The sequence below is a fragment of the Neodiprion pinetum genome, chromosome 7 (assembly GCF_021155775.2).
Source record: "Neodiprion pinetum isolate iyNeoPine1 chromosome 7, iyNeoPine1.2, whole genome shotgun sequence".
In the NCBI taxonomy this organism is placed as follows: domain Eukaryota; kingdom Metazoa; phylum Arthropoda; class Insecta; order Hymenoptera; family Diprionidae; genus Neodiprion; species Neodiprion pinetum.
The window spans coordinates 25,396,088-25,466,615 of record NC_060238.1 but is presented as its reverse complement, the minus strand read 5'-3'; the positions used below and the strand labels follow the sequence as shown (position 1 = coordinate 25,466,615).

At 42.3% G+C, this 70,528-nt stretch overlaps 6 protein-coding genes across 8 annotated transcripts in view; 2 read left to right on the top strand and 4 right to left on the bottom strand.

Moving 5' to 3' along the window:
• Positions 1-37,456: 37,456 nt before the first annotated feature.
• On the bottom strand, positions 37,457-39,928 carry ATPsynB (ATP synthase subunit b, mitochondrial). Its single transcript, XM_046634163.1, has 5 exons — positions 39,873-39,928; positions 39,154-39,245; positions 38,565-38,723; positions 38,091-38,443; positions 37,457-37,871 (listed from the first exon to the last, which is right to left on the bottom strand). The coding sequence occupies exons 1-5, from the start codon at positions 39,911-39,913 to the stop codon at positions 37,695-37,697; spliced, it is 822 nt and encodes a 273-aa protein (XP_046490119.1). The 5' UTR covers positions 39,914-39,928; the 3' UTR covers positions 37,457-37,694.
• Svip (small VCP interacting protein) lies at positions 39,510-40,716 on the top strand. Its single transcript, XM_046634164.2, has 3 exons — positions 39,510-39,840; positions 39,971-40,138; positions 40,217-40,716. Exons 1-3 carry the CDS (start codon positions 39,778-39,780, stop codon positions 40,229-40,231), a joined length of 246 nt encoding a protein of 81 aa, XP_046490120.1. The 5' UTR covers positions 39,510-39,777; the 3' UTR covers positions 40,232-40,716.
• On the bottom strand, positions 40,237-43,467 carry LOC124222809 (Gustatory receptor 63a). The gene is made up of 8 exons (XM_046634161.2): positions 42,390-43,467; positions 42,059-42,309; positions 41,839-41,982; positions 41,640-41,753; positions 41,245-41,523; positions 41,090-41,161; positions 40,932-41,021; positions 40,237-40,867 (listed from the first exon to the last, which is right to left on the bottom strand). The coding sequence occupies exons 1-8, from the start codon at positions 42,649-42,651 to the stop codon at positions 40,772-40,774; spliced, it is 1,308 nt and encodes a 435-aa protein (XP_046490117.1). The 5' UTR covers positions 42,652-43,467; the 3' UTR covers positions 40,237-40,771.
• A 299-nt stretch (positions 43,468-43,766) lies between these two features.
• Positions 43,767-57,734, bottom strand: LOC124222808 (extended synaptotagmin-1). Of its 2 annotated transcripts, XM_069137579.1 has the most exons (21): positions 57,267-57,734; positions 56,087-56,374; positions 53,918-54,120; positions 52,575-52,861; positions 49,336-49,421; positions 49,038-49,233; positions 48,595-48,965; positions 48,258-48,483; positions 48,027-48,175; positions 47,734-47,769; positions 47,421-47,518; positions 47,143-47,316; positions 46,858-47,055; positions 46,473-46,742; positions 46,222-46,395; positions 45,869-46,070; positions 45,550-45,785; positions 45,265-45,484; positions 45,052-45,172; positions 44,741-44,958; positions 43,767-44,620 (listed from the first exon to the last, which is right to left on the bottom strand). In XM_069137579.1, exons 2-21 carry the CDS (start codon positions 56,145-56,147, stop codon positions 44,466-44,468), a joined length of 3,681 nt encoding a protein of 1,226 aa, XP_068993680.1. In that variant the 5' UTR covers positions 56,148-56,374; positions 57,267-57,734; the 3' UTR covers positions 43,767-44,465. The 2 variants fall into 2 exon arrangements, with proteins under 2 accessions (XP_068993680.1, XP_046490116.1); XM_046634160.2 differs by lacking the exon at positions 57,267-57,734 and having other exon boundaries at positions 52,611-52,861; positions 56,087-57,003.
• Positions 57,735-65,117: 7,383 nt separating this feature from the next.
• On the top strand, positions 65,118-68,672 carry Klp64D (kinesin-like protein 64D). 2 transcript variants are annotated; one of them, XM_046635797.1, is made up of 9 exons: positions 65,118-65,275; positions 65,354-65,772; positions 65,892-66,082; positions 66,167-66,306; positions 66,399-66,596; positions 66,686-67,077; positions 67,172-67,589; positions 67,661-67,786; positions 67,860-68,672. In XM_046635797.1, exons 1-9 carry the CDS (start codon positions 65,261-65,263, stop codon positions 67,995-67,997), a joined length of 2,037 nt encoding a protein of 678 aa, XP_046491753.1. In that variant the 5' UTR covers positions 65,118-65,260; the 3' UTR covers positions 67,998-68,672. The 2 variants fall into 2 exon arrangements, with proteins under 2 accessions (XP_046491753.1, XP_046491752.1); XM_046635796.1 differs by having other exon boundaries at positions 65,877-66,082.
• LOC124223613 (lysosomal Pro-X carboxypeptidase) overlaps positions 68,437-70,528 on the bottom strand; it is a 2,532-nt gene continuing 440 nt past the window's right edge. Inside the window, exons 2-7 of the mRNA XM_046635798.2 lie at positions 70,520-70,528; positions 70,040-70,320; positions 69,806-69,963; positions 69,536-69,708; positions 69,081-69,433; positions 68,437-68,996 (exon numbers count right to left, since the gene is read on the bottom strand). The exon at positions 70,520-70,528 is cut by the window's right edge and continues 132 nt beyond it. Coding sequence (XP_046491754.1) covers positions 68,753-68,996; positions 69,081-69,433; positions 69,536-69,708; positions 69,806-69,963; positions 70,040-70,320; positions 70,520-70,528 — 1,218 coding nt within the window. The 3' untranslated portion in view covers positions 68,437-68,752. The remainder of the gene's footprint in view (positions 68,997-69,080; positions 69,434-69,535; positions 69,709-69,805; positions 69,964-70,039; positions 70,321-70,519) is intronic.

Genomic DNA, 70,528 nt, shown 5'->3' with positions numbered 1-70,528 from the left:
ATCTAGAAAGATGTGAGAAACAAAAAAAAAAAAAGAATGAAAAAGAAACTGCCACGTCTTGTGCAGAAATGAGATCAACCCTTTGGCACCACACTGCACGTAATTGCGTTATTGGTAAAATGTATTGAGTCCCGCCTAACCGAGACACGAAGGAGGGGGAGGTGCTTCAGAACGTACGCGCCCGGATTGATACATAACGTAGGACTTCAATGCCCATAATCTCGTCGGCTAATATCGGCCGACCGTTCTCGAGCACGGACCGTATCGGTTAAAAAGAGTTCGCGTCACGGAGCGAAAGGTAAGGGATGGCCGCGAAGGAACAGCGGCATGCCGAGGTAGGGTGGAAACGGCGTGGCAGCAGCCCTGCCGTTGACAGTCCTGTCTTCGAAAGCAAATTTCACTTTTTGTCAACGGGCGGTCGTTTGAAAGGAACGAATATTGGATTCGGTTATTACTTCTTCAACCTTCAACCTCATGCCCCGTCTTCCCTCCCTCCGTCCCTCCCTACTCCCTTCTCCACTCCCCTCCGCCCTTCTCACCAATGACAGGTGTAATCTGTCCTCTGCGGAGAGAGCCTGTAAGGTGCAACGACGACGTGACTTTCACCAATCTTCCCTTCTCGTCGGCGGCCTTTGAAGACGGGCCCTTCGACGTCTTGAGTGCCCTGTACCAACCTAATTCTTATGTAATTGTATCGTTTATTTCCTTCCCTTTATTCCTCGCCTCGATACCCCGCGGCTGCTTCTGTCGGATCCAGACCAAGCTGAGACACGAAGAAGAAGAGAAGATGATGATGATGAAGAAGAAGTCGAATCCTAGCCCCGAGGGATAGAATCAAAATTTGGCAAAATCTCTGTACACCCGAAATCCCTCGAGCTGATCGCCTGATGGAGTTTGCTCCTTTAACGTAACGTTCGGTCCCGATCGCGCAGTTTCGACCGCTTGGCGCATCGAAGTTCTCGTCGTCGACGAGGTGCAGGGTTGAGGGATGGTGTTAGTTTCCTGCCCGGATATTAGCTGTCACGTGGCTCAGTGGACAGAACCGACGCGTGTTAGAGCTTCTTCTCCTATGTGTGCCGCGGCGGCCTCGCCCGTCTTCTTACCGCGGTTATCCGAGTCACTCTCCTTCCCCGTCGCGGCTTTTCGAAATCTCCTAACCCTCGTTTTTTCGCCAGACGAAAAATTCACCCCCTAACCCCGCGCGACGCTCGCCGTCGTACGTGACGTCATGCCACCCGAGTCGCCGGCTGAATACGAAAACGTTGAAGGGACGGTTACGCCACCCACTCTTCCACCTCTCTCTCTCTCTCTCTCTCTCTCTCTCTCTCTCTCTCTCTCTCTCTCTCTCTCTCTCTCTCTCTCTCTCTCTCTCTCTCTCTCTCTCTCTCTCTCTCTCTCTCTCTCTCTCTCTCACTCAGGGTCTACACGGGGTCCGATTCACCGTACGTATGGGAAGTATTCAACCCGATCGCGACACCTCCGCCGGAAAAAGAGAGCGAAAGAGGGAGGGTAAAAAGTAGATGAAAATGAACATAAACATATTCGTTCGGTTTTCTGGGCTGCGGTGATGCCGCGTACTCGACTGTCTATACGGGGAAAATCTCGGCGGAGGGAAAGGCTTCACTGATCCAGGGGGATTCTCTCAGCTCCCGGTGTGAATAATTAGCGGCCTATCCGTACCCGGCCTAAGTCTATGTATCATCAACCTCACTTGATACAATGGTATAACTACACAAGGGCGTGTTAACGCCTGGAGAGAAAGAGAGAGGACCGAGAGAAGAACCCACAGTCGTGATATGAATTTATCCGCGAGTCAACTACTCGACGGAAGGGATATATGGAAAGGCAGACGTGCCTCTGCGCTTCTTACTGGCAAATGATTATATTACACGCTCCGTGATACATCGAGCAGCGATATTACACTTATTTTTTAACCTTCTAGCAGCCCTCGAGGCGTCCCAGATGTTTACCGGGAAATTTGGTCACATGATTTTTCACTTAGGGGTAACGGTAATACGAATCGGATTTGACAAACGACTGGAATACGGGTTGGCACTTGTCTAACCCTTATGATATATCTAATCGTCTACAACATCTGAAACCTTGCACCTTCCAAAGCTAGCCTCATCCCACTGCTAATAAGGGTGGAGGAGGGGACGGTCTAAAATCATACCCATTTTTAGGATTTTCTTTTAAAGCAGTTGCTGATGGAAACAAGAAAGTCGATGTTGCGTCGCAAAAGTCTCGACAAGTTCAAAATATAATTTACAACCACACATCTAGTTCCCAAGATGTCCAAGTACCTGATTACATTTTTTTCCTACCACGCTCGTATCCTGTAAATTTCTGACCCTTGTTCCAACTTCTCTCTACTTTCTCCCAAAACTTTGTCCCTTCCATGCTTTCCTTAAATTTCAAATAAGTTAGTTGTCGACACAGCCTTCAACAGAACAGACGTGCTCACTCGGCGAGTCATTCTCAACCATTTTTCAATCCACTCGTGTAACAATTACAGCCTAGTTGATCCTTGCCGTTGAAGGAAAATATTTAACAACTCCGGACGTCTAGTCGCAAGCACATCTTTTCGACAGTTGAAACCGAGGTTCAGAGCGCAGCAGAGTTCTGCTTCCAATCCGTTTGAATTTCCGACTCTGAGAGGCGACACGTCCTACGCGAATCCCGCCTCTTATACGATTACAGTGGTAAAAGCTTGCGTGGGAAAACGGTGTGAAAAAACCGAGTTGTCGCTTATACATATACCTCTCGAGACGTACTCGAAATACGTCCCCAGCTGCACGGGGAGAAAAAAAAAACTACCTCTTACGTATCCCATTTTCTTGTTTTTATTTCATTTTTCACACCATCTTATCAGACAGGGTATCGCACACCGCTTGGAGAGATGTCTTTAAGGGAATATCGCAGCCGCGTTGTCACACGGAAAAAGGGACGTTTCCGGACGGACGCCGCGAACACCTCGACGAAGTATCGACGACGTAAGCCCGGAATCAGAGATATCCGTCCGTTGGTGAAGTCTGTACTCGGCATCGTCGTCCAATGGCTTGCGATACCGCGTGGAAAACAAAGTGTCGCCTTTCATCTGCCCTCGCAGAGACAATATTGAAAAAAGAAGATTCCTCCCCCTTTTTCCCCTGCACTCTAACAGGGTTTTATCCTCCCCCCTCCCGTCTTTCGTCGTTTGGTGTAAACATCAGATCGAGTAGGTATAAGAAGGCTGATGGCGGCGGTTATTTCAACGTCGACGAGAAGGGGGGTCGAGAGCTCGGCAACCGCCACCAACGGGGGCCTGCCAGATATTAGCATAAGATTTTCGTCGGGGCTTAAAGCGCAGCCGAGAACAGCGACGGAGTTTAGCGGTCGTGTCGCCGTGCGAATTGGTAGGCCTAGGAGGGCCTAGCGGCGGCCTTAGCGAGGCCTTAGAAACGGTCTAATGCGTTAACGCCACCTAACCCTGCATTTGGCGGTACAATTTCGGGGCCACGACGTCTCGGAGAAAATCAGCAGTCGTTGTCTGAGGTAAACACCGTATCCAGTCGCGGCTTGACGGAGAAGCAAAGCTAAGACCCGGCCTTGTCGAACCTGCACGACTTTCTAAATATGCGGTGTTCAACTTTTTTTCCTCTTTTTTTTTTTTTTGTTTCTTGCTTTTCAGAGGAATAATCACTCGGCTGGCTTCGTTTCGTTCATACTTTGCGCCGGCTCGATACAGCCCAGGTATTTTTCCCAGCTTTCGTGGTGTGGTGTACCACGCAACTTCCATCGCCCCCGATCTTGATTTCATCAACGGTGTTTCCTTTTATTGTTGCCAGTTTAGCCGGGGCCTTAAATGTTTTGTCCCACCCGACATGCGGCTCCTGACCCCCCGTGTTGACAATATATTCTCACCCTACCTCCGGCCAATCAAGCAGCGATGAAAGATCACGTCCACCCCCGACCAGGCAGGCCCTCTCCTCCGACGAGAGGGTGGCTTCTGCTCCTGCTTCTGCTTCTGCTTCTGCTTCTGCTTTGGCTTCGGCATCTCTGCCGGCCGTTATCTATATCTGCAGTTCCTGCAGCTCTCCACACCGCGGAAATGTACTCTACCACCACACACCCTCTACCACCACCACCACCACCACCACCACCACCCTCGCCTCGCCGCTCCTTCTTCTTATTCGGTAGTTTCTTGGGAAGGGAAGCGTGGCCAAAATCTATCTCGACATAAAATCATACGAGAGCTTGCGACCTTACGTGCCGAGGGCTTTTTCTTTCTTCTTCTTCTTCTTCTTCTTCTTCTGCTTCTTCGTTTTCGCCTTTTTTCCTCGTTTCTCTATTTACCACCGGGGTGGCATCGTCACGTTGTAAGGTACAAGATCGCCAAACGAGAGAGACGATTTTCAACTTGTGTCGCTGGGCGGGAAGACAGGGGCGAGGGAGGGAGGGGAAGTGGGACGGGGAAAATATATCGAATCCTGAAATGAGGGAGTACGTGACTTTGGCCCGAACTCAAAATTACCCGTTGAGACATCCACGCGGATGACCGCATGTGTGTTGGATTTGTACGAGCTGCTACGCTCGGCAACTCGTATACCTACCTCGATAAAAAACCTTCTTGAAGGATCCCTACGATTTCTCCCTTCAGCCTCTTGAGTCTTTCAGAAAAATTATAACCTTCGAGGATCACCTTCGAAACGACCATTCCCGACGAATCTATAAGATGGCCGAATACGCTGCACGGCTGGGGTCGTACGGTGAAGTTGTCGAGAAACCGGCTCGATGCGATGCGCGTATCTCAAACATTTGTTGTCGCTAATTAGTAGTTAGTATTCGGCTAGCGATATCTCAAAGCCCTCGCAATTCCCTGGATGCAGACCAGCGGCGGAGTTAGACGATGCCGGAGTTCGTATAGGTATGAGAGGGTGGCCGGTGTGCGAACAGATCCGAAGAATGAGATAAAACGAGGAGGAAGAACGGGAGAGAGAGAGAGGAAGAAAGAGAGGAAAAATATAGGAATGAAAATAAAAACAAAAATAAGTATCGCAAGAACGAGATATAGGAGATAAATAAGACGACGAGGACGACGACTTCCTGAGAAATGGCTAGAGTCGTGGCTTTGCTCGTAAATACTCGCATCCCGTTGATTGGGGTGTGAATCTTCGCAAAGGGGACGAGGGGGGCGGGTCCTGGAACGAAACTGTAGGGACGTCGGTGACTCCAACGAGACCCCGACGCGCCCCGTTCAACCAACGAGACGATGTGCAGGGCTGATACGTCGATTACAGAACCCGGCTCGCTTAATTGATCCTCGAGCAATTCAGACCCAAAATCTCGGACCACCGACCGGACGCTATTCGACCCCGAAATATTCCCGATAGTAGCGAAATCAACCCGGGACCGAATAAATCGAGGACGACAAGCGTAAGTGCACGTCATCGAGCACGAAGCTGACTCCAAGGTCGAAAAGAAGACGACCGACAAGGAAGGTATACCAGGTCGATCTCTCCGATTTTATTTCTTTTCTAATATGTTACAGTAGACTAAAACGTGAGGGGGTGAAACCACCCTTCAAAACAAGGCATGTCAAGGCGCAATTCGGCAGTTTCACCAACAAGAACGTAATACCTTGTAACCAATTCGACTGGAAAAGTTTACTATTACCGAGAAACGAAAAACGTAATGTTTCCTTACTTTGGAGGGTGGTTTCATGCCCTTGAAGTGTTTAATGACAGATAACAAAAACACATGTATCGCTTAGTTTTCAGTCTACTGTAACATACGTTACCTTTCTTGTTTGATCAATCCTCTTCAAGTTCAAGGTGACGTTCTTCGGACACGACTCTGAGGATTTCTAGTAATTGTTCAAGCGAACTTATCCGAAAGCTCAGAGATGGCGTTGTATTTCTAAGGAACGAGGGGGGCGCACACCTGTTCGCCGTGTTGAACCATGCCTCGAACAGACGAACAAGCGGACCCGTGGGTGGGCGGATGTATACATATGTATGTACTCCAGGAACCCTCCTCGGTGGTCGTAACATCTGTTACCCAACCCTCCGCTGGCTGAGCGCTCTAAAGATCGGGCGCAGATTTCAGGGAAGAAAGTAATTATATGGAATACATCAAATCCTCGGGGTGTAGCTAGTGTGTGGCAGGCTCAGCCAACGAATTCGACTACTTCTTGATATAAGGCACGGCGAGCAGACCCGACCCCGGTAAAACTTTATGATTTATTATGTTCAGCCCCCTCTTTGTCTGTTTCTCCCCACCGCGAATCACTCCCTCTGCACGGCGGTGGTTCAATCCCGCGGACCGCTTTGTGCCGCGGTTGCCTTTGTCGATTTGTAATTCAAGTCGTACCGTATTATGGAACTATCAGGTATAGGTACCCGGTTTCGGGTGAAATTCTCACCCCGAACGGGGCAAGAACCAACCTCCGAATTATACGAGGTGCAACTTGGCGCGGCTCGAGCTTCCTTTCATTTGGATCAATTGGACAAAAGATGATTAGCCCGGTGGTAAGGGTACATGGACCAGGTACTCCTCGTTCTATGTTTAACTTACAGCCCAAGCGTAATAACGGAGGGAGAGAAGAAGACGAAGACAAAGAAGAGGAAGAAGAAAGAAGCGAGCTGAGAGGGGGAATCGCCTCGCGCAAGAGGAGATACAAAACAGATAAATTAGGACACGGCAATCTGGAAGATTGGGGCCGAATGAGCCAGCCAGCGTGGTCCGGACTCTCTGGCTCTCGCCCCTTCGGGAGCGGCACCGCCCTCCACTCCACTCCTCTCCTCGCCCCGAATTCTTTATTACGATAGTTCGAACAGGATCAGAATTCAGACTACTTTTGCCACTCCGTTTAACTTCTCTTATCGGGCAATCGAGGAAAAAAGTTTACTCGTCTGCTCAACGGCCCGGGACGCGGCGCTTCTGCCTATCGAAGCCGTGGGGGTGAAAACGCGTTCTGCGTTCGTCATTCGAATCCTAATCGCGCGCCAGTGTGTCCGTCGGCCGGATTCATTAACCGTGAATACGCCAGTCGCGAAGTGCTTCACTTTCTCCGTCCCCGAAACCAGAAGGAAGCGCCGATCAATCCGTCGGAAACGTCTCGCGTCCCTCTAACACCGAGCACCGACAGGTACACACTCGTTCCAGCTGCGAAGGAATTCCTCAGGGAGAATTAAAACCCCCTTTCCGTGCGCAAGTACCGAGAGTTTCGCGAGTTCGTTAGCGAATCTTTGAGCGAGGTGGTCGCGGAGATGAAATCTAGCCGAGTAGGTACCAACCTACCCTGCAGCCACGTACCTAGTCGTTACTCTGTCTTTGCATAATTGCATTGCTGGTGACTCGAGATGGAAACTCGGTCCGATTCCGCCGCATTCTCGAGGACTCGTCAATCGACCTGGGGAATAACGGCCGGGTCGGGTATTCGAAAGTCGCGAAAAAACTCCTAGCACGGCATCCTTGACCGGCGGCGCGAATTCCGGCGGAAACGTGTGGCGGGTCGTCAAGTACCTACCTAAACGGCTAGCCGGAGGGTGCGCGGCTGGTTTCGTGCTTCCTCGGCAAAACGCTAAATGCCATATCGTACACACGTAAGCGCGGGTGTTGCGGGACGTGTAACACGTGCCTCTCTGTCTTGCTGTTATAATTGTAACGCCTGCCTGTAGATTCAGAAGCTGTAGTTCTGCTATGCAATATTCATGGACGCCCTGAATGGTTATCGAATCGAGAAGTGAAAGCAGAGAGACAGGGAGAATGGAATAGAATAGAATAGAACGTATCTTTTTTGCGACCAGGGACAACAAAATGACGGTCTTGAAAGATAAAATAACTTAAAACTAGTGAAGAAGAGATCTCTCGGCGTAGTATTGTATTGCGAATAGAATAACAAGGAGGAAAAAAAAAATAACTGCGATAAGGAGAGAAATTTAAGAGTGATACGCTGTTGATCAGGGTAGAACGAAACGATGGTATCTAATTACAATACATGGGCAATAGAGTGCAGTACATAACCATAAGCACATACCAACTGAACGGAGGTTAAACTTTCAAGTATAGTCAACCACATCAATGTAACAATGTATTTACAATTTCATCTGATTGTCGGATAACTCATACCAGCACTAATAGCAATTGGTACATTCAGATTGTAATGTTGTCAGATTCTAGATACTAACCTTAATAATATCCTAAATTTTAACAATGCCGTAAATGTTGACAAACGATTGTCAGAATGTATATACATATATATAGAGAGATAAAGAGAGTTAGAGAATTTTGGTATCGACATGCTGAAATGCAGCATTCGAGGAGACAAGTTTCCTTCCGTCGGACAATAATTACTCTCAAACAATGCCAAGTTCAATATCTGCAAGCTCTGCGGTAGGGAGAAGGAAGTTAGTTAGAAAGTTTGACAAAAATATTTCCGACAAGAATTATTTTCGTCGCTGATTTGCGGTCCTCCTTTGTATTGAAGGAATAAATGAATTCGAGGCGAGGAAGCTGGAAGAGGAATACTGCAAGCACGCCCAGCTTTTTTTCAAGTAAAAACGTATCTGTACAACATGTAACCGTATATATACGTATACCTATATACATACATACATATAAGAGCGAAATGTTTGTCCGAGTAATATAATTGATTGTATTAGGCGAGTTTGGTATTCCGTTCGCGGAATTAGGAATTGCGGCTGCAGAACTCTGCGGCGAAACTCCTGCGGAGAGAGCGGCGAATGTTTGCTCGCGAATTACCGGAAGGCATGGCGGCCTGGAAACGGTCCGTGATGTTGGTTCATCCCAATTGCCACCTCCACGTCTTTACCCCGTCCGACAATTACACGCGAAGGTCCGGGTGTCAGGATTTTTCCTTATAAATCTGTCCAATCGAAACGATAATACCTTTTAGGAAGTTCATATTTCGGAAGTGACGCCGACGTACCGCCGGACACAAGTTCTATGCCGGTCCCCACCGCGCGGCTGAACCGCCCGGCTACATCGAGCCGAAGTAAGTTATAAGCCCGCGAACCCAAGGCTCTGAGTGGCATGTTTCCTCATCGGAGGAGTCACCGGAAATGATGCCGCGTCGCCGACGGGAAAGTTATTGGCCTGCCTCGCGAGCCAGACTGCGAACCACGACGGAGGCGGAATCGGCCTTACTTTTAACGCAACGAAAATATACTTTAAATATGAAACAGTCAGATACAGAGAGGTGATCCCCATCGAGACGAGTCGCGACAGCGACAAGCCAGGAAAGATCGTTCCCTTTTCTACCTACTCCTCGTCCTTATACCCCTGCTGCAAATTCACTTAGAAAGGGGGAAGGGAAGTGCATCTTTTTTTTTTGTCGTTATCGTTCTTCATCCATTTTCATTTTACGGTAAGAGCGGAATCATCGACATTAGGCAACGAGTACCAATTATAATGCGGTAGATGTTTATTTTTCGGAAAATCTTCTCGTCGCAGAACTTGCGGGACAAGAGGAGAAGGACCTGGGAGATGCAGACTGAGCCGAGTCCAATTTGCGGCGAAACTTTCGAGGAGTTTCGAGTTCCCTGGATCGGGAACCACGACTACAAGCCCCGTTTCGCGGGCGGGGAGAAACGTGCTGTAGTGGCGGACTCGCCGCTGCGTCTCGGCCGCCTCTAACGAGGAACCTCGAATGCAGCGAGTCTTAGATTCCCGTGCAGAAATCAAGACACTGCTTGATGCGAGGGTATAGATGTACCTATAAGAGTTCATTCGCCATTGTGTGCGTATAAATAATGCAGTATTGAACTCCAGCGCTGGTCAGATAGTAGGAAAATACACCTGTCTAGTTCGGGAGAGGGGGATAAAAATCGATGAAGCGAATCTGCTTTGAAACTCCTGTTGTAGGTATTGATGCGCAGAGGAAATCCGCAGCTGCTCTCGTCGATTTTATGTTCATTCTGGTGTAAACTAAATCCTCGGAAATTAGGATTCTTGATATAAGGCCGTCTCTGCGTACAGATCCCGATACCGACATCTTACCGACATTTTTGGCCACTTCACAGTTCAGACACAAACCCCTTTTTCGGGCCTAAACACAAACCCCAGGGTTTGCATCTGAGCTGTGAAGCGGCTGAAGATGTCGGTGTCGGGATCTGTACTCAGAGACGGCCTTATACGCCTACTTCGGATGATTCGGATAAAGTCGCAGACATATCTGATTCCGGCTAGTCTTTATCACGCGTCACTGATGTGTGACTTTCACGATGAGCTTGTGAACAAAAGATTGATTATTATTTATACCGTCGATGTCGGCGTTTTAAAACCGCTTGTTCGTTGGACGGGTTTTACTCTCCTTCGTCGATCGTTTTCGATAACGTGCAATTTCACCAGCCGCGGTTCATTCATTTGTTTCATTTCGGCTCGTTTTACCTCACTCGCAGTTTCGAACATTCGTTCGTTCGTTCGCTCGTTACAAATCCAATAGAACAGGGCTCGTCAACGGTATCCAGCGTAACTCGCTTGTCGCGCTGAGCTTTTGAAACGACTGAAAAATAGAAGAAATACAAACGCCTAGGAAAAAGAGAAAAAAAAACGAATATCGTGCATACAGTGAAAAAACTTGTTCAACGACTTGAAATCCTGCGCATTTTTTATACTCATTTTCGTGTCAGTCATTTGCCAAAGCGTTGAAAAACAGCAGTGACGGATGATTCGTAATTTCTTTTTTACCTCTATTTCTGACATACCTTATGAGGTAAAGTCAGGCCATGTCAACGTCTGAATATAATGCGCAGGTGTAGATTACGATTATTCTTTTCTACTTCACTCCTGTGATGTTCGGAATGAAAAAATTTTCCTTTAATGTTTGACTTTCGATCTCAGAAGCTTCGAACTGCACTTACAGCGCTGCGTGAAAGTTATAATATTATCGTCGAAAGTTTTCGTCTCAGAACTCGTAACTCGTAGGCTATTAAAGTACGAAATATGTAAGTAGAAGTGCAAGTCGCTCGGAGAACGCCGAAAGTGGTGAAGCTACTTTGACGTCAGCTTCTTTGGATCTTCATAAACATCTGTGGAAGTATACCTGCCTTCCAAGTAAGCGATATATACACAAGATGCAGCAAATGATTTCGTTCGTGTAGGTGTGTGTATGTGTATACGTATACACGTATTCTTTGTGTCTAGAAGGTCTTGAAAAGCCTTTTCGCGGAAAAGTTATTAACGACGTTTTGTGTAGGCACAAGGCATCGGATAGGTATACACCTGAAAGGGACGCGCAATTATGTCGATAATTATTATCCTCCTATACAGGGGACCTGATATAGGCGAAAAGACGAAAAGGCGAAGAGGTGCGAGGGTGGTGCACCCTTACAGAAAAAGGGAATTACAGGCAAAAAGAGGTAAAGAGGATTTTCGATTGTCGCAAAAGCTTTTGGGCGAAGAATTTTAAACGGAAACAGAGTTTGATGTTATTCATTTTCAATGAGACGACGAAAAATGGATAGAAAGTGAAGTCCGTCTCTTCGGCTTTACGGAAAAATCCTCTCGAAACCCACGCGGCACATACGCGACGTACCTCCTACGAAACTTCTCCTTACAAAACTATTACCATTTCCGGTTTCGAAATTGATTTACCTGCATGTGAAGGTAGACTTCTCCTACCAGGCGTCTTCCTCTCTAGAATTTTCGTATGATTATTATTCATATTTATTTCAACGTATAAGAGCAAAGGTTTTCAATACGTTCAGCAAAATCGATCAAAGATTTATGAAGTAGGTAACGAACCGCGAAATTCCATAGATATATTGAGAGAATTGGTGTGATTAGAAAAAAACTATAACGTTTCTAAAATTTTAACAAAAAATATCAAAGTGCAAAAACTTTTTGAGAATCCACGGGATTGAGAGAAGGGGTGGTTCTTCGTTCTAAGACTTCGTAAATCGTCGAGCTTGAGTAAGAAATGTTCATAGGTCAGACACTCGTGTCCCCTCTGCAAATATGCGATGTATGTATCGCATAAACGTAAAACAAGCCGAACACGCCGTCGCCGTGCACAAAACCCCGACTCGTTTCCATTGCAACTTCAAGCACGTCCCTACGATCGTCGCTTTGATACGAATACATACAACAATTGGATCCTCTCGTAAGTCCATCCGCAAGTTTACAGCGCTTCGAACCGCATTTCGAAGCGGGTTAACACGTCGTGATAATTTTTTGATTTTGCTCGCGAGTGAATTGTCGAAACGATTGTTAAAAATTTGAATTCTTGTGACTATGCTGGTTCGCGGGGGATGATCAAGTTTTTCGAGGATTCGTCTGACGTCTGTCCATATTCGTCGCATACATACTTCGCTGGTTCGCTGTGTCGAACCTTGCAGGTATGCCTGCCGTATATTCGAGCTGGATCGGGTGAAAATAGATTTTCGAAACGCAATTTCCCAGCGAGGAAATGAAGCGCGTGCACACGGACGTGCAGGACGCGATGCATTACGCCGGCGATTAACACCCCGCCGTGAATAATCTAATCCCCGTAGCCGTGCACCTGCGGTTTTAAAACTCGTCAAGGAGATCCGCGGATTGTTGAAAAGCGCGTTAGTGCCGCGATCGGCATCGCGAGGCTGTGAAAAACTCGGCAAGAACCGCCCGCGAGACTCGAAAGTCTTGTAAAAAGCCCCGAGGCTTTACATCGCCGATACATTTTTCAATCCGGTTTCTCGAGAGGCGGGAATCGAATCCCGTCGAATCAACGCACCACGAAATTCGATCCGCACGCGCAGCGGCAGAGTCTCGAAATGAAATTTTCCCAAATTCCGAAATCGAGGCCATTCTTGTTTTACCCCTCTTTTTTTTCCAAAGCCCTCGTACTTCCGAAGCGAAAAGTACGGGGATTACCTCGGTAACGAGAAAACTACTCTCACCGCGCCGCCTAGCGGCGGCCACGCGAGATAATCGACAGGTGTTTTCGCTACGTGCACGCTACGCAGTTATCATTCGTTTCTCGTCGATCACTGGGTAAGCTAACGAGTTCCAAAGCGTAAATAAATTAATTCAGTGTCCATCAGCCGCAGTCCTTCTATTTCGCGAACGGAGCGACGCGGTCTGCATCAGGCAGACCATCAGCGGGTTTGGCGTCGCTGTTTAATTGACGCGAGTAATTGACAAATTGAAACAAAACCCAATTTACCCTTGAACGTAGGTAGGTGGGTGCAGGATAAGAGGAGGAGGGAGGGAGCCGGAGGATGAGGATGAAAAATAAAACCTTGTCTATATCCGGGAAGATTGCGGGTTGATCGACGATGAGATGAGTTTTAGCCAATTATCCTCGCGGTCGTTCCGATCCCGTACCACCACCCCCAATACTTATCTCGATTGATCCGGAACCGTAGGGATTTACCTACATAGATTGGTATAAGTCGGTACCATACATACGTATGGTTATGGATTCGGAAATCGCGTGCCCGCCGAAGAATTGGAACAAAATCAATTCCAACGGCCCTCTGTAAGCAGTTTCATTATACCTACACACGTACGCAAGATCCGTGTGTGGCAAATTAAAGGCTGAATCAACAGCCAAATATCCCATTTCATGACCGACGTTCACCAGCTTCGGTCATCGATTTAACCAACATGGCGTCACGTTCCAGCACCATGTAGACGACTTACGATTAGTCTCATATCTAAGGAAACGTAAACGTCAGCGCTGAACTAGACTCGTGATAAATTATTGAGAGACGAATTTATTTCGAAAGGATTTCGTCGGCTTCAGTTTTCGCGATATTGCCCGTTTTCACGCGTGAAACATATAACGTAGTTTGCACGTGGTGAGAATGCGGGAACGCGTTTCACGGTGCCGGGACTTTTTCGCGTATGTCAATTTTTTCCTCGATTCGAAAATTGGCTTATAACTTTTTAATATTTCTACCTTGCAGGCCTGACTGCAGGCGGTTTAAAGTTTATTTTGAATCTTTTTTTTCTTTCATTCGCCCCTCTTGCGACATCTCCTTTCTGTAGAGGTTTCCGGCCACGTTGAACCCTCGGGACTGACTTTCGGCGACGGGGGAATCAGGGGCTCGCTAATCGAATAGACGAATAGGCGAATTCTTACTCCTGAAAGCCTGTGAAATACCAAACAGGGGATAACGACTTGACCCACGCTACGGTCTTTAACTTACTTTTTGTTTTCAGGGAGTCCCTCTTTCTCTCCAAGATAAGACCATCTTCACAGTTGAACAAAAAATACGTCGCCAGAACGGATCGTTGAAATCATTCATTCGACAAATCTAATCACTGATCACTCAGGGAATCTTGGGATAAACTGTACTTGTAATGACGATTAATGCAGCTAATTTGATCAATCGAAAATATTTACAACCTATACTGCTACATTTTTTTTATTCTTTTTTTTTTTAACTGAAAATTTACCGATTGAATGAAACCCCCGATGCCGACCGCAATATGTGAAAATTAATGCTGCGTGGTATTATGCAAAGGCGCACGACAAGTTTGCACGTGATATTGTGATAGGGCGCACATCACGTTTCACGTACAAAATTTTACATTAAACGTTGCGTCTATACCTGAACGCGTACCCGCAGGGCACATTGCGAAATATTTGCACAACCGTTGTATTCATAATAAACGCGTGCGCAGCTATATGTGTGCAGGTCAATTATAAAATCATGCAACGACAGGAGTAAATGAGAAAAGCGTGGGAAAAAAAGAAAAATAAACAAAAAGAAAATTAATTACTAATTTCGCGATGGTAATCACAGGTGAAAGTAGAGAGTCAATAATTATTATATTATTGATCGAGTGTGGGGAAAAATAATTTGAAATTGCGTTCGAAGAGTGAAAAATTGAATCAAACATGCGCAGGTATATTATACATACGTGTATGTCACGACGTATACTATGACGTATAATATGACGTAGAATGAATAACGATTACATATTTTTTTTTCATTTTCTTTACTTTATTTTCTTCTTGTTTTCCCCGCTCTAATTTTTTATTTCTCTTGTTACACGGCTCTCCATAATTATATTTCATCCCCGGCGCCAAACGGTGAACTCATTATTTTCTCAAAGAATTAGTCAGTCGCGTATAGCTGCAGTATGTACATACCGCGTACCTACAGCTACAACGTATAAAAGAGGGTGGCGAGAAAGAGAAAGAGAAAGAGAAAGAGGGAGAGTCGGGGGATGGCGAGCCACCCCTGCAGGTCTCTCCCTCTTCGTTTAATATTTCCCCTCGCCGCTTCTCCGCCGTTCTCGAAACTCTCGCCGCGGGTAACGAACCAAATTTATTCGAATTTAGAAAAAAAAATTTATCATTTTTTGCTCCTCCCTCCCTACCTCGCAGGTTTTCTTTTCACGTTAAAACCCTCGACTCTCCCACCGCATCTTCAAAACTCCACCGGCTGCACACAGGCATACGTCGTCGTACCGACTACGTTGAAAAAAAACAAAATAACTGTGATCAATTATGTGTAAAGATATATGTATATACGCCTATAGACGTGGCAGAGAGTGTGTTGCGCAGATGTAGTAGGTAAGTAAGTGTAACATACAACAAAGACTCTGATTTTTTTTTTCCTTCTACGCAAGCGGCCGCGAATCCGGTGTACAAAACTCCCGAAGGCCGTGAAACTTCCCCCCCCCCCCTCCCCCCCCCCCCCGCCCCGCCGCTCCACCTGCGCACGTTTTGCCAACGAGAAATATAACGATAATCGTATTATCATTATCCTCGTTATGCCGGGGGCGATTAGATTTGCGTAATATAAGGTACCCACCCACCCTTAATTTCGAAAATTCAAAATTCGAAGGAAAAAAGAAGACCCGACCATAGATTTCACCCCGAGGCGATCAAGTCCGGTAAAGCTCAAAGTGAGCACGCGGCGTGCTTTCGTCAAGCTGCGGAGGTAAGGGCAGTTATATTGTTACCCTATTTTTATCTCGCCGCTGGGGGCAGGGGGGAGAGAAGCTTCGGAGACAATTCCAGAGGCGGTGGTTAGCCAGCGACAGGGTGGCCGGCGCCGCGGCTAAATCGGGTTTCGAAGGGGGGGGGGGAGAAGGGGTGGGACGAAAGTGGTCCAGGACTCTCGAGAAGCCGCCGCGCCGCTCTCGTCGAGGGTAGGAGATATTAAAAGTAAGGCATGATGGGCCAAGTTATCTCATTAGAACAGCTTGTACAACCAGACCTCCAGCACCACCCCTCACCCCTCACCCCTCATCATCCTCCTCATCCTCCTCCCACGTCCCGGGTGCGGGAATCGAGCGCTAGCCTTGACTCGAACGGCGCCCGGCGTCGCCCGCAGGGCCGCCCTTAACCCGACCGTCGCGTCGCCGCTCGACCTAAGTGGTTCACCGTTTTCCTCGAGCGGGGTAACGGCGCTGAATAAAACGAGGGGGGAAGAGGATGGGAGGACGATGGAATGTAACGCAAATCGCCGAGTTCCTCAAAGTACGAATTATCCTACCTATCGCCACCGTTCTAAGGCCCAAAACGTTGGCTTGCAATGTACATCTCTTTATATTGTAAGAATATCGCAGCGCCGCCGCCTGGCTCGGGAATCGAGGAGAAGAAACGATTGATAGATTAATCGACAAAAACATCGGACAAGTGTGAGTAGGATTTGCGCCCTGAGGCTTCCGTACTAAATTAATTGTTTTTTATGCGATATAACTACAAATCAACTGTTTTCGGATTTGTTTCTTTACTTCTGCTGTGATACCTCATATTTAAATGAAATTTGATCAAAATATGTGACGTAAATGGCAGCATCTTTTCATTGCGATGACTTAGAAGATTGAATTTTTTACACCTCCAACGGATCGTAGGCCTTAGTATTTTGTATTAATTTCAACTTGATGCCTCTACCCGTTCCTGACCAAAAAGAGTCTTGACAGTCGGATAGAGTGACGAACAACAAAGTGATCCTGTAAGGATTCCGTTTTTTTCTTTTGAGGTAAGGAGCCCTAAAAAATGATTAATCGAAATCGTTGCATTGTTCGATCCAATATATATATATATATATATATTTGAACGTGAATCGAAAAATTGAACGACAACCTACACACGTCAGACGTGTGCTGCAGACGAGAATCCCGCTGTCTCTACTTTCCGGACTACCGAACGTGGAAATATACGGCACGGTTGGGTGCTAAATCAAACCTAGAAAATTTGAAAATATGCTAAGAGAATCTGCATCGGCACCACGGCTTTCGTAATGTGACTGAAGACGTGTGTGTGTGTGTGTGTGTGTGTGTGTAGAAGAGAGGAGAGGGGTATTCTAATATCAGTTCCGATTCATAATGCATTAGGGTTGCCTGCATCGCTTACCGGTCGTGATCGAGAAGCGAAGCTCGAAGGATCTATTCACCCTCTTTGGTTGAGTCGAAACTAACCGCACGGATATATTTCTGCATTTTGAAGAATTATGGCTGAATTAGTATCGTTATTATGACACTCGTGTATCGACTGTTGACTGTGTTAAAAAAGAATAGCAACCCTCATCATAGATTTTTCATCCGCGTTAACTAAACTCACTTTCATTTTCTACCTGGAGTAATACTTTTTTCTTATAGTTAGAAAAGAAACTAGTCGAGGATCGTTCGTAAGTTACGACCGAAAATTCACCCCGGCGGGGGGTTGGATTAGTCGCTCAAACTCTACTTCGGACGAAACGGCTGCAGGGCCCTTAATTTTTGGCAGATGTGCAGCGGGGACTGGGATTCGTCAGGGCGAAGGGCGAGACAAAAAGGCGTGAAATTTCGAGGGGGTTCGGAGCGGCCGGGAGCGAAAGGGGGCGGTTATATTGCCAAGGCGCAAAACGGATACGCGGCTAATGCGAATAAATGGGTTTCGCTGCCCGCAGCCCCGCGGCGATGGGCGCATCTGTGTATGGATATCAGGATGGTGGTTAGATATGCGCGTAACGCGTATTATGGTCGGTCATACCTGCAGCGGCAGGTTATAAATTAACCATTGTTCAATTGTTGCCTCGACGCCGTCAGGATGTGGCTAACTGACGTGGGCTAATTTATACCCCGACTAAGAAGCCCAAATTTCCACTCTATTCCCATCTCGCCGTTGTCTTCCCTCCGCTTCACTTCCCTTCCAGCTTCCCTAAGTGACGCGGTTGGCCCAAACGATCATTCGGCATCCGGACGCTGCCGCAACCCCCGATACTTGCAAGGGATGATATCGTACGTCCGGCGTTTTAACGCATGGTTTAATCACTCGCGGCACCGTCGAGCGTCTTAGGAATTCGACGATTGGCCAATTCTTATCGAAGAAATTAATCCACCGCGAAAAATCTGTCGAAATGTATTAATACTCCGTAAAGCAGTTAATCCTTTTTTTGCCAATCGATGCGAGATTTATAATTGGTTTTATCGAATTATTTCATACGCTGGTATCAATAATGTCATTTCTTTGACACTTTGTATTAGGATGGTTCAGAAAAAAAAAAAATGTCATTTTATTTCCATGGCAATCCGTCGTAAGTTTGTTTGGGTTAAAAGAAAGTATCTGTCGAAAGATGAGCTTTCTACGTTATGCGAAAGATCGCGCTCAGCTGATTTTTCATTATTTTAGACTTTTTTTTATTTGTAAAGCATCGCTAATGAAAATTTTTCTTTTATTGCCAACATCAATCATAATATCAATTTACGTCACAAAGGAGACCGACACTTGTAATATTAAGTCTTCGGTTGACGTTTGAGAAGTCGATCTGACGACTTTTTCATTAATTATTCAATCTCATAAAATAATTATAATTCACTATGAACTTCTAATTTAGGAGAATAAGATTTCTGCTTCATATATTGTTGTATTATTGATCGTGATCTTTAGGATTAATATAAATGTCAGGAAAGAAATAATAATCAAAGTGCTACAACGTGTTTCTTGACAAATTCAAAAAAAAATGTAAAACAAAATGGAAAATCAAATGAGCGCGATCTTTCACATAACGTGGATTGCTCATCTTTTTACAAAATCCTTCTTTCGACCCAAACAAACTTTTCATAGGCGTACGATTTTGTACGACGGTAGAAAATCGCAAATCATTCTTTCTTTAAACACCGTACCCGACATATTATGCTTATGAAATAATTTTTTTAAATCAGTAAAGTACCTGCAATTCGATGAAATTATTTGCTGCAATACGTTCCGTACAAACGATCAAAAATTCTTTCAGGCGAATAACCTTTTTCCATTAAAAGTATAATGGAATTATTTCCTGTAGAATCGGAGTAACAAATTTTCACGGCTCTGTGAAACGAGAAAGTAATCGCAGCGTAACCGCGAGTCCGTGTTTTTCCCATTCGTGAAATTTCGCGTCCTAAAATCGACGGTGATTGTTTGCCACATTTAAAAACTCTGCAGACAAATGACAATCGGAAGTTTAATATTTCAAGTCTTGTAAATCCCATCTGTTCTTCGGTTCTATCTATTTCCCGCTCTTCCGATTTACAAAATGCAATCAAACATGGCATAATTCCCACCTCCGCTGGGGTTTTGAGCCGCTGGATAGGGCGGTAGCAAAATTTTGCACAATTGAATCACGCGTAATCTCGCAGTACAGTCTACGCGAATAAGCTGAGGACCACGATATTTCTCTGCACCGTTCTCACAATCAGCCCATCCTTCTCTCTCTCTCTCTCTCTCTCTCTCTACCCCCCAGCCCTCCTCTCTCATCGTCGACTTGATTAGCTCCCCGCGCATGACGCACGCCACACCATCTGATCAACTGACGAGCGAGACACGAGAATTTTCGTTGGATTTTCGTTTCCCCCCCGGGGGTCTTGGGAAGACTCGGAAATAAAGTGCCCATTTTTGACGTTACATACCGTTTAACGACCTCGAATTATTCAAACTTGCGCAAGCAATCACCCTGATTTCTGAATTTTTAACGTAAAACAATTTGTCCGTATACTATACAGCTGTTGTCTCAATTCTTAACGGATTGTGATTAGACCCGCATAATAATTTCCGTGAGGATTCAGAAGGGGGAAGAAAAAAAATCTCACAAACTTACAAAACAAATTTCCGACTGTTTCCTGCATCGGGCGACCAAACAGTCAGCAAGCAAATACTGATCGACACCGAATCGGTGAGTGGTTTGTACTGCATTCTGCGGGGCATTGATTGTCGCAAATTGAAAAACAATTAGCACGGTGTTATATCCTCCACACCGAACCCCGCGGGATCACGTTCACAATAAATGCGCATCACGTTCTCTCAGGGTCTGGTTCGAACTTGCCTTCGTTTGCCCCGTGCCAATTCATCCTGCAAAAGGGTATTTATTTATGGCGAAAGACGGTCCCACGCATTTAGTTTGTGATCTAGAACCATTCCTCGCCGTGCTCGAATTCTTCGGTGATAAGACGAAGCAGCGCCAAATTCCCTGCAGCCCCGCGATCGATCTAATAACGAGAGTCAAGCGTGTACAAATAGTGACACAAGGAGATTTCGGGGTACAGATCCCGATACCGATGTTTTACCGACATTCTTAGCCACTTCACAGCTCAGACGCAAACCCTTTTTTTAGGTGAGGGTAATCCCCACTCCGGACGACTTTATCGATCATCGGACAAAAGGGTTTACATCTGAGCTTTGAAGCGGCTAAAAATGTCGGTAAAATGTCGGTATCGGAATCTGTACCCAGAACTCTCCTCACATCACTACTTGTACATATCGATGTAGGAATGCAGGCATTGCCGGCAGCGAGAGAGCGAGATACTCCAGGGAGAGGAAAATCGGGAAAATAAGGGGACGGGAGGGTGAGATAAATTGGTGCGAATTGAGGGAGCGTGTGCACGCCGTGCCTAAAAGAAGAGAAAAGGAAAAGAAGAAGAAGAAGCGGTGCGACGCTCGAATCGCTGGAGCGAGTGTTGGTGGTAGTGCCGGAGGATCTCCTCCTTCGGCTAACCCAATCCGTCAGGATAAGTCGGGCGGACGCAAGGATAATTCGGTTACCTCAACACCCTCTTCGCGCTACCTTGCCGTGCCCCCCTCCATCTTTCCAGCCTCGACGGGGCGCCCGATCCTTTCTCTCCGGCTGATTGTGAGCCTCGTCGCGGATTCCGCATCGTCCGGATACGTCACGTAGTGCGTTCGCCATCTGTATAAGGCACACGCAACGGAGACCGACCCGCAACTGATCATTCTCAATTTCAAAATTTCGATATGAACGTGGAAACATATCGAAATCTGACGAGGTTTCAGGTCCACGGAACACGCGGTCTTTCTTCCGATGTAATTGGTCTTGATGTACACCTAATCAAGTACCTACTTCGTATGCATAATATGGACATTGCGGAAACGTGCAGGCGCGTTGATGAAATTCGTCGTCCTCGAAATCCGTCACCTGGAATATTGTAATCAACATCCCCCGGTTGTTAATTCGACTTGAAAGTCTTGAGGAGTGACAGCTCGTGTAAGGAAATTCATCGTTACGAATATCGTCGGTGCTGTTTCCCTTCTTCTTTCCATCTAGCAACGACTTGAATGACTCTTAATTATACACTCGGGAGAGGAGGAGGATAGAAGAAGCAGGTGGAGGGCACCTAGCCCCAAGTATACGCGACTCTGAACCGGAATACACGCATGAATTTTTACACCGCCAGTGTGAAACGCTTCTAAGAGGGGGCGGATACATGAGAGTGTGTCGATACATCATTAGCGTTTCGATAATTAAAGGAAGGGTTAAAGAACCCCCGGGCTCGGAACGATGTGAACGCTAGATGTGTGGCTGATTGTGAAACTCCGAGGTTCCCTCAAGAGCGAAGAATCACGGGTACCTTCCGACCGCCTCGGCGACTCTTCATCACCGCGCGTTACCTTCCTTGATTATTATGTCGTTACTATTATTATTATTATCATCGTCATTTTTATTATTATCTTCATTCTCGCACGGCGCGTCGTTGGTAACTTCGCTCGGCAAAACTCAAGCCTTGCTTTCCAATAAGTGCAAGATTTCAAAGGCACTCAGAAATGCTTCATTCCATGATTTTATAGAATTATAGCCGTACGTGGAGCATTTCATAACGAGACTGAGAAACTTGACCCCGAAAATTACAGTATTTCATACGATATGAAAAAATATCAGCGCGTTGATCGGTACGTCTATCAATTGTCTGATAACAATTTCAAAAAGTTATACCGTTCGTATATTTTACACCATAATCTCACCACAACTCCCACAGAAAATTGAAATACAGTCCGACATTTTCGTTAAAAACAATCGCTCCGAATCGCGCATATAAAAAAAAAAAAAAAAAAAAAACAACAACCGGATCCATCAGGGCAACACACAAGCTGAGCTTAAACCGGCATTCCACGGGACGAGAAACTCGGCGACGGATCGAGCTTTTTGCAAGCCTATGCACATATGCGTTTTAAGCCGGGAAACATAATAGACTAGCGTACCGCGAATTGTGCCGGCTTGATACATTGGCGTCAACGGGCTCACACAGAGGGGATGCTGAACGGCGGTGAGAGCTGAGGGGGCTCATGTGTGTGGATGGGTGGACGGGGGTGCGGAGCAGCCCGGGAGTTAACAACTCATTTTAATGGCGTTTACTAATTTGAATTTATCCCCCGGCGAACCCCGCCAACCCCCGGCCTTCCCACTCTGTGTTCCTGTCAACGACGAGGTCATAGTTGTTGTGTACAGGTGTGCACTGCTCGGACTGCTCGACCCGATGCAGGATTATTGTTAGTACACCTCGACCCCCGACAAACTGCACCGGCATCAAACTTCGTTCGAGGTCGCGGAATGGCAATTTCGAAAGTACCGAAAAAAAAATCTGTCTGATAAAAGAAAATTCCAACTCCGGAGGCAGCGTGGAGCACAACTGATATCGGGAGAGATTCTAAGAATGTCGATGTTTGTGTAATTTTAATACTTTACTTTTTTGCATTTATGGGAAAATCGTGGGAGCTCACGAACGTGACAATTTGGTGCTGCGACTAACTCGTAATGAAATGAACGGAATACTATTGACTGAAAAAATAAACCAGGAACTAAAACCACCGAGAAACGAAAGGACCCAGATTTTTTAAATGACATTTTTTGTGAAAAAAAAACAACCTATATTTGCTAACAAACACTGGAAAAACCACCTCTCATATTCATATTTGCGGATCGTCGCGCGTCCGGCTTTAATCAAAAGAGAAGTACTTGTACCCGAAGTTGACTCGATAAATCGAGTCTCTTCTCTCTGCGATCTGCGTGAGTAAATATTACCCGTTTTGTTTATTTGTAAGATTTAATTTTACCACTCGCTTTTCGTTGTTCGTTGAATTTCTGCCTTTGCGAACGATAAAATTTAAGGCAGACGCGCCAGGTCCTACGATGAGAACGACTCGGCGCCACGCAGCTGATTCCTATGTTTTACTACTTTTACGAGGATTCCCTTTATTTTACGATACACGAGTGCCCAGTCCGTATAAATATCGGTGCTGACCTCGAGACACGCGTGTCGTCCCCTCCCTCTCCTATTTTGACCAGGAAAAAGAACGTTTAGATCGTATGATTGGACATGGGCCGGTTCTTCCGCACAATCTACACCCTTATATTCGTCCCTTTGTGCAGGTCAAGTACTCGTCCGTACTTTAATAACAATTTCACCGCGTTCAGAGATCTCGTTCTGTAAGTTATTATGTCGCAAGAACGAGTGTAACCACTTCAATGCTTCTCCTACGATAGGCGATCACTTGTGATCGTTCTCTATATTAGTGATCAAATGTGATCATAATTATTCCGAATGAAACCGATCGAAAAATATACACGGAATGGAAACGACTCGATTATCAATGCTTCGGCAAGCAAACTACCGAAATACGTGTAGGTACACCGCATTTCCCTGCAGCAGGATGGCATTCGGAAATCGAACGTTCCTCCATATCTAATTGTAACTACGCTTTGTAATTATTGCAATTGTAATCTGAGCTGCAATCGGTTTCGAATTAAAAATACCTACGGTGCAGGTATGAATCGAATAAGAAACTTTATCGAAACTATCACAATACTCAACATTCCTTTGGGATCAGTGGAAGGTTTTGGGAATAATGACATAGTCAATCAATCGCATCTCTCTAGGGTGGGTTTTGGGTTGGTTCATTTTAGTTCGTTTTCCTCGGGAGAAACTCTTCGTGAAAATTCTCCCGCCCTGAGCATATCGAAATAAAAAGGGAGGGAACCGGAAAAAATAACCCTCGCCTCGAGCTTGCGACAACTGCAGGGGTGTAAAAGCTAGAAACGGAGCTGTGACGTTGCGATGAACCGCTGGAGCCGAACCTCCAACTCCTTCGTCTTCTTCGTTAGCGGTTTTCGGGGTTAACCGGGAGTCGGCTAATTGGTTGAACGCCTCGGGCAGCCACTTTACGATATCTGCTCCTGGTTCCTCCGCCTCCTTATCTGCAGTCTCATCCCCTGGTTGGATACAGAGAACTTGCCACAGATATCGATGACAGAGGAAAATTATTCTCTCATTTTCTTAGTGGCTTTTACTTTTTCCTCAAGAAATTCGCGTCGAGTTACCGTGTATCTAATCCAATATACAATGTCCGTGTGGTTAGCGGGAAACAGTTGTTTAATGAATCATTCTTCCAACTTTTATGTCTTAACGAGACTCACACTGCACGCGCCGGCTAGCCACAATGGAAGGCAACAAAACTGAACGGATGTACAACATTGAAGAAAAGTTCTTTCAGCATTTCTCACTGTAATTTGTACAAAGCAATATTAATTCTCATTTCTGCTCTCCAGATGGGGAAGTTTGGCTGTTTGCGAGGAAAAAAAATTTAACCTCACGGCACCGAGTCTGTGCCTGTTTGTACAATATGAGTGATTATCCCCGTGGCTTGGTGGAAACATTTTCGCTAGAAAAAACAGGCACAAGTTGTTGTTCCCGGTTTAATTTTAAAATCATGATCGTGATGATTGCACAAGGCAATTATCCATGGAATAGCATGGCCATGTATGGTTTTTATCGATCGTATCAGTGTGTACCTACGGTTCGCCCCTTCCAACAATTATGCTGCTGCTGCAGCTACAGATAAATGAATACGCATATAACTTGCGATGTTATTGCGTGCGGTAATAATAATTGCCGAATGAGCTTATGACAATATTCCACGTTATATTTGTGAACGACAAACTCTATTTCCCTTTGATGATATTCCACAAACGGCTCTCATCAGCAATCTGTTCATACCTCCAAATATCATTCATATACGAATATACCAAATGATTACCGAAATATGTCTGCATTGTTTCAGGCCACGATTATACGGGATGGATTTGAGGACCTTTGTGATGTTTGGCAAAGGACGAATCACTTCTTGCGGATAACTGCACACACAATCATCATTGAGGCAAGAAGAACCAAAAATGTTTGGATTCGAAAAAACCAGTCAACTACAGCGAGAGCTTTCGCGGGTCATTTTTACTCTCAGGGTAACGGAATAAGTGCCTTTCACAGGTCTCGCAACGCGTCCATGTGCAAACGTGAAAATTACGTAAATCGAATTCAAACCATAGTGTTGTTCCACCCTATAAGACACCATGTTTTGAATATTGGGCTATGTATTACCTGTAAAATAAAATACCAGACTGCGATACTTCCTTTATATTAAATATCACGTTGCTATATTGACTGTACCCTAAGTTTTCACTACTGTACAAATACATAAAAAGCTGACGGTGATGGGCGGGAAATGATCAACTTGATTGAAGTTGATGGTTCACTGAGTACTTGAACGGAGTCATGATTTTTCGACAATTTCAAATATCAGAGCTAGCTCCTGATAGAGGATAAGCTCAAGCACGTTTCGAAAGGGTGCTGAATCTGGTACTAGTGGCACCATCCATAGGGAAGCCTGAGAGACACCATCCTGGCATTCTGTCCTTAAAGTAGACACATCGATAACTGACCAGCATTCACCACCAAGAGAGCACGAGATGATCCAAAGCATACTTATCGTGGTAAATTGTTATTGTTGGGGTTTACAACGAAGAAATTGCCTACTTTGGCTAACATGAAGTACGGTACCGCAAGCGGTACACCCAAATAATGTTATCTTTATCCATAGATAACATCAAGACCAAGTTGATAGATACAGGGTGCTGCTAACATTGCTTGCAGTCTCGACTACCACGTAAGAGATTCGAACGCTGCTTAACATTGTCAACAGTCAATTTAAATGCGTTTCAGTTCGATAATTTGAGCAGAATATTTCGAAATTTAATTAAAACTACAGACGTAAGGGTTCAATCAGATTAATTGATCAGTTTGATTTTCAGATTTATGTCTGTATCGATCAAGGTTCTGGTGAGGAAACCCGATGTGTACCCCAGGCGATGACCTAAACCAAAATACGTGACACCTTCTTTTTTGTGATGTTTGCAGTGGGAAGCTTTCTGTAAGAAAATCGATTCGGTCAACCCTTAGCAGACTGATTGGACATCAGAGATTGCAAGAAACGCAGTCATAGTATTGAAGAAACGACCGCTGGTATAATACAAATTGGATAAATTGTAATTTAGTGGTTTAGTACTTAAAATCCAGGTTACACTGAGTAGTGAGAATACAATATCATCCACATCGTTTTCAGCAGAAGTGTATTGCGCCTGTGCACGCTCGCAAGCGCGAACTTGAACGATACTTACAAACTAAGATCCTTATGTAAGATTTTTCATACTCGGCTTAAGATAATGTATGTTGCACTTCCGTGCTATCATATGATGGTCAAATATTTTATCTATTGTTCAAACAGATTCGTAGCATTTGTTTTGTGTCTTGGATTTGTGTAGTCTTTCATAACATGGAAAAAATTGTACACTAACACCAAAATACCTGTACTGAAATCGAAAAATATGTAATAAATTCATACTATAACGTTACGATGGAAAGTTGATCATTTTTCTTCCCGACCCCTTCAAACACCCAGTGCACATTGAGAGATTTTCACTTGTGACATTCGACTCGTTTCCTTGCGGTGAATCCATTCTCCGTGCAACAAATTCCTCTCATTAAATGACGTCGCGTGGGTAAGACGAAGGATTCGTTCCTGCTCTTCAAAAAATTGCGAAAATTTCGCAGAAATTGTGAAGGGGTTAGCCTTGCTTTTTCTTCATTTTTCGACCAAAAATTTTGGGTCTCCGATTCGATCTGTATGACCTTCTCCCGACTAATTGGACCCTCAGGAACTCAGAAAACGCAGTGAAAAGAGCGTGGGATCAACAGGAGAGAAATGGCGAAGGAAAAAGCACCTGCTGAGAAATGTCGAAAACACGGGTTTCCGTTTTTTAGCTGTAACTTTTTATACAATAATCGCAGCGTATTGGGACTGCGCCCAATCGATTTCTCTCGCTAAATTACGTCGGAATAGTGCCACAATGAATCTATTCCGGCACTTTTCAAAATCGCCAAAATTTTCGCAAAAAATGCAAAGGGGTTAGCCTTGCTTTTTTTTTGGCCGAAAAATTTTAGGTCCTAGATTTGATTCAAACGACCGTTTTCTGATCAATTGGACACCCAGGAACTCAGAAAACGCAGCAAAAAGAGCGTGGGATCAACAGGAGAGAAATGGCGAAGAAAAAAGCACCTGCTGAAAAATGTCGAAACACTGGTTTCCGTTTTTTGGCTGTAACTTTTTATACAATGATCGCAGCGTATTGGGACTGCGCCCAATCGATTTCTCTCGCTAAATTACGTCGGAATAGTGCCACAATGAATTAATTCCGGCACTTTTGAAAATCGCGAAAATTTTCGCAAAAAATCCAAAGGGGTTAGCCTTACTTTTTATTCATTTTTTGACCAAAAATTTTGGCTCTCCAATTCGATTTGTATGACCTTTTCCTGACTAATTGGACCCTCAGGAACTCAGAAAACGCAGCGAAAAGAGCGTGGGATCAACAGGAGAGAAATGGCGAAGGAAAAAGCACCTGCTGAAAAATGTCGAAAACACAGGTTTCCGTTTTTTGGCTGTAACTTTTTATACAATAATCGCAGCGTATTGGGACTGCGTCCAATCGATTTCTCTCGCTAAATTACGTTGGAATAGTGCCACAATGAATTTATTCCGTCACTTTTGAAAATCGCGAAAATTTTCGCAAAAAATGCAAAGGGGTTAGCCTTGCTTTTTTTTTGGCCGAAAAATTTTAGGTCCTAGATTTGATTCAAACGACCGTTTTCTGATCAATTGGACACCCAGGAACTCAGAAAACGCAGCAAAAAAAGCGTGGGATCAACAGGAGAGAAATGGCGAAGGAAAAAGCACCTGCTGAAAAATGTCGAGATCACAGGTCTCCGTTTTTTGGCTGTAACTTTTTATACAATAATCGCAGCGTATTGGGACTGCGCCCAATCGATTTCTCTCGCTAAATAACGTCGGAATAGTGCCACAATGAATTTATTCCGGCACTTTTGAACATCGCGGAAATTTTCGCAAAAAATCCAAAGGGGTTAGCCTTACTTTTTATTCATTTTTTGACCAAAAATTTTGGCTCTCCAATTCGATTTGTATGACCTTTTCCTGACTAATTGGACCCTCAGGAACTCAGAAAACGCAGCGAAAAGAGCGTGGGATCAACAGGAGAGAAATGGCGAAGGAAAAAGCACCTGCTGAAAAATGTCGAAAACACAGATTTCGGTTTTTTGGCTGTAACTTTTTATACAATAATCGCAGCGTATTGGGACTGCGCCCAATCGATTTCTCTCGCTAAATTACGTCGGAATAGTGCCACAATGAATTTACTCCGGCACTTTTCAAAATCGCAAATATTTTCACAAAAAATGCAAAGGGGTTAGCCTTGCTTTTTTTTGGCCGAAAAATTTTAGGTCCTTGATTTGATTCAAACGACCGTTTTCTGATCAATTGGACACCCAGAAACTCAGAAAACGCAGCAAAAAGAGCGTGGGATCAACAGGAGAGAAATGGCGAAGGAAAAAGCACCTGCTGAAAAATGTCGAAAACACAGGTTTCTGTTTTTTGGCTGTAACTTTTTATACAATAATCGCAGCGTATTGGGACTGCGTCCAATCGATTTCTCTCGCTAAATTACGTCGGAATAGTGCCACAATGAATTTATTCCGTCACTTTTGAAAATCGCGAAAATTTTCGCAAAAAATGCAAAGGGGTTAGCCTTGCTTTTTTTTTGGCCGAAAAATTTTAGGTCCTGGATTTGATTCAAACGACCGTTTTCTGATCAATTGGACACCCAGAAACTCAGAAAACGCAGCAAAAAGAGCGTGGGATCAACAGGAGAGAAATGGCGAAGGAAAAAGCACCTGCTGAAAAATGTCGAAAACACAGGTCTCCGTTTTTTGGCTGTAACTTTTTATACAATAATCGCAGCGTATTGGGACTGCGCCCAATCGATTTCTCTCGCTAAATTACGTCGGAATAGTGCCACAATGAATTTACTCCGGCACTTTTCAAAATCGCAAATATTTTCACAAAAAATGCAAAGGGGTTAGCCTTGCTTTTTTTTGGCCGAAAAATTTTAGGTCCTTGATTTGATTCAAACGACCGTTTTCTGATCAATTGGACACCCAGAAACTCAGAAAACGCAGCAAAAAGAGCGTGGGATCAACAGGAGAGAAATGGCGAAGGAAAAAGCACCTGCTGAAAAATGTCGAAAACACAGGTTTCTGTTTTTTGGCTGTAACTTTTTATACAATAATCGCAGCGTATTGGGACTGCGTCCAATCGATTTCTCTCGCTAAATTACGTCGGAATAGTGCCACAATGAATTTATTCCGTCACTTTTGAAAATCGCGAAAATTTTCGCAAAAAATGCAAAGGGGTTAGCCTTGCTTTTTTTTTGGCCGAAAAATTTTAGGTCCTGGATTTGATTCAAACGACCGTTTTCTGATCAATTGGACACCCAGAAACTCAGAAAACGCAGCAAAAAGAGCGTGGGATCAACAGGAGAGAACTGGCGAAGGAAAAAGCACCTGCTGAAAAATGTCGAAAACACAGGTTTCCGTTTTTTGGCTGTAACTTTTTATACAATAATCGCAGCGTATTGGGACTGCGCCCAATCGATTTCTCTCGCTAAATTACGTCGGAATAGTGCCACAACGAATTAATTCCGGCACTTTTCAAAATCGCGAAAATTTTCGCAAAAAATCCAAAGGGGTTAGCCTTACTTTTTATTCATTTTTTGACCAAAAATTTTGGCTCTCCAATTCGATTTGTATGACCTTTTCCTGACTAATTGGACCCTCAGGAACTCAGAAAACGCAGCGAAAAGAGCGTGGGATCAACAGGAGAGAAATGGCGAAGGAAAAAGCACCTGCTGAAAAATGTCGAAAACACAGATTTCCGTTTTTTGGCTGTAACTTTTTATACAATAATCGTAGCGTATTGGGACTGCGCCCAATCGATTTCTCTCGCTAAATTACGTCGAAATAGTGCCACAATGAATTTACTCCGGCACTTTTCAAAATCGCAAATATTTTCACAAAAAATGCAAAGGGGTTAGCCTTGCTTTTTTTTGGCCGAAAAATTTTAGGTCCTTGATTTGATTCAAACGACCGTTTTCTGATCAATTGGACACCCAGAAACTCAGAAAACGCAGCAAAAAGAGCGTGGGATCAACAGGAGAGAAATGGCGAAGGAAAAAGCACCTGCTGAAAAATGTCGAAAACACAGGTTTCCGTTTTTTGGCTGTAACTTTTTATACAATAATCGCAGCGTATTGGGACTGCGCCCAATCGATTTCTCTCGCTAAATAACGTCGGAATAGTGCCACAATGAATTTATTCCGGCACTTTTCAAAATCGCGAAAATTTTCGCAAAAAATGCAAAGGGGTTAGCCTTGCTTTTTTTTTGGCCGAAAAATTTTAGGTCCTAGATTTGATTCAAACGACCGTTTTCTGATCAATTGGACACCCAGGAACTCAGAAAACGCAGCAAAAAAAGCGTGGGATCAACAGGAGAGAAATGGCGAAGGAAAAAGCACCTGCTGAAAAATGTCGAAAACACAGGTCTCCGTTTTTTGGCTGTAACTTTTTGTACAATAATCGCAGCGTATTGGGACTGCGCCCAATCGATTTCTCTCGCTAAATAACGTCGGAATAGTGCCACAATGAATTTATTCCGGCACTTTTCAAAATCGCGAAAATTTTCGCAAAAAATCCAAAGGGGTTAGCCTTACTTTTTATTCATTTTTCGACCAAAAATTTAGGCTCTCCGATTCGATTTGTATGACCTTTTCCTGACTAATTGGACCCTCAGGAACTCAGAAAACGCAGCGAAAAGAGCGTGGGATCAACAGGGGAGAAATGGCGAAGGAAAAAGCACCTGCTGAAAAATGTCGAAAACACAGGTTTCCGTTTTTTGGCTGTAACTTTTTATACAATAATCGCAGCGTATTGGGACTGCGGCCAATCGATTTCTCTCGCTAAATAACGTCGGAATAGTGCCACAATGATTTTATTCCGGCACTTTTTAACATCGCGAAAATTTTCGCAAAAAATGCAAAGGGGTTAGCCTTACTTTTTATTTATTTTTTGACCAAAAATTTTGGCTCTCTGATTCGATTTGTATGACCTTTTCCTGACTAATTGGACCCTCAGGAACTCAGAAAACGCAGCGAAAAGAGCGTGGGATCAACAGGAGAGAAGTGGCGAATGAAAAAGCACCTGCTGAAAAATGTCGAAAACACAGGTTTCCGTTTTTTGGCTGTAACTTTTTATACAATAATCGCAGCGTATTGGAACTGCGCCCAATCGATTTCTCTTGCTAAATTACGTCGGAATAGTGCCACAAAGAATTTATTCCGTCACTTTTGAAAATCGCGAAAATTTTCGCAAAAAATGCAAAGGGGTTAGCCTTGCTTTTTTTTTGGCCGAAAAATTTTAGGTCCTGGATTTGATTTAAACGACCGTTTTCTGATCAATTGGACACCCAGGAACTCAGAAAACGCAGCGAAAAGAGCGTGGGATCAACAGGGGAGAAATGGCGAAGGAAAAAGCACCTGCTGAAAAATGTCGAAAACACAGGTTTCCGTTTTTTGGCTGTAACTTTTTATACAATAATCGCAGCGTATTGGGACTGCGCCCAATCGATTTCTCTCGCTAAATTACGTCGGAATAGTGCCACAATGAATTTATTCCGTCACTTTTGAAAATCGCGAAAATTTTCGCAAAAAATGCAAAGGGGTTAGCCTTGCTTTTTTTTTGGCCGAAAAATTTTAGGTCCTGGATTTGATTCAAACGACCGTTTTCTGATCAATTGGACACCCAGGAACTCAGAAAACGCAGCAAAAAAAGCGTGGGATCAACAGGAGAGAAATGGCGAAGGAAAAAGCACCTGCTGAAAAATGTCGAAAACACAGGTCTCCGTTTTTTGGCTGTAACTTTTTGTACAATAATCGCAGCGTATTGGGACTGCGCCCAATCGATTTCTCTCGCTAAATAACGTCGGAATAGTGCCACAATGAATTTATTCCGGCACTTTTCAAAATCGCGAAAATTTTCGCAAAAAATCCAAAGGGGTTAGCCTTACTTTTTATTCATTTTTCGACCAAAAATTTAGGCTCTCCGATTCGATTTGTATGACCTTTTCCTGACTAATTGGACCCTCAGGAACTCAGAAAACGCAGCGAAAAGAGCGTGGGATCAACAGGGGAGAAATGGCGAAGGAAAAAGCACCTGCTGAAAAATGTCGAAAACACAGGTTTCCGTTTTTTGGCTGTAACTTTTTATACAATAATCGCAGCGTATTGGGACTGCGGCCAATCGATTTCTCTCGCTAAATAACGTCGGAATAGTGCCACAATGATTTTATTCCGGCACTTTTTAACATCGCGAAAATTTTCGCAAAAAATGCAAAGGGGTTAGCCTTACTTTTTATTTATTTTTTGACCAAAAATTTTGGCTCTCTGATTCGATTTGTATGACCTTTTCCTGACTAATTGGACCCTCAGGAACTCAGAAAACGCAGCGAAAAGAGCGTGGGATCAACAGGAGAGAAGTGGCGAATGAAAAAGCACCTGCTGAAAAATGTCGAAAACACAGGTTTCCGTTTTTTGGCTGTAACTTTTTATACAATAATCGCAGCGTATTGGAACTGCGCCCAATCGATTTCTCTTGCTAAATTACGTCGGAATAGTGCCACAAAGAATTTATTCCGTCACTTTTGAAAATCGCGAAAATTTTCGCAAAAAATGCAAAGGGGTTAGCCTTGCTTTTTTTTTGGCCGAAAAATTTTAGGTCCTGGATTTGATTTAAACGACCGTTTTCTGATCAATTGGACACCCAGGAACTCAGAAAACGCAGCGAAAAGAGCGTGGGATCAACAGGGGAGAAATGGCGAAGGAAAAAGCACCTGCTGAAAAATGTCGAAAACACAGGTTTCCGTTTTTTGGCTGTAACTTTTTATACAATAATCGCAGCGTATTGGGACTGCGCCCAATCGATTTCTCTCGCTAAATTACGTCGGAATAGTGCCACAATGAATTTATTCCGTCACTTTTGAAAATCGCGAAAATTTTCGCAAAAAATGCAAAGGGGTTAGCCTTGCTTTTTTTTTGGCCGAAAAATTTTAGGTCCTGGATTTGATTCAAACGACCGTTTTCTGATCAATTGGACACCCAGGAACTCAGAAAACGCAGCGAAAAGAGCGTGGGATCAACAGGGGAGAAATGGCGAAGGAAAAAGCACCTGCTGAAAAATGTCGAAAACACAGGTTTCCGTTTTTTGGCTGTAACTTTTTATACAATAATCGCAGCGTATTGGGACTGCGCCCAATCGATTTCTCTCGCTAAATAACGTCGGAATAGTGCCACAATGAATTTATTCCGGCACTTTTCAAAATCGCGAAAATTTTCGCAAAAAATGCAAAGGGGTTAGCCTTGCTTTTTTTTTGGCCGAAAAATTTTAGGTCCTAGATTTGATTCAAACGACCGTTTTCTGATCAATTGGACACCCAGGAACTCAGAAAACGCAGCAAAAAAAGCGTCGGATCAACAGGAGAGAAATGGCGAAGGAAAAAGCACCTGCTGAAAAATGTCGAAAACACAGGTCTCCGTTTTTTGGCTGTAACTTTTTATACAATAATCGCAGCGTATTGTGACTGCGCCCAATCGATTTCTCTCGCTAAATAACGTCGGAATAGTGCCACAATGAATTTATTCCGTCACTTTTGAAAATCGCGAAAATTTTCGCGAAAAATGCAAAGGGGTTAGCCTTGCTTTTTTTTTGGCCGAAAAATTTTAGGTCCTGGATTTGATTCAAACGACCGTTTTCTGATCAATTGGACACCCAGGAACTCAGAAAACGCAGCGAAAAGAGCGTGGGATCAACAGGAGAGAAATGGCGAAGGAAGAAGCACCTGCTGAAAAATGTCGAAAATACAGGTTTCCGTTTTTTGGCTGTAACTTTTTATACAATAATCGCAGCGTATTGGGACTGCGCCCAATCGATTTCTCTCGCTAAATTACGTCGGAATAGTGCCACAATGAATTTATTCCGTCACTTTTGAAAATCGCGAAAATTTTCGCAAAAAATGCAAAGGGGTTAGCCTTGCTTTTTTTTTGGCCGAAAAATTTTAGGTCCTGGATTTGATTCAAACGACCGTTTTCTGATCAATTGGACACCCAGGAACTCAGAAAACGCAGCAAAAAGAGCGTGGGATAAACAGGAGAGAAATGGCGAAGGAAAAAGCACCTGCTGAAAAATGTCGAAAACACAGGTTTCCGTTTTTTGGCTGTAACTTTTTATACAATAATCGCAGCGTATTGGGACTGCGTCCAATCGATTTCTCTCGCTAAATTACGTCGGAATAGTGCCACAATGAATTTATTCCGTCACTTTTGAAAATCGCGAAAATTTTCCCAAAAAATGCAAAGGGGTTAGCCTTGCTTTTTTTTGGCCGAAAAATTTTAGGTCCTAGATTTGATTCAAACGACCGTTTTCTGATCAATTGGACACCCAGGAACTCAGAAAACGCAGCAAAAAGAGCGTGGGATCAACAGGAGAGAAATGGCGAAGGAAAAAGCACCTGCTGAAAAATGTCGAAAACACAGGTCTCCGTTTTTTGGCTGTAACTTTTTGTACAATAATCGCAGCGTATTGGGACTGCGCCCAATCGATTTCTCTCGCTAAATAACGTCGGAATAGTGCCACAATGAATTTATTCCGGCACTTTTCAAAATCGCGAAAATTTTCGCAAAAAATCCAAAGGGGTTAGCCTTACTTTTTATCCATTTTTCGACCAAAAATTTAGGCTCTCCGATTCGATTTGTATGACCTTTTCCTGACTAATTGGACCCTCAGGAACTCAGAAAACGCAGCGAAAAGAGCGTGGGATCAACAGGGGAGAAATGGCGAAGGAAAAAGCACCTGCTGAAAAATGTCGAAAACACAGGTTTCCGTTTTTTGGCTGTAACTTTTTATACAATAATCGCAGCGTATTGGGACTGCGGCCAATCGATTTCTCTCGCTAAATAACGTCGGAATAGTGCCACAATGATTTTATTCCGGCACTTTTTAACATCGCGAAAATTTTCGCAAAAAATGCAAAGGGGTTAGCCTTACTTTTTATTTATTTTTTGACCAAAAATTTTGGCTCTCTGATTCGATTTGTATGACCTTTTCCTGACTAATTGGACCCTCAGGAACTCAGAAAACGCAGCGAAAAGAGCGTGGGATCAACAGGAGAGAAGTGGCGAATGAAAAAGCACCTGCTGAAAAATGTCGAAAACACAGGTTTCCGTTTTTTGGCTGTAACTTTTTATACAATAATCGCAGCGTATTGGAACTGCGCCCAATCGATTTCTCTTGCTAAATTACGTCGGAATAGTGCCACAAAGAATTTATTCCGGCTATTTTGAAAATCGCGAAAATTTTTGCAAAAAATGCAAAGGGGTTAGCCTTGCTTTTTTTTTGGCCGAAAAATTTTAGGTCCTAGATTTGATTCAAACGACCGTTTTCTGATCAATTGGACACCCAGGAACTCAGAAAACGCAGCGAAAAGAGCGTGGGATCAACAGGAGAGAAATGGCGAAGGAAAAAGCACCTGCTGAAAAATGTCGAAAACAGAGGTTTCCGTTTTTTGGCTGTAACTTTTTGTACAATAATCGCAGCGTACTGGAACTGCGCCCAATCGATTTCTCTCGCAAAATTACGTCGCAATAGTGCATGAAAGAATTTATTCCAGCACTTTTCAAAATCGCGAAAAATTTCGCCAAAAATGCAAAGGGGTTAGCCTTACGTTTCTGGCAACCAAAAATTTCCTTGTTCAGAATACATCTGTATTCTCTCTTTCGAGATAACTGGATTTTCAAGAACGCAACACTGTACACGATGTATTTAGAGAACAACGGCAGAGAATTTAGTACTAACATATCCGTTTACTGGAAAGGCATTTAACATGCCTTAAGACCAATAGCTGAGAAAATACGCAGAGTAATACATGTATTTGATTTAAGGCATATTTGAATAAACTAACCTTGAATAAACTAAACGGGGAAATTCTACTTATTTTTTATCGAAATACAGGTTTCAAGAATAACAGTACAATATCAGATATATCGTATTCGGTTCTAACTTCTGATCCGTCGACAGCAATGACTTGCATCATGCGTAATTATGTGCCATCAAATAATACGTCGCACAGAGTATGTAGAACTTGATTTCAGTGTTGATTAAATGAAACTATCGTAGTACACAGTTTTTTCGTCATAACAAATCAAATTTCATATTCCGTTATCTGTACTATAGTCGTCGAATTAATTACTGTATTTTATTTCTCATGCCCATTTTTTACCGTGCGCCCAACTTTACTCGGTTAAGCAGTCTAACTCACATAGCTGCATGTCGGGTGGCCTAAAACTCTAAGCACAGGCGCCACACTTTATCTCTGCGGCACCTGCTCCGTCATGTTCACGTCGTTACCGCTAACAGGATTAGCATTTGTTTGCGCCAACTACGTACACTGGCGGACCCTGTTAATCCTACACCAGTCGATCAAGATCGAATTGTACAAATTCCACGAATGCACCTAGCGGCATGGCTTGAACTCTTTCATAAACCTCCACGAAACACTGATTAACCGATATCCAGGTAAACAGAGCAGCATAAAATGTTGTATCAACGGAAAATCGACAGAAGACAGCAGAATGACCTGAAATTTCAATTCTCGTTTGATAAACGATAGGTTATGGTCTTCTGGATCAAGCGATTTCGGTATTGCGATGCGGACGTTAGGTGAAATAGTTACGTCATCTTACGTTTGGTTACGTTGTAACAGAAGTGATAAACACAACATAAAAATTGACATGTATTATCGAATTGCCGGTGTTTTTGATCTACTTAATTATCGTATTTTCTTCCTTAGTTATAACAAAGTAAATTCATAATAAACTAGTACCATCCAACTCCATTTCGGCTGGTTGTAAATTTACCGCAAGAACTGGAAATTAAATCTAATGACCTGTAGTTGATGACAAGTTATAGACAAGCTGTTGAATATTTTTTAATAATAATTTTATTCACATTGACCATAAGTATATTGAATTATAACTGGTCATACAAAGTTGTGACACCACCTATCAAACGCAGTTTCTCAACGCATTGTTACATGAGATGGCTCAAGGAAATTTTTTTTCTGTCGATACATGTCGTTTTGTAGACTAACAGTGAAGTTTTTTACGCACAATGTACATTAGGTTTGCTAGTTTTGCTAATTATTTGGGTAATTCTCGTTTTCAAGTTCTTGCAGCCAAACCTTGAAGATCAACGATACATTGCTGGAGTGTAGCTTTTTCTTGTTCCGGTGTGATGGACTTCAACACGTTTGAGATTATCCATTCACTCATATGTTTCTGGCTTATTCTACGCTCGATTGCTTGAATCTGTACCTGGTAGTCCAAACGCTTCTTGATCTAGAGAAAAAAAATACTCATGTAAAGGAAACCAAAATCTATCAAATACGAAACAAAAAAATGTAAAGACGCCATGGTGTTAACGTAAAATTAATACAGTAAATCGAATTTCAATCTGAGAATCTAATGTATTCACCATGATACACAATATATTACAGTAAGTGAATTACATTTACGTAACACGAATACCAATAGTAAGAAGGGTGGCAAAATAATTACCTCGGAATATACGTGGGCCAAGCGTTCTCTGTAAGCTGCTTCGAGTTGCATGGCTATGTTTTGTTTCTTGGCTTCCATTAGAAGAGTCTGGCCTTCAGCTTGCCATTGAGAGTGCTTTTCATCTTTGATTGATGATTCATAGTATTCAATCTCGCTGTTCTTCGATTCATTTAACTCTGTAATTTGCTCATCAATCAACTTGTCGGCATAAGCAGCAACAACTGGACCAAACTTCTTAACCCCATAGATGCACATCAACAGAATGGATAGACCGGTATAATATTCATGTTCCATCACGTAAATCTCTTTAGAGACCAAATAGGTTGTCAAACCAAGGCCAAATGCATACGGTCCTGAAATAAGTTTCAAGTATTCAGTACTCTGCCATTTCACTTGCTGCCAAAATTAACCAAACCAGTTGGAAAATTATACCAGAGTGCAATGCTTGATTACAAAAACAAAATTTGCACTCACCCGTAACACCGGTCTTGGGATAAAAGTAGGTGAACCATTCATCAGGAATAAATCCTAGGCGAACCTTTCCGCCGAACTCTGCTCTGACCGGACGATTGCTGGCTTCGGAAGATGAAGATAGAGCCTGCGCGCCATGAGCAATGGCGGGCAAAGCTTGAGCTATAATTGTGAAAAATATTCATTGAAATATGTTTATATTTCGTCTAAGCGAATGATACCATTGGTTATTTTTCTTGAGATGCGGTAATATATATCGGGTCATAATAAAATATGTGTAGAGGTTAGCGATAGCGCAGAGGAAGAAAAATCAAAGTGGTCCTCTAGATGAATTATTTTCCGACATCAATCAGATATCCGTGTCGTAGTACGTTTCAGAAATCGTGAGTGATTTACGAAAACTGGGCAAGATACATCTCATTACATAATAACAGAAAAATGACCGCAGAATATGTAAAAGCAAACGTAGGACCGCGAAAATTTCTACACAGGGACAGATAGTTACGAGACAAATTCGGTTATTGAGTTCGTTTGAATATCAAGACCATCTTTTCGGGCATCAATAAGTAAATTTAACCTAAATGTCATTTACCATTACGGAGAGCCAACCTCGACAGCATCTTGTCTGCACTGCGGTTCACCGTGCGACGTGAGAGTTGGTTGAAGAACCCAGTGGAACCGTTCCTAAGAAAAAAAAAATGGCTGACCTGTTAGTCAAGCTGTACATAATTTTATTTGCGCTTAAATTTCTACATCTAGCAAATCGCATCACTGAATTTCGCGAACCATTATTTAAAACTCAATCGCTCAAAATCCTGTGACGATAATTTTAGTCAATTCAATTAAGTCTTTAGTTTGACTAAAAGCGCGCAGACGCACGTAAATCGTGTCATCACGTGACTACTACACAATATTACTCAACTACATAGTGATACTTATGCGCATTCATTTCACGTCGAATTATTCATGTGCATGTGTGACTGGCCAGCTGACAGTTCGTCCAAGATAATCGTAGAGATCAAAACGAAATCCAACGAATATTTCGTATGGAATTCGGAGTACCTTTGATCCTTTAAAATCGGGCAGCGTAGTTAAAATAAACTCATAAATTGAAACAGCGATAGTTTAAACAAGTGGAGAGGGTTGTCAAAAAGGCTTTGCTCCGGATTAAATCCAAATCGTTCAGCTTTCCGCCTAATACACGAACTAATTCGTCATGGGTATTTGCACATCTTGCTGTAAACAATCTTCGTCGTACGAAGATCTGACACCCGATCCGGTAAAATATTATTTCTTGCACGTTATTTATACTTTTCATTAGGCTTTCTGCGATTCACTTCACTTGTCAGCATGCAAAAATTTACTCAAAGATATGGGTTTCTAATGAAAACTGTCATTTGTATCTAAAGGAGGTGCGCCGTCGCCAGCAGGTTGAGGCTGCCGAGAAGCGAATAACTGAACATGAGTCACGAGGCATAGGCAACGTCGACGCCGTTAAGAGACAGCAGCAGAGAGCTGCAGAAGTGGCCAAACGCCAGGCTGAAGCTGGTAGTGTTGATCAACAGACTGGACTCAAAGTAAGTCTTAGTTGAAATGAAGGAATATTCATCATTTTGAAATTACTGATTTATGAGGTATCATTTGCATACTTACAGTGGCAAGTGAACTGAGGTACGGTGCAGCTGTTATAAGGACCAGGTGAAGATGTGCACGCTTTGCAGGCATCACACATACTGAATTTTCAATCACATGTCTGAATAACTACTTTACACATTGTGATATACTTATACATATAATACATATTATATATATACACACACATATACACTAATAGATATATCGATTATACATACATATTTAATATATTTATAATATAACAGTGAAAAACTCTACTTATTCTAAGATTCGATGACTTTACACAGTGCTGACAGTATGATTTTTCCACACTTTTTTCATGTTGTACATACAATTTATACATATGAATTTATTCAATGTTACTCTAAATACGTTTAAACGATGGAAGTGATCGCTAAATTTGTGTATATATTGTCGTAAGCAACGGATTAGGTTTCATTTTAATGCCCAATTAGGTACATACACTCTGTTGTCAATTTCAATTCTTATACTGTTCAATTAATACAATATTCAACTCTTATTCCTACTTTCATTGTATCTAACACCTATTGACACTAGAAATCCTTGCTTTTTTACTAATCCAGCGTCGCATTGTTGAGTGTGGAGGTCTCTGGCAGGCTGATTTGGAACTGTAGCAAGACGACAAGATAGGTCACCATAGTACCTAAGAGCTATTAAAAAGTTTGTAAAAATTTAATTCAACATCATTATAAGTTTTAATATCATTCAACTTACCGATTTGAATAAGTTACGATTTACATCAAAGAAACCGCCCAGACTAATATCGGACGGATTCATCTCTGTTGCTCGTAGAAACATGTTTATCTACAAAATGAAACTTCATTGTATTCTCAGTATTTCCCAAGAACTTTGATCTCGTAAAATAGACGTACCTCGATTTGAGCGTCTTCGTTGAGATTGGAGAGTTCGACTAGCAATAATTTCTTTTGAAAATGAACCCTCACCTAGAGAGAATTAAATTACTAAAACATGCTGATATTGATCAATAATATAAAAATGATAAAAGATAAGTGATAGATAAACTCACATGCTGTGATGCAGAATGTGCTTGGTCGCAAATCACATGCAACAGGGCGATAGTGGATATAGCCGATATTGTAAGTCCAAGGTCTTTGATCGTGAGCCCATCTTTTAACTGGGAGAACAAACCGTATATGGATAGGGTGGAGGAGAAAAAAAGATACATACATAGAACTGTGAAACAGTAACAAGTCGCTATCCCTATTTCTCTCGTTATTCTGTTCAGATGAAGCCACAGCGCTCGATAGTCCGCAACAGTAATAGCTTCAACATTGCTTCTAATCGCCTATAAAAATAAAATAAATTGACTTCGCATTCTTTTAAATATGAGAATCCGTTATACTTGCAAACATTGATTACATACAGAAAAGACCTGATGTTACATGAATGCAATAAACTCACATGTTTAAAATCTTGAGCGAGTATGTTTGCACAGGTTGAGATGGTAGTGCAATGCATGTACCAGTAAGCACCCAGCATATTTATGAATGTCGTTACATAGATATTGGGAACAACCTGAGTATTATACGAGTGATTTAATTGAAGATGTTGTAAATATTTTATTTGGGAACATACCAAATTATACTGCATTTTTGTATACCTGCCACAAAGCAAAATTATCCATAGTCATTTGAGTGGTGAAGACACATGCAGTTGATATTATAGGAACTAAAATTGATATCCATATTGCCCTGATTCTTAAATTAATTGGCAAATACCGTGTCGTTACTCGAGTGTAGAAGACCTGTAATAGATGTAACTCAGTAAAAATGAGGGGAGTTGCAGAGTTACTGAACAATCCAGGTAATAATAGCACGTGCCTCAAAATCCATCCAATGGTTGAAGCAGCCTGCATTCTTTCGCGTTTCGTACCAGAATACTGGCACGAGAAAATTAGGTACAAGAAAGACGATGAAAAGATATGCTATGACAGCTTCTTCAAAACGACCCTGTACTGCCTGCACAATTTTTATTCGATTCCATATCACGTATACAACGTAAGCCGTCATGGCTACGTATACCAGTACAGAATATATCATTGTGTTTGAAGCGAATTTGAATTTAGTGACACCTAAAATTTGAATAGCACTTAAAACAAACCATTTTAAATGCAGTTAAACTAAACAATTACGAATGAGAATAATTGTTCACCTATGTGTGGTCTCATGATGGGAAGAGCTCCCATTATGCGAACCACCATTACAACTGCTTTCATGTTTTCATAAACAATATCTTGTAATTCGGTGGTTTTCTTTTCAAAAGCATCAACGACTATTCGTGACGATGGAGCAACACTCTTCTCCATATGACCGAAATTATTCATAAACGCCATACCTTGGCGGTTTCCAGTCAGGTGGATAAGACCATTCATTCCGAATCCAGGCACGACTCGAGCTGGACGAAATGCTGACATCGTTCAGCTTGAAAATAAAATAATACTATGAATTTGAAAGGTATTAAATACATTTTATTCTAATAGGCTTGACACAAGTCAAAACTGTTGAAATGCGCCCTTCTTCGCTTTCCAGATCACAGTAGGTAATAATCATTAATCACTCACAAATTTAACATACCATACCTTTCTTATTGTGATGGAAAAAGGGAAAATATACTGTTGAAAAAGTTACTCGTGTGATTACTCAGACTAGATAATTGATGAAACAATGTCGATTCTGGGTAAAAAGACCTCGACGAGAACTACGAGATGTTCAATAAAGACTGTAACCAAACCAAGGTACTACGTCAAAAATATGGCAATTTCGACAGTGCCAGTATGGATTGTTGGGTAATTATACCACTCGATAATTTTGAAACCTATAATTACGTTGGGTACACTCCCACTACTACAGTGTGAAAATTCCATGAATATTTTACCAGCGTACAGTCAACGATATCAAAGTAATGGGGGTGTATGATAACTCTTCAAACAATCCACGTTGAATTATTGTATCGTGATATACAATACGGTAATCGTTGCTGCTTATATGACGAAAAAATTTTCCTGATTCGTCAAGGGTCATGGGCACTATAATATAACGACTAAGAAGTTCGCCCCTGCGGTGTGGATTAAAATGCATGCAGCAAGGTTCAATTAAGACCCAGTACGGACAGCATTTTCTCATAATAATGGTGACGGAAAATAATACAGTTCTTGTATAATTTACGAGCATTAGCCACGTGAAAATCAATACCACCCTTGACTCGGCTTCTTGAAAGTCAGGAAAAACTAAACAATGTTTCAAGCAACTCATACCTTGGAAACTAAAACTTGAAACTAATTATTACAAAATGTTTGGTTTGTGAGATTATTTTTCAACGTCAATGTAATCGAGACGAAATAAAACATAGTTCCATGATTGAATTCAAATTTTACTGTGTAATTCATTAATCGCGGATACCAAGATTGATGAGACAATGAAGTCGTTTACATAATTGGTTTAAAGTACATTTGTTATTTACGTAGAAAAAATTCTATTTGAGTTACACTTAAATATGCATGTATAAATATAGTAAATCTGAAAATAAATATAAATAGTCGAATAATTTATTTTGTCCGATACCCAGTCTCTGTACAATATGATAAGTTTGCCAATAATATGGCGATATACTATTTATATTTTTTAAATATCTTCTTGAAAGTTTTATAATATTCGAAGAAATGTACAGTGAAAAATTTTCTCTCATAATATTATACATGTATATTTATATAGGTACGTAATATTACGGAATGATACGATTCTTCATCAGTACTGGACGTTAAATCCGAAAACGATTGTAAGTCACATTATGCTTGGACATACAACAACAGAGAGTATTTCTCACAAATTCATGCTGTCAATAGCTGGAGCAAGATATTCCAAGAGAAGCTGAAAGTGATTCTATAAGAATGAAATCAATATGATTTCATTTTGAAAACGTTCCAAATTTATCAGTTTTACGCAATACTGACCAAAATCTATTTATGAAATGGCGAACTCTTACAGTTAGACTACTAAAAAGATTTAATTTTTAATATTATAAACATAGTATTTCTAATATATACAAAAATAAAAACATCTTAAATCAACTCGTCAGTATTCTCCATGGATGTGCTACACTTTGCAGTTTACCTGATAAATTTCGGATCAAATATAATCTGCAAATATGACCAAAGCGACCTAGTAGATGTTAAATTCAACTGTTTTCAGCTCGATGCATTGGAACTGCAGGCTGAAATTTACACCACTTTCAAATTTTGCCAATTCTGTGCACTGACCAAGACCGGAACAACTTTTTCGTGGATTTATTCTTCACTTCCTTCCCATGCCCAATTTGTATTTCCAATGATGCGCCATTATTCAATGCTAGCCAAGTATGCACGTCGTTGGTAGCCGCAGAAGCACCTGTAAAGATATTTCAGAGCCCAACTTAGTCGACGAGTCGCAAAAATCTGCACTCAACGGCAGTCGGAACTTAATGTAGCATGACAAAAATCGTAACGTAATAATATGGTATGTAATTACCACTTAGAAGTTCGTGAAGTGTAACTCTGCGGCTGGCCAACAGCTCCTTGTTGGAGCTGCGAATTTCGAAAATAAGAGAAGATTGCCGGGATACTTCATCGCTATCAATTTGGAAGTCAACGCCAAACTGTGGATTGGGCATTGCCGGAAGAAGGCGAGACTTTGTCAATGTCTTACCGCCGTTAGTGGAAGACGACATTTTCTCTGGACTTGTGCACCTATAAGTTATTTCATTATAAAATATTATGTAGATACTTCTATCAGAGATTCATTAAAGAATTTGATTTCTCTTGCATAAACAATCAACTTACGCTTGAAACTTCACCCGACAATAAAGCTGGGCAATATGAGCAACATGGAGACCTTGGGCTTGGAGTACTTTTCCTTCAACACCGGAATACTTTTCTCTGGTGCCATTGATTGCTTTCAAGTCTGCAGATAATCAGGGATAATTGTTTTTTAAAATTAGTTTAATCGTGCAGCTCAATACTACGTTCAAAGTATTTTAGCACAAGCTCACTGACCTCTCGTTCCACGCAGGTTCGGACTTGGCTGCCTTATCCTCCCAAGCATGTCCGGTTGCGAAACTGCATGGGAGAGACCGGCACCCTGAAGTAACTCCGTCGCATCAGCTTCCCCACCTCCTCGAGGTTCCAAACTCAGTGCGACACCTTTCGCAGTGTCTCCCTTATCCTCGATATTAACTTCAGATCGAAATCTGCGAAGTTTGAGTCCCCGTTTAACCTGATAAAAATCGGAAATCGGTATAAACCTAGTCGATTTATCGAAAAGAATATGTCGAATCTCACCTTCTGCTTCATTACTCGAAAACTGTTGTACTGAGGCGTCTTCTTCCCAAAACCATTATCAGGGCTTGGTGTCAAACTGTGATGCGATGATCTTCTTTCCCTAAATTTTTCTAGGGTGCTACTATCAACGCCATCCTCTGCGTTATCGCCGCTCACTGTGCTGGTATCCCGCCCAGACCAACCAGTTGCCAGACCGTTTACTTCACCCGATTCTTTGCTAGTCGCACTGGTCTTATCTACATCATTCCAAACATAAATTTCCATGAAACAATTAGAACAAGACACAATCACTTGTTTCAACAAAATAATAATTACATACCAGGTAGATGGACTATGGCTGGCGGTTTAATCAAGGTGACAGTGCGAGGAGGCGGTGGAGGAGGAACCACCGGTCCCAGATGCAATCTCATTTTAGTTTTTTCCATTGATGGCCGTCGAACAACAGTTGCGACAGCATCTGGCTCTGCATCCTGCCGTGTGGAAGAATCACTGACGGTACTTGCCGCATACGTGCTCTGCGTCTGAGAAAGCAGATGATCAGAGTTAAAACAGAGTTTCCCAAAAATTTGATACCAGAAAAATTTTACTTCCAGTTCCTTCAACAACAGATCAGTAAACAGAGGACGATATACAGCTGGAAAAAATCCTACAACTACTGTAAATTACGTCCACCTCAGATTCTTCGGAGAGAACTTTGATCTTGAGCTCAACAGATCCTGATTTGGTTCCCTTGAGTATGAACCAATGGGACTGATCGCTGCTCGACAGTTTTCTTATATCTTCTAGGGCTAATGACACTTTTCCGAGATAATCTTTCATCCCAAAAGTATCGTGATCCCACAGCATCTGAATATGGAGTAACTAGGTCATATGCGATACTTATTTCTAATATTTTTTTTCACTGGGAATGGCAAGATTCTTACAATGTCCAAATTTTCTCCGGCCCTCGGCAATCCCATGATTGAACTTTCATCCCAGCAGGGATTCAGAGTTTTCTTTTTTATGCTGCTTTTATACTTTGTTTCATTGTTCAGTCTCAGTTCGCAGAATGGATCGCTGAAACCGTTTAAATCTTTTGCAACGAGGTCTTTTGCTCGTAACAAGGTCACCTCCATCAATCCACTGCCTGTCGACAAAAGGCTTGATATATCTGAGGAGGCAGGGTCTGCATCTCGATGTATTAGAAGCATTTTCTGAAAATTCATAGTTGATTACTTTTAACACTTGTCAATATTAACAGTCTATGATACAATGGCCATCGTTGAGCATACCATCTTTGAAAAACTATGAAGAAAATGTGTAATTTACCGCTTGTTGCATCCATGGAAGACTGTTTCGCTTCATCTTAGGATCATCATCAGATCCTATGGGTGCGATGCTTCCACGTCTACTAGAGACCACTTGTTGAACACTTCTGACTGGATGGAAAAGCACAGAAACTGTCACAGTTGATGACCCACTTGAACCGCTAAGAGTCAGTTCTCTTCTGACGATCCATCTAGTGCCCTGAAAATTTGATGGTTTATTGTCTGTCCGGATGTCAGTAATTATTCTAATTCGAATTCTTTACAGAAACCGTTTGTACACGGTTACCTGTGATAAAGAAAGCATAGCCAGACCCAGCATGTCCGTATCTGCCATTTTAGATATATTCCATGAACATATAACGAAACTCAGAGAAACTTGAGTGTAGTCTTGTACAAGAAACTGCGTCCTGGCCTCCCACCTTGGCGAGCTTGTGCCCCGGACGTAATGTGTAGTTTTTACCTGTGAAAGTTAATTATCCCTATTGAATGTATATTTTTTTGATTTTCCCAATTCGGCAAGAAGAGAAATGTTGATAAACACGTGAAATTAATTTTATTACTTGCTTTTTTACGATTATTGAAGAGCATACAATACGGATTGCAGTGGGAGGGATCGCTGTTGATAAGATCCTCCGCCGAATGTATGTAAACAACGAGCACACCTGGTAAGAAAAAAAAGAATTGCATAATTGACAGTGCACACAGCCGGAAAGCGTTGTGTATTGCAGTTTTTTCGTTTAGTGAAACACAAACTTCGCAATGTTGAAATAAATTGCATGTTGTTTGTGCGTGCTCTGGTGCACCAATAATGAGAAAAATCGTGTAAGACCATGCCTGACAAACAATTCAATTAACATTCGGTCAATTCGCAATTTACCTGCTCTTTGCTTTCGGTACGAATTTTTTCGAGTCACTGAAAATGTTAAAAACCAAAGCTAAGTAACATAATGAGAGTAAGGCAGAGGCGAATGGCAAATAATCAGCTTTGGATACAGGACCTATGACTTTCTTCATCCTCAATACTTGGTCAAACTTTATCCAAAGCCTCCATTGATTATTCAATACTCATCGCTATTCTATTTCATCTTCATTTGCATCTCCGAGTCTCACAGGATTATAATAGACTCAATTAACCAACATTCACCAGCAAAACATTGTCGTTTTAATTACCCGAGGGATGAAGGCTTTCATCCAGTGATTCTGGCTGTGGTAAATCGGGTTCCAAGGTGGGCAGTGAGCTGTACTCCAGCCTAGCATTGATATTGGGAATATTGGCGCTACTTCGTGATGGTTTTTTCTGTTGCAGCACACTCTCAACCCTGTAAATACAATATGATCACCAATTTGCCAGCAAAATTTTACATTTTCTATTCAAAAGATACATGATTTAATCGCTCTTACACAGTAGAATTTTCCCAGTTGTACACACCCAGCGCCAGCTCAAATTGAGCCAGAGTTATGGTGCTGACCAGCCTTTTGGCTTTCAGTTTTATGCTGATTCGTTCATTCTCCAACGACCCGACGAGAAAAGACACATCTTCCATCCAGCTGGCGCAAAGATGTGGCGTCACTAGTCGCTGGTCGCCTATGGTGACCACCAACCACCTAACTTCGTCCGTTGTAGTTCCTACCAACCAAAAATTAACACAACTCTGTGAGAAATTGTCAGTTTGCAAGAGAATCCACTTTAAAAGTACAAATATAAACCAAGGTCTGATTTTCAATGCATGAAAGTTACCTGAGACCGTGTTGCTTTGGCTAAGGGTGACGGTAAGGACTCCGTGAGGTGTATCATGCGGTACGCAATCCAGACCTGGTCCAGGTCTCTCCTGCGCTCGAAGGTCCAATTCAAGATGTCCAGGATCGACTATCCAGCTTGCAAGAGCATCAGAGACGACCGCATGGATCCATGTCTTTACCAGGGGCACCTCCATCATTTGGACAGCGCGAAGGACCCTGACACTAAACCAGACATCTGGCTTTTCTACGAAACTGACGCTGAGGTGCGTTACGTGTGGAAATGGAGCTGCGGAGTTCAGTGTCAGAGTTGCCAACACCGTACCAGCAAGAGACAGTTTTTCAACCGCAACATCAATGTCCATCCCAACTCTGCGAGAGAATCCATTATTTTGTCAAAAGGCAAGGAATCGAGAAAGTTGGATGAGGAAGGAAGTGGCTCACCCTTTTCCAAAGAGCCTGGTTGTGATGAGCATCCTGAATTGCTCGCAGTCCAATCGAAGATCAGCTTCAACAGAGAGTTTACTGAAGCCAGGTCTTGCGGCAGGTCCATCGTCATCTCCGCTGTAATCCAGGGCTCTAACACGCGTTATACAGGGTGTCTGTTCCCCAAAAGTGAGTTCTCGCAGCTCCAATGGACCTTATTCGATATTTTGAAACTTTAATCACATTCTAGAGGTGTCTTCTATGATTAGACCCCGTAATTCAGGATGGTTTACAATAATCTTAATTTATGGCTTACCAAGTATCCCGGGTTTTGACTCATTCAAAATTGGCTCCAATCGTTCCTTGGCAAGAGTGAATATACTTCCCGCGCTGAATCTCCACCTGCATTGTGAATCTGATAATGAATAATAGTATGTGTGTAGGTATTTTAAGAGTGATATGGAAATGAAAAACATGCTTTGTATTTTCTTTTTTTCTCTCTTCTTTGTTTTGCTGTATATTGAGATTTGAAATTGGTAATTCTTTGAACAAAATTCAACGTTCAAGAAACGATTTACAATTACATTTAGCGAATAAAATTATTGTAAACAACTGAGTTAGATCCAATCTATTTAAACAATTTTGAAAATACAAAAATAAGGATTTCATCCACCAAAATTCAATTTTCATGGTACAGAAAAATATCCTATTCATTCTTCTCTATAATTAAGAGTTGAGTGAATGTATGCATAAATTAAGGTGTATTATCCTGTGTAGTTTTTATACTTTTTTAACTATGGTTGTCAATTGCTGAGTAAAATTCGATATTATTGCGAAAATCAACCAGTTTCACGATTTCATAGGTACCCATTGCATCACTTCTGAAAGTTTTGTCCATCGCTTCAGTAAAAATGAAAAAGAATTAAAAATACGAAGAATCTTTCGACGGGACTCGAATCCCGAGCGTCGTTCAGTAGTGCAGATCGGGATTGGTCAGACTGTAAAGGATTTCGCAATGAACAGGCTGCAGTAGTCAAAGTTACATGTAACCAGACACGCCGCCTGCTGCAGTAGTAACACCGTCACGAGTCAGCCGGCCCGGGGATATTCGCAATTTATGCATCCAGGATTTCAACGAGCTTTAATTTATGCCGGACTAGTTTGCGGGAGGCATGCGGTACAAATGCTAGAAAATTTACGTTGATATGCATGCACACGACGATATCGGGATCGACAATCTACGCGTCGGAAGACGCGCCTGTTTGACGATGGAAAATACACAAGATTGATTTCTTATCACCTTTTTTCGCACCGTGTTGACTGAATGTAAAGAAATCATAGCCCGTAGAGAGCTTGAAAGAAAATTATTCTGGTGTCACGTAGAGAAGGAAGTTTTTATTTACTGTCGCATGGAGATGCATTTATGAATGATGAAAAAGAAGATAGGAAAACTCGGCAGTCTTTCGTGTACCTACGTAATACTTCACAGATTGATCTTTACATGCTTCGCCGCGTACGAGAGTTCATACGAATTGCTGCCTGCAGGGCCTTATGCACGCATTGCAACCGCATTACACGGTTTAACATAGCTGCGGATCACTGCTATTAGGTATAGGTGGATGCAAATTATGCAAGTGGGTAGATAACTCTTGGACACGTCGACGTTACATTCCACTTGAGGTAAACTATCACTGCTATCGCCCCCGCAAAGTGAACCTCGAGAAAATACAACCATGTTTCATGATAAATCACTCGCGGCCCTCTTCTGTAATACATTCGACCACCCGTGATACGCAAACGGGAGCAAAATACGGGTTTCATTTAACACTTAAGGTTTAATATTGTACCTGTATTCGGATGGAAGATAATTGACGTGGGTATATTTATTTTTTGTAGATGTTTTATCGGAAATTAAACGCGCAGACTAATAAATATACAATACATGGCTTTGATTGCTTTTTATTTTCGCCGAAACATCTATGACTCAACTCAAATAGCAAGTGACGGAGAACGTGACGACAACAAAGGGTGGAAAGGAATGTTGGGGAAAAAAACCACGTAACTGAGAGGATTAAGAGGATTGATTTTGCCCGCAGATATACAGCTCGGCAATTTCCAGCCAATCGCATAACAAAGCAACCGTCGTGATAAATAATTGATTATACGATTATACGATTATAGGAGCGAGGTAAGTTATTATAGCGAACGAGAATGGATTGGAAAACGGTGATTCTCGGATTCTTTGAGGGATCGGCAAATCGATTTTCATCGAACGAACAAATAATAGATACACAACGTGCGCTCGCTGCTTTAGGACGGATACTTTAAACGACATTGAATTCTTTGACGCCCGGGATATTGTCGGTTAGTTGCACCGACTGTTACGTGGGTGTGCCTTACGAAAGGCTTGCGTCTTTCATCGGCCATAATTCCTAGATTCTCAAAGAGAAACGGACTTTTATAGCTAAAGAATGACAGGGAAAGAAAATTCGGTGATATGAGTAAAACAAATTAGTTTCACGATGCGACGTTTAGGTAACAACGAATTTGCGTTACTCTCAATCTATAGTCTAAATCCGTGCTTTGTTACTTATTTTAACGCGATTGAAGATAACCGGGGAACTAGAACGAAACAAATTTGAAAAGCGTGTATTATAACATTTGCACAATCACTTTTCCACAATCACGAACAGTCATCAGTTTGCGGTGCTGTTCATTAACCGCGAATATTAACATTCGTACATATTGTACCTCACGTATATACATTAGGATGGTTCATTTTTTAAATTTGTTTTCGTTCAAGGTGCCGCTTGGGAAATTTGTGACAAATACTGTCGTAAAACCTGGAGGCGGTAGGAAAATATTTAGAGATCGCTATCAATTATTGTAATATTTTTTATTTATATTTACGATGTGATCTCTAAATATTTTCCTACCTCCTCCAGGTTTTACAGTAATATTCGTTTTTTTCAGTATTTGTCACAAATTTTTCCAGTGACGTGTTAAAAAAAAAATGTTAAAAAAGAACCCCCCTAAGTGTACATATCGGCATCGGTTATAACGCATCAAGAGAAATATACATGCACGTGTAGGCATAAATATTTTCCTTGCTTCTCGACTGCACGGTCAAGGAAGTAGTCGACTGGTCGACTGGAGACGCGGCCGTCGCGTTTTAGAACGTGAAAGGCGCGTTGCGGGTACCACAACTCGCAAAGGGAATGTGGAATGTGGAATGTTTACAAATGTCTATACTCCAGCAGCAGTCGGCAGCTGCCCTACGACTGGTCTAACTCGTACAACGGTCCGCAGTTCATGGACTGACTGACTGACTGACTCCGCAGGACTCTTGGCACCCAAACGCAGCAGCAGCAGCAGCAGCAGCAGCAGCAGCAACAGCGACGGAGTTCATTCACCCATCATGATCGTTAAACTGGCCCCGTAATAATGTTAATGTCCGTGCCAGCTCCGATATTCGATACCGTGTACAGAAATCGGCGAATCAATTGTAACTACATCGTTCCTTTCATTCTCATCTTCACTTCTCGATCGACATACTTTGCGTTGTAGGAAGTTTGAGCTTGTTTTATGTACCAGCGATTTATCAGCAGGCTCAGCCACTCAGCAGTCTCGTCCTTGTAGAGCGCCCTGCGCCGACGAAGCCTCGACAATTCGTGTTGAAGGGCTGTTTGCAGAAGCCGCGACAGCCTCGCTCGGAATATCGTTCCAACGAGGGCGAGAACCAGGACTAACCATGCCAGGGACAAACCGGCTGCCCCAACGACCCACGCAACCAAGAGGGCGACCCCGAGATAAAGAGCACCTCGCACCGCCTCCGCGTCACGCTGAAAACATACGCGGAGGGAAAGGATTGGTTGAGTCGAGTGATATTCGTTCGATTCAAATAAAGACTGTAGTCGAATGAGGAGAACTGAATCAAGCCTTTGAATGATCGTGCTGTTTATCTATTTATTCAAGACAACACGGCGCGAGTTCTTTGCGATAATGTGAATTTTGTATCAAGAAAATGTGCGATTGAAACGACTGAAAATTTGATTCAACGCATCTCAATCGTTCTGTTTTAAAATTGTGAAATTGTTGTATCAAAACAAATAACGGACACTAGATTGAAGCGAATGGACTCCAGCAAAATCTAATTTGATTCAATTCCTTTTTCCCCCATCTACATGCACATATATTTACATTCGAAATGTATAATCGTATGTCTGAAAAACTCCGGTTCAAAATTCTATTCTGGAAAGCGTTACAAGGAAAAAACCGTAAGTGAAGATCTCCTGGGTTCAAGTTGACCGCAGTGACTAGCTGACAGATTTCAACGTATACCAATTCAACCAGCACGTTCTAGACAAAAGAGATGAAAATAAATAAATGATTAGAGTCGATACCCTTAAGCACCCAAGGCGTGAAAAGTTGGTCGTAAATCAATCCGAGGCTGCGTGACCACGGTGTCTGTATCGACGGTCTCAAGCTTTACGCGTAGACACGGTACGTTGTACCCTGTCTCATATCGTAACACCGAGATTGTAACGAAGTAAATAATACACGGTTTTAAATTAGGGGGCGTCGGTGGCTCGAGTCGACCGAAGGTACAACGCACAACAGGCTTATCTAACTTATGCCGGGTCTTACGAGTTTCACGTATGAATACACAATTTCGCCTCCCCCGAAGCGAGATTCTGTGATTTAGATAACAATTTTAGCCTCGACTCGGCCTTACACGCGATATTCAAATTAAAGAGGTAAAAAAATATGTAAAACAAAGGGAAAGCTCTACAGCCTGTGTAAAATTTCACACGCGTAAACTGTGCGTCCATCGAGTTGACGGGGAATAATCAAGTAAATAAAGAAATGCAAGAGTATTTTTAGACTGTAAGAAAAACCTCTGTCTTCTGGGCCAAGGCGAGGGCGACGGCGAACTCGTCATCCTGCGTCGCCAAGTCGTCCGTGCTCATCGTCGCGACGCCTCCGAGACCCCCTGCAGGGCCACCCACGGGGATCTGGAGGGTGGTTAAGGGATTTCCAGCCAGATATACTGCCGGCGGTCTTTCCCCAGGGCTGCAGCTTCCGCTACCCTCTCGTTTCCCTGCGAAGATGCGTCAGCGTGTTAAAACAGTAAAAGGAATGCGTTCGTTGTGGACGGCGGAGGGTTTCTTTTCGTACCGCAGGTAGGGGCGGGGTTGAAATTTCGAATTTTAAAAGTTCCGAAAGCGTCTGATTCCGAATTTCACGCCGGGGAAAGTTAAAGCAAAGAATTCGGAATGATCTTGGTGAAATTTCACCAATTTGATCTTTCTTTGTTTTGGTTTTTCCGATTTTTTACACCCACTCGTTGAGTATATTTTAATTTTCGGAACTTTTCTCTATCGTAACTTGAATTTTCGGAATCTTGCATTTTGGAACTTTGACCCGTCGGGTATCCGACCATTCGAAACTTTGTCGTTTCTTCAAAGTTTGATTTCTTTACTTCAACTTTCGCCGCCAAATAATTCGGAATTAGACGCTTTCGGAACTTTTCAAGTACGTAACTTCAACCCGGCCACCGCAGGTACGCGCGTGTAATAATACTCTTGGATCGAAAACAACTCGTTTACGAGTACATTCCGTGTAGGAATGGTCAGCCTGCGGCGATCCTTACAATTATGGAAACAGTTTCCGGTTCGCTTGTTCCCAAATCGCTTGTAGGGGGGGGGGAAGGGTCGACGAATAAGTGGAGCGCAACCTTGGCAGAATTAAGCGCTTCCAAAGCACCTAAAGAGATAAGGTGCGGAATTAAATTGCACTTTCACCTCTGACCTCCGAAACACCGCGTCGCGAAATTTCCGTAATCCTGCAGCCTGATCGAAGATCAGATCAAGAGGTTGATCGATTGATCAACTGCCGGAACAAGTGAATACGTTTAATTGTAGCGGGATATTTTTACCCTGGTATATTAAATTTGCGCTTCGACGTTTTACGAAATTAAGCAGGGAGCCCAGGTTGGCGGAGCGGTTGATTCGAGCAACTGATCGTTACTTAGTTTCAGGTGCATCGCGTGATTCGAGGAAACTTTCATAAGCTTAATCCGTACCGCCTGTGTGTTTATCCGTGATATTATACAGGCTTCGATGCGGTGTAGAGAAACACAGACAGATTACAACGAACATTATTGATCAAATATAATCTGTTAGATCATGCGCCCTTCGTCGTTACCTTTGTAATCCTGGATTAAGTTCCTACGATTAATTAATGAAAAACTGTGTAAACGGGTACGTCTCGTATTTGTGAGGAAATTTCAGACGCATGTCGGAGTCAAAATTTAACGGCTACTTTAGAGGAGCTCCTACGTAGGGCTCGAAGACAGTAAAATAGGTTCTATTTCAATGGCATTTTGGGTCCTAATTTGACCATAAAAATGTGAAATACAAAAAACACGATTAAAACGTGTGAAATCAAATTAAAATCCAAATAAATAAAGGGTTTTTGTATTCGTGGGAACGTTGAGTGAATACGGTTGAAATGCGATACTTAATATTCAAATGTTATCGAAACTCGACAAAATTATATCAAAATAGCCCTTGGATTATTCATCGTTAACACTCGAATGTCGCTGTGATAATATATCTATAGATGAGGAGTTACAGGTCCAATGGAGAAGCTGTAAATCGAATAGCGTGAAAAATAGGTTCAATCGTTTATCAAGAGTGTCAAAGTAGGATTAGAGACTTTAATTTTTTCAAGTTGGAAGTTCGACGTAGGGTTTGTCCTAAAATCCTTAGGAGTTAGGATGAGCCGTATCCACCTTCACGAGGAGCGCGGCACTAATAAGCTTCGCAAGTAATGATATCCTATATATTGTTCAAATTTAGCACGGTTTGATTTATGGAGGAAATGAGGTTTATCGATCGCAGTTGTTACACTCGGTATACATGTGCGTTTAATATACGAGTATTAAATTAGCGAGTTTGCATATGCCGTAAGCTTATTATTACGGATATGTTATTAATTAACACGAAATAACCGCAGGTAATATTCTCAGGGAAAAAAGCGTCATGTTTAGGTATGTACAGTACCTTTCTTCAGTGACGCAGCCCTCTTCAAATGACGCGCCATGAAACTGGAAAAAATCTGCATGCTTCAATTCCAACGAGCCATCCGAGCTATAATAGATCCACTATAAGGCCCACGTTTTTCTCCTTATTTCTCTCTTTTCTCTTCCAGCCTTCGCTTCGTGCAATCTCTGTTATTTATTTTGAAATCGCTGTTTATTTGTCAGTCCGCGATTTGATGTCATCGCGCGTCACAAAACCGTTATTATTATAGTCCACCGTCATTTTATCACAACCTATACTCGTAAATTCCTTACAAATTTCACGTCGCGCAAAGCCATAAATTTCAACGAATTATCATCAAGACAATTTAGAGACCGTATAAATAATTTTTATTTTTTTCATCGTTTTCTTGCGAACGCTTCAAAAACTTGTGGTACAATTATAAGCATCACGCAGCGAGTCCAACTTTGTGTTTTACAATAGCTGAACAGCAACTCGTGAGAAGTTAAAAATACTACGAAATATAAGGAACAACTTTTTATGGATATAATTGCTTACGTGGCAATTACTGTACGCGAATTGGCGTTGTTCCGACTACTTTGTCCTAGTCAATGATAAATGTACCTACATACGTTGGCCGATTATCTTTCGAGGGCATCTTCTAGTCGCGGGTGTTACTACAATCCCATGGGAACCGCGAATACATTTATGGAACAACTCCGATGGGCAGGAGGCACGTCGTACTCTAGATTGAAATTGCGATTGCTGAAAGGCGTGCAGCTGTTGTAGACGGAGCGATTCGTTATTCATTACGTACACAAAGTTTCATTTATCGATGTGAAAATTGAGACAGTTAAAAGGATTGATTATAATCAGAGACCGATGTCTGCGAATCGAAATCTTAAGCGAGGATCGGAGATTATTTGAAAAAAAAAAAAAAAAAATACTGATCGTTTCATCCGAATTTCAATCTTGGAGATATTTCTCTCGCCTGAAAGTAAACTGCAGAACGTTTTTACGACCGAAAGCGAGTTAAATCACTATGAGCGCTTATTCTCGTCCGTTCGTAAAAGTCGGAAAGTTTCTTTGAAGCACGACGGTTCGTACAGTCCTCGGACGAATACAATTCGCGTATGATTTTACTCGGCAGGATCTCGAAACCTCGCCTTGATAAGAATTGTTTAGTATTTCGCACACTCACTGAGACTACGATTGTGCGAAGTGGGTATAAACCGCTTGCGATTAATTGTGGTAACGGTGATTCGCGAACAGTTCGGACGAGAAGTAGCGCGAAAATAAGCAACACCGACAATTTTCGCTCTACCGTGGACCCGCCAGTTGGTGTTCTGACCTTTGGTCAAGTAGAGACCCGCGAGTAAAATGACACGGGTGGGAAAATTGGCGTTGGTGTATGACAGCGATAATTGACGATTTGATTGTTATACACTCGAGTCCAGTGCGCCGTTGCAAATTGATGGGGCGGGGTTGAAGTTCCGAATTTGAAAAGTTCCAAAAGTCTCTAATTCCGAATTATTTGCTGGCAAAACTTGAAGTAAAGAAATCAAGCTTTGAGGAAACAACAAAGTTTCAAATGGTCGGAAAGCCGACGGATCAAGTTTGATTTTTTCACTTCAATTTTCGCAAAATAATAATTCAAATTTTGGCGCTTTCGCAACTTTTCAAATTCGTAATTTCAACCCAGCCCCAACTGTAACCGCGGTCGAAATCGGTCTATATAATCTCTCCTGGGTGTAGTTTTACGTGTAATTGGCAAAAATTGCGCGAACTAATTTCACGGTAATTCTAGAGAACGCTGGCTGTGTTATCTGTATAGTATACGTATAGAGTGGGCTCGATATAACGCACTGGCACTGTTGTTTGTGCATAAAATATAAACGCGTTTCCGCCTATTCTCTCCCTCCTTCACTCCGGCCGCCACTAATTCCTCCTTCACAGTGCACAAGGAGTTTATTTTCGATTTACAGAAACGGCTGATCGTAATTGCAACCCAATTTCAGAACGACAATGACCGATAATAAACCGAGTAAGGCCGCCGTTGAGCCTCCCGAATCTATAAACCCAAACCTCCGAACTCTGGCCTTACTTTCATGGCGATTCTTATTTTTGGCATTACTCCCGCAGAGTCGACTTTTCGGACTAGATGAACCACGAAACGTAGGCAAGGTTCAAAGAAAGCGTCGTGGTCGGTCAGTGCGTGTTAAAAATATTTAAAATCAAATGATCTTCGCGCCGATTCCTTGCACATTGTCATCCGTCAGATCTCACTGAAGTAGGAATCTGCAACGGATTGACGCAAAAAAAAAAAAAAAAAAATTCGGCCATATACAAATGTATGGAATAATAAACGCGCGTGAAAAATACCGATATACGAATGATATGATTATAAGAGGGTTGATTCCGACTTGGCGCTTTTCTCGATGATTCACAACCGCGTTTACGCGATCCTCCGGTTCACCACGTGCCGATCTCGCGTGTAGCTTCTCTGCGTAATCCGGACGACTCGGCTGGACTGACGGTGTCCGACTAAAACGACACCCGTCCGAACATCCGCGTCCAGGTCGTCGGTTATACCCTTTTGCTCGAGCAACGCGCCCGCGCCTTCGTCCTCGTCCTCGTCCTCTTGCCCCCTGATCCTTGCCTCGTACCTGCAGCTATAGCCACGCGATGTTTTCCGGCCCCTGATGGACGTGCGTAATATAGAGGATCGCCGGTGGCGATGGCGTGCGAATGTGGGCCGAATCCAACGGTTGCAGGGGAGGTCGAAAAATAGTTTCGGGGAAAACCAATCGACCGAATAAACTCGTCTAGGATTCGGTCGGTATAATAAAACCCTATGGCAAATGCCCTCATTTTGAACGGTATATCATAATCGATAAACTGAAATTATTTTCCTCGTTAATTGTCAAAGTTTTAGTACATAACTTGTATGATATGTTACAAGTTGTTGATGGAGAGAAAGGAATTCTTAAACCAATGAAATAGATTTTGTTGGAGTCCGTTCGCTTCAATCTTGTATCCCTTGTTTGTTACAAATACGATGACTTCGATTCAACAATCTCGATTTAGTCAAGCGAATGCCTTGATTCGGAGAAAGCTTTTCTTGTCGCGAGCGAGTGAAGCTTTCGATGTGTTTCCGAAATTGAGTCGACTGAATATCATTTCATTCGACGTTTATCGTATTGTTCCTCCAAGCAGCATGTTCGTCGACACAAACGATTAGGTACTTCAAATCAAATAGGTACATGAATTTAGCCAGCAAAAAATTTACATCGATCCGAATGCCGTACTTCGTTGATCTAATCGGAGGTTGTTTGGCGCAACTCGTTGAATCGGTTGCACTGATTTGTTTACGAGGTAAAATAAACAACACTTTGCTTTGAAACAAGTAGAGAATATATTCGTCTCAAACATCGGTATGCTGGTACTATAAACGGCCACTAGGCGGTGAACTTTCTCGCTACGAAAGTCGCTTCAGAGATTGTTGTAAAATCGTACATATACAACGATAAGTTTTCGCGGTTTATCCATTGAATGTCGTCTAAATCCAGCAAAATTTTGAGTCACTAGAATTATAATTGATATCATTCGAAGAATACGTCTTGTGCGCTTGAATAACTCAAATGTTCGGTCAATGCAAAAGATTTTTGTAACGACAAAATTCATTAGCTATTTCAACCATTGATCTCTTGACTCGACAAAACGTGAATTAAAACAAGCTCAATTTGTTTTGGTACAACAATTTCACATTTTTAAAACAAAACCATTGAGATGCGCTCAATCAAATTTTCAGTCGTTTCAATCTCACATTTTCGCAACAAACTCGCGCCGTGTTGTCTTGAATAACTAGATAATCAGCATGATCATTCGAAGACTTGATTCAATTCGCTATCAAGTTGTCGCAAGTATTTTATTGAATTGAGCAAATATCGGCTTCGCCGTATTTGACTATAGCGCTTGTTTGAATCAAGCGAATCATCACTTAACTCAAACAATCCTTTCCCGCCGTGTGTACAAAGACTTACGGACGAAAGTAAGAACCATTTGACCTGCGTAGAGGGAAATAAAGGAACGGAATACATAATACACCGTACAAGACGTACGCCTCGGCGGTATTCCGTTGGGCAATACTGCAGACGCTAATTATATTCAAACGCAGGTTGAATACCTACGCGGAGGGTCGAGACTACAATACGTGGATGAGAATGATAATTACGAAAGCACGCGGCGCGTCGCGGGTTGCGTATAGACAGGCGATATCGTAAAACGGCAACGCAGTCCGATATTTTTTTCTACGACGACGATAGTAAAGTCGAGTCACAGAACTTTAGCATAAAACTGTGTGTATACGGTGTACGGCATCCTTACACGCATTACACGCATATGTATGCAAGCTGGCGCACGCTTCCCGGTATATATTAACATATATTTTAAATTTACGAAGGGACTGGTCCGCGGCCCGTTAACGGTTAAGTCCCGGTTAAGCAACCGCGTTACACCCGTAACATTACAGCTTCAGCTTACTTGCACCGACTTGTTTCGATCTCGTTAAAAATCTGGACGTCACATTCGGTAAGAAATTTTTTTGCCGAAATTTCGCGTCGAAATAAAGAAGAGAGCGGATGATCGAACGAAAAATGGAAACCAGTCATCGCACTCATCGCTGTTCTCGTGTCCGAGGATGCAGGGAGTGACGAATGAGGAGTGGAACGGCTGGTTCTTCCCGGTTCTTATAGTTTAAAGACCGTTATGGGTGCGAGTCGTCGTCGTCGTCGTTGTCGTATTAACGAAGTCGGAGAGCCGGCTTGTTGGGCGGTTTTTTTCATCTCTTTTCGTATTATTTCTTTTTTTTTCTCTTTCTTTTCTTTTACTACTCCGTTTCACTCCATTCTCCTTCTTTTCTACTATTTTCTTTATTTCTTTGTTGGGCAACATCTGTCGCACGCTGCAGGCAGGCAGGTAGGTAGAGGTAGGTAGGTATAGGTGCAGCTGAGATACGTACGAGGTATATGGTATATTATGTATATATATGCATGTATGGATACGCGGTTCCCTGCGATGTGTGCTCTACACGTGCAGCATATACACGTAACATCTTTACACACACACACACAGAGAGAGAGAGAGGAAGAGAGGGAGAGAGATATGTTCTCGCCGTGAACGCAAGGTGCACCGATCCCTACGGGGTGTCCGAAAAATATACCCGCAACACTCGACGCTACGCACGATATTGTGCGAAACCCATCCTCGTTACACGATCTGATATTATTTATAACTCGGCGGGTCTGCGTCAAAATACTGCCTATAATTTCATGCGTGGGAGATGTAAATAAAAAATCAGACGGTTTATAGAGCAGGGCGAAAATGAATCGGGGAATTTTCTTTTTCTTTTTTTTTTTTTGCTCCGATTATACACAGTAACCTGGTTGAATGAATTTTTGACCATTAGCTTTTTGTCGGAATTAGTTTTCGTGGAACGAATTTACCACTCTGTATACCCTGTCGCCCATCAGGTATGTAAATCGAATGACTTCCGGAGTCTTTTTACACCGTGTGTATTTCCCCTATACGCTGCGTTGCGGGGTATTATACAGCATTATATTGAAATACACGACTAATTTTAATGGACGAGGTACAGAATGCCGCGGGAAATGTTTACATCGAGTTTTAAAAAGCAGTCCGACAACTAGTTTCGAAATTCTTAAACAGTTTCAACGCCACCGGCCGTGAATAGTGATCATCGTTCAGACGGCTTTTTATACGAGACTCCACACGTGGGTATCTGGGGTGTCGTTTAATTTTTAATTAGTAATCTTAATACAGAATCTTAGGTTAACGCTTGCTTATCGGCTGATATGAATAGATGTATAACGATTTGAGAAATTTATATCGATTCTCTTCGTTGTTTAACCCTTCGTCCCATCGAATGTCATGCATCGATGCGCGCAAAACTCGTGTTTTTACCGATGAAAATAATTTCTACGATGTCCTATGAATTTTTTAAAAAACTTTGGACATTTCGTAGAATTTTGTACAAAAAATTGTAAATATGCATAGTTTCTCATAAATTGTATGTTTTAAGTAAAAACAATCGCAAGATACTAAAATTTTTAACGAAAATTAACAACTCTTTACTTAAACCTATGCATATTTTCAATTTTGTACAAAATAATACGAAATGTTCAAATTTCTGTAAAAATTCGTTGTATTAGAAATTTTTACCAGGGTTAAGATGATATATTAAACTATAAATACAGGAATAACTCACGTGCTCAGAAATGTTGTTCAGTTAAAATTTCTATCTGTTGTATGATTTCCTCGTCACGTGTCATCGGTGCTTACTATAACCGGCACTAATTCCGTTGACGGCATAAAACACTGAGAAATCCACTCGCGCGACTCGACTTACGGATGATTATTGTCGAAACTCCTGGTGTCTGTAAAAGCGGATACAATAACGATGTATAAAAGACATTCAGTACGGACAGATACGCAGATATCCACATCGATAGTCATAAAAACGGCACCCGCTCACCGTGACCACCGTGGCAACACTGACCTGGGACGACAGAATCAAGTTACAGAGAGTTTCTTCTATCCCTTCTTCGAGTTATCCCCGAGCAGAGGAGTCCTAGTATTTCCAGTCTCAGATCGACTTATCTCTCTCTCTTTCTTTCTCTCACTCGCTCTTCGCTCGCTCTTCACTCGTCAGGGATCGACTCGAACCGATCAACCGGCTTGAACTCCGGTGACGAAGCAACCCCGAGCAGCTAGCTACGCGGCCTAGCTTCTTCCAGGCTTCAGGTGGCACTCGTAGAAGCTGTTTGGTGATCGGTGAAACCGGCCCAACTCCCATAAGTCCCCAAACCGAAACGTATGCGCGCGTAACTCATGCGTAATCCACGCACGCCGCGTCTCTCCGTTCGTTACGGAGAACAGGATTTACTACGAGTATAACTAGATATACGTTCCCTCTCCCTCTCTTATATTTCCCTCGCACGCTGATCCGAGAGAGCTTCTTATAATAATTACGACTGAGAATAAAATATCCTACTCCCGTAAGCAAAGATGAATCGTTATATAAGACGGCTTGCAGGCGCCACACTTGCGTCGCTTTACAAGCGACGTTAGCTGCTGGCTGAGGCTGACTAAGGGCTTCGTTCAGCCACGGGGTTGATGCACATGTGCAGGGAACCCCGTGTGTTGTTCGCATTGGGGGTACGGGAAAAACCGAGGGGAGTGAAAGAGCCCTGACATCGAGTGCCAATGAACGTCGCCGGGCGTGCATATATACGTCTGTGTGTTATTCACGAGTGAATCGTGAACGTGAATCGAACCCCCCCCCTCCATTTCATTCTCCATACGTAGGACGAGAAGAGGGCCCCTGGTGCTGTACATTCTTGTCCGGTCGTATGTGGCATGCCTCCTAGATATGCGTGTGTTTATTACACGCTTTGAGGGCAACACTCACTTCGACGGTCTGGTCTAAGGTCGGTCTATTTTTGTCAAACGAACAAACGGTCGCCAACATAATCAAACTATTTCTGAGATTGAGTTATCTTTAAACTGTATATATTTCTGTTAGCGAACTGGGATGAGAGATTTTGTTCGATAAAAAGTCTACGGACGTAACGTCGTCTTTGACATTGCAGGTATTTTGATTTCAGCGTTCCTTTATTATAATAAATAATGTCGTATAATCCTTAAAGTCCCGGTACGTGAGGACTGATCTATATTTTGAAAATAATTCTCAATCTCAATAATTGTCAATCAATTGGCGCGAACTAAGTGAAATCGTACTGTGCTAAATTGAGCATGATTTCAGTGTAGCTCTAATAGGTATCGCGTTAAATAATGCTACAATTTATTTGACAAAATTTAGGTAAATAAATATATCAAATTAATTTTTCATCCCAAAAATTTTCCACAAATGTTACTCAATGAATTGTGCATATGATGATAATTTCCTACACACATTTTATTTGTTCAACGATATGATACTCAACTAATTTTGAGTATGTGTATAAATATATGCGTGAAAATACTCGAGTGAAATTTGAATTTGATTACAGTTAGACCCGTTTAAACGCTGTGCTGTTCACGCTTTGGTCTTATTGTCAGCTGCCCCATTTCAATTAAGATCCTGCACCTAGTTAACAAACACATGGCGCACGTATGTAGGGTGGCTAGCAAACAGGGCTGCGTACAGCTTCTGGTGCACAATGAACGCATCGCCATTGCCCGTATTGTTTCCCTATGAATTACGCACAATGCCGTCATATACACTCCAGATTGGTACCGCGATATTGTTTCAGCTTGCCGAAACGTAATAAAGAAAACCCCAATCTCTCACGCGCGACTCCGGCGCAAATGCAATTTGAATTTGAATTTTAACTGCATATGAAGGAATCTACTTTTACATAACGCGAGCATGTTTTACGCGTTATTTCATGCGTGTTTTTCGTACAAAAAGTGCTAGTCTATTCTATCACGCTCGAGTGAATCTGTGAATGCGTTTACGAGGAGTACTGAAAAGACCACTTTTAAGCCCTAGGAGTTTAAAGTGGTCTTTTCTAGACCGCGCGCATGCGCTAGTCTATTCTATCACGCTCGAGTGAATCTGCGAATGCGTTTACGAGGAGTACTGAAAAGACCACTTTTAAGCCCTAGGAGTTTAAAGTGGTCTTTTCTAGACCGCGCGCATGCGCTGTCGCGAATGAATCTGACGTTGTGCGACCCTAACCTCAATTTCGTGCTTCGTGAAAAAACGTGTAACATACACTTGTTACATGAAGAATCGTGTGCAACGAGGAGGCAACGGTCTTTTCACCCCGCATATTTGCAATATTCGTCTTCGACTTCACCTACGACTCATATTGCAAACGTACGCTCGGCCTAAAAAGACCGAGTTTGCCCGTTACACAATATACATGCCAATTGGCAGAACATCTGATTTACCGACGGACTCAAAATGACACAATAAGCTATTAATGATTGAAGACAGAGCGCGCTGTCGGCGTAAAAAGGGTTTGTGATTAAAAAAAATCGATTCGATTGTTTGAGGCGGTGTCGTCTGCTCCTGTCACTGTCATTGCGAGGAGCGTATTTCCCTGGCAGACTTAAAGTCGTGATATTGTACAGTGAGTTAGAAATTTATAGAGCGATTTTCAAAGGATAATGGAAGGACCAGGGGTGAGTTTGGTAAAATTATTCAAACGACGTTCGTTCTCATCGACCGCACTGATTTAACACGAAATATACATTTCACAGGATAATGCTGCGGAGCTGGGAGAGATTGAAAACGTTAGAGTGGTCGTTCGTGTTAGACCACTGAACGGAAAGGAGTTGGACGGTCACTGTAAGAATATAACAAAAGTTGACTCTCTGAACAGTGAAATATTGGTCGAAAATCCTCACGCTGCTCCCGGGGAACCACCAAAACTGTTTTCCTTCGACGCAGTTTTCGATACAGACTCATCACAGGTTGACATATACAACGAAACAGCCCGGCCGATCGTCGACAAGGTTCTTCAAGGCTACAATGGGACGATACTTGCTTACGGGCAAACGGGAACTGGTAAAACCTACACCATGTCTGGCGCCAAGACTTCCCCACAGCTAAGAGGCATCATTCCGAACACCTTTGCCCATATATTTGGCCACATCGCTAAGGCTGACGAAAATCAGAAGTAATTACCAGCCGCGAGTTATTCAATTTGATCATGTCAATTGCAGCATAAATATTTACTGATAATTACGTGACTGAACTAAAACAATATGAATTTCATCTCAGACTACATTTTTGCAGGTTCTTAGTTCGCGCCACATACTTGGAGATTTACAACGAAGAAGTTAGAGATTTGTTAGGAAAGGATCAAAATACTCGTTTAGAAGTCAAGGAGAGACCGGACATTGGTGTATTCGTTAAAGACCTAAGCGGATATGTGGTCAATAACGCCGATGACTTGGACCGCATCATGACCCTAGGAAATAAGAATCGTGAGCCTATTTAATCGCTGTTCAACGGCTATTCCTAAAGACACAAAGTCACCTCAAGATAATCCATTATTTATTTAATTTAAGGGGTTGTCGGCGCAACGGCGATGAACGTTTCCAGTTCTAGGTCCCATGCGATATTCACCATAACTGTCGAGTCCAGTCAACTAGGCGACGATGGAGAACAACACGTTAAAATGGGAAAACTTCACCTTGTAGATTTAGCTGTGTGTATTTCTTCACAGTATATAGATCGAATTTTGAATTGCTAAATTCCAACATCGAAAGTACAGCGAGATTTAAAACCTCGATATTTCAGGGCTCAGAGAGGCAAAGTAAAACCAAAGCGACAGGAGTCCGTCTGAGAGAGGCTACAAAGATTAATTTGTCTCTGTCGACACTGGGCAATGTTATATCCGCACTTGTTGACGGACAAAGTTCACACGTCCCATACAGAAACTCTAAACTAACAAGATTGCTGCAGGATTCGCTGGGTGGAAATTCGAAAACTTTAATGGTGACTATTTACCCAGTATTCGTGATTGTGACAATTTCTTTCTTGAATGAACAATGAACCAAATTTGAGTGGATTAATGTTTTTCGCAGTGCGCAAACATTAGCCCTGCTGACATGAACTACGATGAAACTATAAGTACTCTAAGGTACGCCAATCGAGCTAAAAATATTAAGAACCGAGCTAGAATTAACGAGGACCCCAAGGACGCCCTACTTCGCCAGTTCCAAGTTGAAATTGAAGAGCTGCGTAAACAACTCGAAGAAAATGGTACAGGAGTTTCTGAGTCTGATCCCGAGACCGAAGATTCTGATGATAATTTTGAGTCGAAGTGTGATAGAAAAACCAGACATAGACAGAGCCAAATACTTTCAATGGATCAACTTGAAGATGGTGAAGTAGAATTGAGAGAAAAAATGGACAAGGCAGAGAGGCACGACAAAAGCCCAGATGACAAAGATGTCATCGAGCTAAAGAGAACGCAGTGAGTTTTTATGTTCGGTATGAAAAGAAAAATAACACCCACAATAACACTTGATAATCAATATCAAATAAAAACTGTTCATTTTTTGTCTTAGAAGCGAGAAAGAAGCGTTAAGGGAAAAAATGCAAAACTTGCAAAACAAAATTCTAGTCGGAGGTGAGAATTTATTGGAAAAAGCCGAGGCTCAGGAACAGCTACTCGCGGCATCTGCAATTGAGCTGGACCAAAGAAAGAGCCGAGAAGAACAGCTGAAGAAAGCTATTGAAGAAAAAGAGGCTGAACGCATAGACATCGAAGAGAAATACTCGTCCCTGCAAGAAGAGGCTGCAGGAAAAACAAAAAAATTAGGCAGAGTCTACACCATGCTGATGTCTGCCAAGGCGGAATTATCGGACTTGCAACAAGAGCATCAGCGAGAGATGGAAGATCTCCTGGAAGGTGTACGAGAAATTGGACGAGAATTACAACTGCACGAACTCGTTCTCAACAACTACATACCTGTTCAATATCAGGTAAGTAAACTGAGGTACAGAAAATTAATCATTATTACCAACTTTGTCCTGACCGGCATAATATTTTCCAGACGATGATCGAAAGGTACGTTCATTGGAACGAAGACATTGGGGAGTGGCAATTGAAATGCGTAGCGTACACAGGAAACAATATGAGAAAAGCACAAGCCACACCTTCGACCGGAAGCAACAAAGATGTAAGTGGAAATTGTGATTCTAATCGAAAGCTTGGAATATTGACAAACTTGCATGCTACAATTTCTGTTACAGCAACCACAGCCTGATCTCTCTAACATCTACCTTTCGTACAACACGGGCACGGAAAGCAGTATTGCCCAACCAAAAAAGTTGAGAGGTCGGTCGGGTGTTCCGAGGCCGACCACTGCTCATCGACGACCCCCTCGCTAAGCATTATTTTTAAGCAAAACCATAAGCTAGATATTTATTTTTCATAGTGTATTTTTTTTTTCTTTTTTTTTTAATTAACACTTTATTTAAAGAATTGGTATCATTTTAACGGAATGGATACGCAAGGACTCGATTGAGAGGTAGTTTTAGCACGAATATTAGCACATTATAGAACTCGTTATTGTTTATGTAAAAACTGCTTTACTTTTTATGATACGTATTATAGGTAAGGATTATAAATTATTGTTCCTGAATTATTTTATATTCATATACAAATGTCTGTTTGACGAGTCAGTAAATCTACGTAAATCTGCTTTGATTGCTGATGATAAAAAGTATGAAAAGAAATCTTCAATTCGTTGTACAGAATAATTGTAACATCGAGGGAACATCTGATGCTTTGCAGCTTAATTTTTTAAATATCTTTTTTTAACGACAAGATTGACGATCTGATTAGTAATTAATATACGTATACTGCAGCTTTTTAATAGTAATAAATCCGACGAATCACCAGCAATATGTTTTTACATTATTGCAACAAATCTATGTCGATGACTTTTAATCTCTTTTCTCAAATTTAGTTAAAGGAAACTCACGAGCAACGTGTTATTTATCCACTCATGTAAAACCATTTATATCCGCAATTTGAATAAACAAATCGTAAATATTATAAAAAATCCTATTTCTATTAATATTTCAAATTCAGTATGAAAACTTTCCCCGTATTAATATAAGAAGCAAAATTATGTCTTTTATCAAACACTTATAATTTCATGTTGTACTGTATTTTTATCATCAATAGGTACCCAATGCTCATGAATCCACTTTTTAATAAAATTGCAGTGAATTTGTCGCGTCTGAATCACGCTAGATGGATCATGGGGATTACTTGCCCTGAGATCTAGATGGTGAGCGCCTTCTGGTATGAGAATTGCCACTGTCGACGACGAAACGTTTGATAAAACTCCACCAGTTGACCAAGGGTCCAACAATCCATTACTGAAAATTTTATAAGTAATGCAATAATTGATGCACGATATGAAGTCACTGTCAGTTCCAAGACTAAATAAACAGCAAACGCACCTAAACACGATGTTACTAGCTGCAGATAGATCCTGACATCCATATTCCTCGCAGGCTAGATAAGGCTGGGGTCTTGACTTGAAATTCTGATAGCAGTCGTTGCTAAATTTCTTAAAATCCCAAGGAATTTTTTCGAACATGTCATCCACGCCATTGGTACACATGGGCATGACCATCTCTGTGCAAGATTGATACGACCACCCTTTGCTATCCAGATTTGGAGAAGAGTTTTCACTCACAGATAAACACTTGCTGTTTCCTGTGCCATTTGTAAACACACTAATCGCTTTGTTGAGATCAAGAAGAAGCGCCATGTCGTTCTGATTCGAGTTCGTCAAGTAGCTGCAGACTTTCTACACGAGTAAAAATAATCATAGATATACATGTTATTTGAATTTGGTTCAATTCTTTTACTTTGAAAAGAGTGAAATTTTTCATATCAGAATAGAACTTACGGATATTGGATACGCAGGTAATGGCGCTAAGAAGTTTGACGCGTATGGATAGTTTACCATTGCTAAATTTCCGTAAATATCGGTCAGAAAGTCCTTCAGCACTTTGATGTCTGATGAATTTTTCAACGGCTGGCACAATTTCCAATTTTCTGAAAACCATTTCCTCCCATTTTCTGTAAAATAAATTAAATTATTCTATCCGTGAAGGTGTCCCCGACTGTAGGAAATAGCAGATATAACTGATGCTAATAAAATAATATTCTGTCTCACCAGTTGAGGTAACGTTTGCGATTGCTGTCCACGATTTGAGAATTGTTTTCGGACATTCTGGATGCGCTATGCGAAAATCTGATGTGACGACTCTCGCAAATGCGCCGCATTCGGTGATACCAGTGAATTGTAGGATCGGAGCCGAAGCTGCGATTGCTCTGAAATTTTCAGGTGGATTATTTATCGCATTATTAGCAAGGCTTAGCATTCAAAAGAGACTTTTGCAACTATTACCCTTTTACAAGGTGTGGATACTTCATCCGCATCCATGCGCTAAGCATTCCACCGTAAGAGCCTCCAAATACAATGACAGGGCTATGTTTCATGTTCGTAGCAGATTTTAGAAAACTTATCAAGTCAGCGTAATCAGCTAAGGCTTGTTGGCTTGTTAAATATCCGAGATGACTAGAATCTGAATAAGATTCGTTACCAAACGGCATAGATTTTCCGTAATAGCGATGCTCAGCAAAGATTAAACATGCGCCAAAGGTTGGTGCAATTTCCCACATAAAACCCTGCAAGAAAATAATTGGATATCAGTATCAACTCTGCACATAATTCAAAACTTGTACAAACAAGGGGCAACGCTTTAAACTTGCACGCAACCAATTTGTAATAAGCTCACTGACTTCCAGAATAATCGGCATGCAGTGATAGAATTTTCAACATATAGTTATAACGCTAATTGTTTACGTTTACTGTGCAATCTCTCACCGTATTTTG

Bases quoted from the DNA above. Each gene is read 5' to 3' on its own strand.
- Klp64D (XM_046635796.1), top strand. The intron at 66,307-66,398 runs GTGTGTATTTCT...TCGATATTTCAG, and splicing joins TTCACCTTGTAGATTTAGCT to GGCTCAGAGAGGCAAAGTAA. The intron at 67,787-67,859 runs GTAAGTGGAAAT...TTTCTGTTACAG, and splicing joins CGACCGGAAGCAACAAAGAT to CAACCACAGCCTGATCTCTC.
- LOC124222808 (XM_069137579.1), bottom strand. From the start codon at position 56,147: ATGCAGATTTTTTCCAGTTTCATGGCGCGTCATTTGAAGAGGGCTGCG. The intron at 48,966-49,037 runs GTGAGCCACTTC...ATTCTCTCGCAG, and splicing joins ACCAGGCTCTTTGGAAAAGG to AGTTGGGATGGACATTGATG. The intron at 47,519-47,733 runs GTAAATTGCGAA...TTTTCTTACCAG, and splicing joins GTACCGAAAGCAAAGAGCAG to GTGTGCTCGTTGTTTACATA.
- Svip (XM_046634164.2), top strand. From the start codon at position 39,778: ATGGGTATTTGCACATCTTGCTGTAAACAATCTTCGTCGTACGAAGAT. The intron at 39,841-39,970 runs GTAAAATATTAT...TTGTATCTAAAG, and splicing joins AAGATCTGACACCCGATCCG to GAGGTGCGCCGTCGCCAGCA.
- LOC124222809 (XM_046634161.2), bottom strand. From the start codon at position 42,651: ATGTCAGCATTTCGTCCAGCTCGAGTCGTGCCTGGATTCGGAATGAAT. The intron at 41,162-41,244 runs GTGAGTTTATCT...AATTCTCTCTAG, and splicing joins CACATTCTGCATCACAGCAT to GTGAGGGTTCATTTTCAAAA. The intron at 40,868-40,931 runs GTAAGTTGAATG...ACTTTTTAATAG, and splicing joins ATCGTAACTTATTCAAATCG to CTCTTAGGTACTATGGTGAC.
- ATPsynB (XM_046634163.1), bottom strand. From the start codon at position 39,913: ATGCTGACAAGTGAAGTGAATCGCAGAAAGCCTAATGAAAA. The intron at 39,246-39,872 runs GTATAAATAACG...TTTTTTTCTTAG, and splicing joins CGCAGAAAGCCTAATGAAAA to GAACGGTTCCACTGGGTTCT. The intron at 38,724-39,153 runs GTAAATGACATT...TCACAATTATAG, and splicing joins GAGGTTGGCTCTCCGTAATG to CTCAAGCTTTGCCCGCCATT.